The sequence below is a fragment of the Polistes dominula genome, unplaced genomic scaffold, assembly GCF_049000335.1.
Source record: "Polistes dominula isolate Pdom_NZ unplaced genomic scaffold, Pdom_raw_medaka contig_373, whole genome shotgun sequence".
NCBI classification, from domain to species: domain Eukaryota; kingdom Metazoa; phylum Arthropoda; class Insecta; order Hymenoptera; family Vespidae; genus Polistes; species Polistes dominula.
This window is the reverse complement of record NW_028300899.1, coordinates 2,963,923-3,026,162: the sequence shown is the minus strand read 5'-3', so window position 1 is coordinate 3,026,162 and position 62,240 is coordinate 2,963,923. Positions and strand designations below refer to the sequence as shown.

The 62,240-nt window shown below is 30.1% G+C and overlaps 1 protein-coding gene and 1 long non-coding RNA gene across 2 annotated transcripts; one reads left to right on the top strand and one right to left on the bottom strand.

The window, feature by feature from the left end:
- Positions 1-6,000: 6,000 nt before the first annotated feature.
- On the top strand, positions 6,001-52,443 carry LOC107063629 (glutamate receptor ionotropic, kainate 2). Its single transcript, XM_015315539.2, has 16 exons — positions 6,001-6,346; positions 19,449-19,564; positions 40,298-40,453; positions 40,863-41,080; positions 41,535-41,834; positions 43,555-43,656; positions 46,193-46,366; positions 46,872-47,090; positions 47,177-47,392; positions 47,473-47,557; positions 47,664-47,802; positions 47,896-48,033; positions 49,830-50,028; positions 50,117-50,348; positions 50,619-50,887; positions 51,155-52,443. The coding sequence occupies exons 2-16, from the start codon at positions 19,468-19,470 to the stop codon at positions 51,389-51,391; spliced, it is 2,781 nt and encodes a 926-aa protein (XP_015171025.2). The 5' UTR covers positions 6,001-6,346; positions 19,449-19,467; the 3' UTR covers positions 51,392-52,443.
- On the bottom strand, positions 43,992-46,166 carry LOC149033467 (uncharacterized). The gene is made up of 3 exons (XR_016178862.1): positions 45,333-46,166; positions 45,138-45,250; positions 43,992-44,549 (listed from the first exon to the last, which is right to left on the bottom strand). It is a non-coding gene; the product is annotated as an uncharacterized LOC149033467 (long non-coding RNA).
- Positions 52,444-62,240: the final 9,797 nt, after the last annotated feature.

Below are 62,240 nucleotides of genomic sequence, written 5' to 3'. Positions count from 1 at the left end.
GAAGCGACAGCCACCACAGAAACGGCTTTAATATTTGACTTCTCTGTCGTCCTCATTGTCATCATAAGAAAGAGAAAGAAAGAATTATATTTCCTAAGAAAGATAGAGAGAAAGAGAAAGAAAATTTTGTTCTTAGATATAAAAAAAAGTCTATCTAAATTACGTATACGTATATATTTAAACTATTGAAACTATTGAATCTATTTATTTAACATAACGATGATTGATTTATCTTTGAATATAAAACACGATCGATATAAAGAATTATTAGATACCTTTTGTACTATCTATATCTTTTTCCATCTTCCAATATATTGGCTTTCAATTTGCACTTGGATGTATTCTATCAGGAAGCTTTACAATAGACCAATGACACCTCGTTCTTATATGTATCGATAAAATACGATGAGTAGGTAAAAATGAAAAGAAAAAAGAATAAATGATTATTTATGATGTATTATCAGTATTGTTAGGGAATTGATCGGTTTTTAAAGGATAATATATTTTAACCGTTTGAATTTCCATCGAGATTAGTAGATTTTTTACAAATCTACGGGTCAATTAATCAATCATTATAAAATTTATAAATTATATTCGAAATATTATTATGCAATCAAATTTATGTTCAATTAAAATTGTAGAAAATTTAAAATTACTCTCGCAAACAATATACTAATTATATCGTATTATTTTGTAATATAACAAATTTTCCCCAAAGATCTTTCGTAAGAAATTGCATTATATTTCAATTTTGTTCCAAGGTAAAAACATTTTCTTTTCGAAACATATATATACCTATATATTTAATTTAAGATAAACAATTTATTAAAATTATGCGAACAGACTAAGTTTGTCTTCTTCTTGTCGTTGATATTAACTTATAATATAAAAATACTTTATTATTATATTATATTTATAATAATTGAAAAAAAAAGATAAGTTGTATCTACAATTTAAAGAGAAAAATAAAAACACATTTTCCCCTTTTAGAAAATCCAACACGCAAGCGTGTGGAATCCTTTTCGAAGCTTTGGAAAGATCGTTTTTCAAGGGATCGTTTGTACCGGGGTTGCATCCATATAGGATTTTTCCTTCGCTTAACATCCTCTCTTCAAGAAGGATAGAAATGCATTGATAGGAAACTAGTGACGATCGTAACGACGTTGAACTCGTCTTGCTGTTACTAGTTTGCTTGGGCCCAAAGCCGATCCGAAGGCAAAGTAACGAGAACTTTCAAACTCAAAGTAGCTGTCACTCTAAAGATTTTCTCATACCTTTTTTTACATATCTCTCTCTCTCTCTCACACACACACACACTTTAACTCTCTTTCTTTTTTTCTTTTTTTTGATCCAAGAAAATCATTGTAAACTGACATCTCTATCGGTACCACAAAATGTTGACAGCTGTCAGGAACAATTTTTTTTTTTATTTATGACAAGTTACAATTTAAAAATTTATTTATATAATCGCACTATTTAAAATTTATTCTAACTCAAATGAAAAAATTTCATTAGAATAGTTTCACAGTATCTATTTTTAAAGTTTGGGAGAAATAATTTTTTTATACGAATAAAAATGTTCAGCAATATTTTTTCTTCGACTTGCAAATGTTTGAAAAGAATGGTAATCCTTTTTAAAACAATTCGATTCTATGAAATATATTCTATATACATGTATGTATGTATGTGTAATAATTCAGAATTAAAATTGGAAGTATAGTTAGACGAATTATTTCCTGGAATCTTTCAACAAGGATTCGGTATTTCGAATTTATCCTACAGAAGTTTTCCTACAAAAAAGAAGGACGAATTTTTTTGAAAAATACGACGATTTACTCGACTTTCATCCCATGTTTCATGAATGCACGATAAACTCGTTTTAGAATATAAGGATAAAAATGTTGGGAAAAAAAAGTAAAATAAAGAAAAGAAATATATAGATAAATTTACGAAGAAAAGAGATAGAAAATTTATTTATAAGTGAGAAACGAATGAAAAGTACGTAGATAAATGAACGGTTTAAACCAAATATACGAAGAAAAAGAAATTGAAAAGAAAAAGGTTAGATGAAAATGTGAGAATCAAGAAGAAGGAACCGTAAATAAAATAAAAAAGGAGATAGATGAAATTAAGATTAGGATTTTGAACACGTTAAACGATACTTTTAATCCTCGAATTTCCCTTCCTTTTTCTTTGAGTACATTCTAACCATTTCCCGATTTACGTCTTTTAATTAGAATTCATAATCAAATCCGAAAAAGGTTGAGTCTGCTGAAATTCGACAAATATTTTAGCAGCTTACATGAAAAACTGGAGGTTCGTAAGTTTTATCGAATTTTCATTTAATGAAATTAACCCCCATTACTGTACTACCATTTTTAACTGAGAAAAAATTCCGACCAAAGCAATATATAGAAATGGTTTAGAAATAGACCAAAATTGTGAAAAAATATTGTTGGAATAATTATAAAAATAAATGATATCTCCCGCAAATTCAAATAAAGTTTAACGCGAAATCTTTGGAAAGTTATTTAAATTCGTTTAGTTTTTTATATAAGCTACCGTTATATTTTATACTTCAGTTAAATCGTGAAAAACCTAAATCTTACATGAAATAATAGGGCGTTTTAGGGAAAGCATACAAAAATAATTTCACTATACATTTAAACTAGTTGTTTTAAGAAATAACTAGAATACATATATAAATTCACAAGAGGAAAATATTAAAAGTATGAGAATGAAATTTAAACTGTCTTTAAATTTTAAGTCTTCAAATTATAAGTAAATAATATAAGATTTGTGTGAAAATATTGGATCACTGAACTAAAAAAACCAGGACTCAGAACCGTTAATCAACTTTTTCACGAATGGTTATTTAGTTAGCATAAACATGCAAGAATCTACAATAAAAAATATGAAAATTTATTTGAAACTTCTCATTTCATATTTAAAATAAAAACAAATTTTATCTCCCTTAACACTTTAAATCTTATTTCCACCACCAACACTTTCCCTTTTTTAATGGAAACCTTTTTAAACGTTTCTAAACACTCACGTAAAGGTCAACTCGTGTTTCCTGACCAGAATTCAAAATAGATGATAATTTTTATTAAAACTCTGCTATGAATTTTCTTCGCTTTGGTTCGTTTGTTTCTTCTTTTATAATTATATTTTCATTTCTTTCTTTTAATATCACGCAAGGCAATACGTTTTGAAACATTTAACCCCCAAACTAGTACATGCAGACCACGAAACCATAGAAGAGTTATGGTGTCAACCTCCGGTAGCACGCGGAGCCGTGAAACTAGAATAAAAAATTCATCGGCGTAACATTTCGTAAACTAGTGTTCTAACTTTCCTACCATGGGCATATAGATACGATGATTTATTTAAAACCACATGCGAAATTCTTGAATATCTTAAACGATTTCATCGTCAATTAAAATTAATAATTATTTTCGATTCGAACGATTTTGAATAATCACTTTTCTTTTATTATTTTTTTTTTTTAATCCACTTTACTTTTCGTAAAATTTATTTCGAAATATTTATCAATTTTTTGTTGTATATTTAATTACAATTTAAGTGAACTTTGAATGAAACACATATCATATTACAACTTGTAAATTAACTTTTTATAGAGTAAATAATTATTTTAACTGATTATTAATTATTAATAATAAAAAATTAACAAAATATGAAAAAGAAGACTTGCGAAATTAACTACTTGTTAATTATTTATCAATAAATTTCTTTTCGTTTACTATCATTTTGAATAAATATAATTTGTTCGATTGTTCGATGTTTCCTTTTCGCCGAATAAATTTTCTTTTTTTACAAATTTTTGAAATTGATTATATTTTTTTCAAGACACTTAAAGACGAAGATTTGGAAAGGTAAAAGTGACAAAAAGGGTGGAAAGCAACGGTCACGTTCGACGTTTGCAAACGACATTGACAAAGTAATACGAGCTGGTTTCTGTAAAGTAAGCGAATTCGAACGCTTTGAACTTCGATCGATTTTAATTTGCTACTCGAAAATCCACGGAATCCTTCTTCGAGGCAAGAAGAAAAAGAAGAAGAAAAAGAATAAGAAAACTTTCGAATACGTGTGTGCTATTTCGTCCAAAAGTGATTGATAGTCAAAACGTAACTGGTTTACTTCATGCCATCTTCGCGTTTAAAACGAGAAAAAATTAAAAAGGAAAAAAAAAGACCTCAAAAAAAGTCTAACAACTTCCGGCTGGCTCAGTCTGATTTTTTAAACAAACAAATCCTTATGTATATAATAAAAAAAATATATAAAGCAAAGATTTATCTTTTCTTACTTTTTGTATCATACAAAAAGTTGACGCCTTTATAATAATATAATAATTTTTGTCTACATGAAAATATGGCAAAATAAAATTCGTTCTAATAATAATCTTGCCATAAAAAATCATTCTAATTGGTTATTACAATTTCTACCAATAAAATAAAGAGATAAAAAGAAAAATAAGAATATATATTTATGTAAGATTAATCTTTGAGCTTGTTTATTTACTAAAAATATACCGCTAATTGAACAAATTATAAAATATAAAGAATAAATAATAATATCAAACAAAACGAAGTGACATTATGTTACATTACTTACTAATTAATATTCGAAGTTGCTTTGAAGAATCAATGCAACATTTGAAAAAGAAAAACAGACGCAAAGAAAGACTTAGAAAAGAAAAAGAAAAATAAAAATAAACAAAAGGTACATATACATAGTTACGACAAAATTTGCTAGACACGAACTCCTCCCGAAAAGACCGGACGAATTTCGTTTACGCTTGAAAACATTCAAAGTTACAATTCTATACCTTTTGAAACATATTTTCAAATCTATTAAATGTTTTTTCGTATAACTTTGAAACGTATTTTTTGATTCGTTTCTCGTGATTAAAACTCGATTAAACGAATACGTGTATTCGATATAATGAAATCTCGTTCGCGTCTCGTCCTAAAAGTAAAAAAGAAAAAAAAAGAAGAAGAAAATATTGTGTGAGTGAGAAAGAGAAAGAGAAACAGAAAGAAAAAGAGAAAGGGAAAGAAAAAGAGAGAGAAATGAGAGTGACGATGTATATGGGATACATACGCCTTTACTTTCGTAATTAACCAATTAGTACTTCTGGTACGCCAACGCGAGTAGCTAATGAAATTAGTAGTCGCATGCCGGTTATAATGACCGGTATTCCACGCGACTAATTAATTCGCGCATCAAATTCGTTTCGTGAGAGTTTCACCCCTCAAACCAACCCTCCTCCTTTCCCCATTTTTCTCCCTCACTCTATTCCCGTTCTCCGAACACCTCTACCGACTTTCCTTCCATACTTTCTCCCTTTTTCTCTCCCTTCACTTCATCTTTCCCTGTTTTATATATCGTTTCGTTTTTCTTGTTCCTTTTTTTTTCTTTTTTTTTTCTTTTTCTCCCTCGTCATCGTCTAGTAAAACTACGAGACAATGAGAAACATTTTCGTGTCAACCAACGTCCGTAAACTTTTTAATTTGCGTCAAGTGTTTTATCGACAATTCGAATACGTAATAGTCTTATAATTGGTCATCTTTCTCTCTCTCCTTCTCTCCTTATGTTTCATTGGAACATTTGACAATTTTTTTTATCAATCGAATCGTTCATAATTGGTTCGTGTTTGAAAATTTTAATCAAATTCTTAATTAATAAATCGGGAATTCGAAGTACGTGAAGGTTTCTCTCTTTTGTTCTTTTTTTTTTTTTTTTTTTTTTACCTAGAATATTTTAAAGCGAAAAATAAAAATAAAAGCGTATATTTTATATAACGTAAAAAATATATGAATAAATTCCTCTTTTTTTTCCATTACATATTATTTTTAATACTTTCTAGAATGAACGTGCGTGTATATATACGTTCATTGGAACGAACGAACGAAACGAACGAGGGAAGACGTGGAATGTATTTAGGTTGATCCACGACAAATTTAGATCAGTACGTGGCAGAGCCGCCATCAGCATAGTGGAACTACTGCTAAGAACGAACGAATACTTTTATCTTGAATATATTTCATGTGTCTTTCGATACATATATCGTTCAGAAACATACGAAAAAAAAAGAAAACTTTAAAAAATTAAACCAAACAAACCAAAAATATCATCAACATTTAATGTGCTACAATGTGTGTGTTCGTGAATTCATAAAAATAATATATCAAACCTTTAAATTATAATAGTGATCGATAAAAACTGATAGAAATAAATCAGTGAGTGATTATTTATCTGATTATAATCGCATGATTAATTCAACTTCAATCATTCGTTCATCTTTAAACTGATCGTGAAAACGGTAGGTATATTAAATTAATTATAATTAATATAACATTATCATTCAAGTATCATCGTCATGTTCATTCGTTCATAAAAACCTTGAATTTTAAAATAATATTTTTGGTAACTCATTATAAATTACTTTTGTGTGTGTGTGATTAGAAATGAGACGACCATGTTTAATGTGAAACAAAATGTGATATTATACTTCATATGAATCGCACAATTTTGCATTCGATCTAATATACGAAGTTGTACATAATACCATAATTATTCTCCATTCGTATCGAAAATTTGCAGGATCTACAACAACACAACAACAACAACAACAACAACAACAACACAACACTGCACTACACGACTTCCCCTCTATCGCGAAATCTATGAAAGCCAAATGTAAACGCTAGCTCGTGTTTCCGTTTTACTCACTGCATCCCCCACTAATTGTGTTGAATTCGGATGTAATTAAGTGCCAGTTCGTAACACGCGACACGAACCGAGCCGAACTCACTGAGAAAATTAGATCGGCTTTATTTCAATGAACAAAAGGATACATTCTGATAAGCTCATCATATATTATTTAGCATTTAAGAATATTTTTACATTATCACGGATTACAAATTTCAACAAAATTATTGTAATTTAAATAAACAAGCAAGTAGATAATACTTTAGAGAAATTTTTCGCGAATAGTTTTATTTTTTATTTTTTCTTTCCTTGAATTCTTTTCTTTTCTCTTATTTTTTCTCTTATTTTTTATTTTATTTTATGTTTTTTGAAGGACACCAACAGATGTGACGCAACGAGAAAATCAATTTTACCTTTCACTACATACGCCCTTCTAATATCTTCGATGCTTCAAAAAGCATTTCTACTCTCTCTCTCTCTCTCTTTCTCTCTTTCTTTTTCTTGCACATAGTAAGAGTAACTCCGGAAGAGATACGAAAAGGTTTCGAGTTCCACGGAGTAATCTATCGAGGCCGTTATCCGTGAAAGTGTGCGAATCTCCTGGAAAAAGAACGGAAGCTTGCAGTAAAGAACCATAAACCTCACAATGGAGTAGATAGCATTGAGCCATTTGTATGTGTATTTGTTTGTGTATGTGTGTATGTGTGTATGTGTGTTGTCCGATAGAACGAGATCGACCGTTTTATATGACGTGATTCATTGGATTCCTATCGACGATTACAATCTGAACATAAATATTTACACCTACAACGTTTGCTAGGATTTCCAATTGTCAAACCTATGAAATACTATGAAAAATGATTTACATTTAAACTTTTCCAAAATCATTTCTATCAGCCTAGATTGAATTCTATTATTTTTATTCGAAATCTAATCTACGCAAATTCAAATTTATATGCAAAGAAAAAAATAAACACGCATAAGTTTATAATAAATATAAAAATAAATTTTGTGTGTAAAGTAGGTAGGATAGTATGAATAGAAATAAAATAGAAATATATTATACCCTTGGAATTTTGTATTATGATTAGAACAATTTTGTAAGAAATAATATATTTATTTTATAAATATTTTTATCAAGACAAAACACATTTTCCATTCTAACATAATCATTCGAAATTTTCTTATTCTTACGATCACGTTCTACATGTACGTATATATGTATACATATGTATACGTACATACTATCGTTATACCTATGTATTTACATCTATACATACTGTGAAATTCTCAAGAGAGCACGTATCGTACGATATGCAATTTCTCGACAATCACCGAACAACAAAACCAACGTGAATACTCAAGTCAGATCGAAATGTAGCCAGCCAATTGAATTTGTCGATTCTTCGAACGTAGTTCGATCTAAAGTTGACATAACAGAAAAAGAACACCTCTATATATGTTTTTTAATTAAAAAAAAAAAAAATAATAATAATAAAAATAAATAAATAAATAAAATTTAATGAAATTTTCGCATGTACCGTACGGAATAAAATTCTATAAACAATAACGTTTCGAATAAATAATTGAATTCATTGTAATTCAGTATAAAGTTAACATGAAAAAGAGAAATAACGTATTTGTGATTTTTAATTAAAAAATAATCAAAATCTAACGAATTTTTTGTTCATCGTTTAGACTCGGCTCAATAAACGATAACAATGCGAATAAATAATTGAATTTATTTTTAGTTTATTTTAGTATATTGATAAAATATGTTTCAGTGTATGTTCACTGCAATATAAACAGTAAACTATCGAAACCTATAGAATAATATCCATATGTTGAAACACGCATTATATTATAGAATGCTTATCGTTCCACGAAAACGCTTGGTATGAAATTAATTGGCTAATTGATTAGCCTGGAATTATTCCCAATTGAAATATCAAATTGGCTTTAAGCAATCTCACGTATGTAAACAGGTAAGCAGGCAGGTAGGTAGATACTAGATAAACATTCCACCATAATTGAATATAATCCCTAACGAAATTTTTAGTTAAATATGAGCTACATAACGAATAAATGATAAATATAGTGATAATAGTAGGTCCCTGGTGTTACTTGTTATAATCCATTTTAATTAAATTTGAAAAATTACTGATACACAAACACGCACACTATGAACATATCTAAAACATCGGGGAGATACTTAAAATAATTTCAACGATAATACTTAGAAAAATTAAATAAAATTGAATACGATGATTAAAATAAGTATGTTAATGTATCTATTATACAATATTCATAAGTTTATAAAATAAAATTCCAAATAAAATTAGTAATAAAATGAATCGTTAGCGAGCGAATACGAGTATTTAGATTTTAAGTAGGTATAGATCTGTTCAAGTCAGACAGATCAGTAGTAAAAGCATAAACCTGTAAAAAGTATGAATAATTATAACCACCTTTTACAAAAATCTATTTCAATCAAATCTGCAATTATAAAATTATAATATTCGATCTTTAATAATAATAAAAAGAAAAAAAGATAGAAAATGTTTAGTATAATTTTTGAAAGAATGACAGGAATATAGCATTTAATAGAGGATAGAAAAAGGGAAAAGAGAGAGAGAGAGAGAGAGAGAGAGAGAGAAATAAAAGACGACAAAAAAGGGAAAGGATAAAAAAAGTAATGGTTTATGCCACGAACGTGTCAGTTTTCACACCTTTCAACCTATAACGTAATATCACGAAGATACACTTTAAATGTGTATACCTATATGCGTATGTGTGGTATGTGTGAACGTTAATACATACATCTGAACATATACGGACGTAGGATGAAAAAAAGGGAGATAAAAAATAAAATAAAAATAAAGATAAAAAGAGAGAGAGAGAGAGAGAGAGAGAAAAGAAATAGAAAAAAAGAAAGAGAAAGAAAGTTTTTCTTTGACGACAAGCACAGTTCGTTGCAATGCAACGGTGTCCTTAAAGCGGACATGTCTAGCCCGTTCTCTTTTCCGAGTATATTTGCATGCAAAATTCAAGCGAGCTTTCCCTTTTTGACGAGCTACGCACTAACATCCTAGCACATACGTTCAAAAATAAAAAGAAAGAGAGAGAGAAAAAGAAAGAGATAAGTTTCGTGCGTGTTACTGCTACTAATACAGTTGCTGATGTTGATACTACAGCCGCGAGCGTTTGCACTCCGACGTGACTGACTGAATACTGTGGAAACATTTTTTTAAACGCTCGTCATACTCCTTTCCCTGCCTTCCTTCCATACTACCACCACCACTACTACCACTACCACCACTACTACCACTACCACCACTACAACTACGACCACTACCACCACCAACAAACTTAACTTTTTTCCTTCTTTACATCTTTCACGCTACATAGATCTTCTACACACGTTGACACTTCACGAAAGTCTATGAATGAGAAAATGTACGAAATGAGGGAAAGAGAGAGAAAGATCAAGTGATAATGAACTTCCATACATGCTTAAATAATGAATATCGACGTGATAATTACGAAATCCTTATGACCACAACCCTCGGTTATTTTTTTTTCTCGTCAAGGCTAGTGTTCTTTCTTTGTTTGGTTTATTTTCTTTCTACTTCTTTTTTTTCTTTCAAGTCTCGAATATTTACCAGATAGTAACTCTTTTGGCATAGTACCAATTGGTATAATTAAAATAATTTTTTTAATAGATATGTGAGTGTATCGTATATGTGAATAAGGCAATCAAATTTCGAAGAAGATCGAGCATTCAGTTGAATAGTAAATATATCGATAGAAAATGAATGTTCATTATCGTGTACAACACGTTATCACGCTTGAAATATATAATTAAATTATTATCATTAATTAATTAGACAATTGAACCAGTAATCAAAAGTACTTAATTGATAGTAAAGTATTTTCGTTTTTTAATCTAGTAGTTGAATGAAAGTTCACTCCAATTATAAAATGGTTTAATTAATTATACGATAAGATCGAATGTTCCCACAAATTCACGCGTGTTAAATATTACAATTTATTGTGTGTGAATCGAAGTTTTAGATTTATTATATTTCACATTGGAATGAAATTGACCGTCAAATAATCAACACGTACCATGGGGCGTACTATGTACATAGTACCAAAGTCAACTTTGAAATCTCTAAATATAACAAACGAACGTACGTGTCTCGTTTGAGTTTTACGCTCGATCGATGAACAACTCTCTCTTGTCTCACACCAACAAAGTTTAACATAAAATCATTTTCTAACGAACGAGGAAACAACTTATTAGTACTTTCATTAGCTATAGACGTCGATCAAGTAAAACGAAAAAGTGATTCGACAAATTTGGCTACTTTTCACCAAACCGAAAATGCTGAAAACTCGTTCGCTTATTTATTAGACTGCTGAACAAACACACATACACACAACTGATGGTCAAATACTTGGTCCATTTGATGATAGCGTTTTTTACCACGAAAACATTCGACACGTACCATCGATTTTTCAATACCTTTTTTTTTTCTCTCACTCTCTTATTCTCTGTTCATTTTCACTCTATTTTCGCGGTATAAATTTTCATCGTCTGGTTTGTGTCAACAGACGATACCGGGGACCGTGTTACGATCGAGATTTTTTTTCGCTCCATTGAAACGTGTCCGTTTGTCGAGTCAAAAATTTATTTTCCCTTTAAAAATCCCCAAAAAAAGATTTAACAAATTTTATACAAATCTATCCTTATCATTTGTAAAAGAAATATTTTCATAAATAAATATTATAATAGTTCAAATCTAATAATATTTAAGTTAAAATTACTTTTAAAAATATTATTTATCTTATGAAATATTTGATACATTAATATTCTGCGTGATACGAATTTATGTAATATTTGTGCATTAAACAGTTACATCCTGTGTACCAAAGTTCTCATGTGTAATTGGTCAAAATTAAGCCATATAACTGGTAACGAGAGTAACGTTCGTCCCGACTGTTACTTCTACTGTTACTACTGTGTCACTTTGCTGCTGGCACGATAATGTAAAATCTCGATGCACGTTTTACCATTAACTTCTCTCTATGTTAAATTTCAACCGACACTGTTTAAAGTGTTCTACGAATTATAGTATAAAAGTATATGACACGATGAAACTAGGAGAAATTAATTATAAGCTAGACAAAGAGGTCGTTGACCTTTATACAAAAATACACAAATTTCCAAGATTTCTACATAAATAATAACTAAATCTAAAACCTTTCACACATTTAATTTATAAAAATAATAAAAATTATTCACAATTTTACACGATACCAGAATTGTATAATACTATATTTACAATTAAAATATGAAAAAGTTTTTGTCAATATTTTTAACTTTAATCGTAGGAAGAATGCTATCATGAATTTTTATTGGAACATTTAAATTAATTTTAAACAAAACAATAAAATAAAGTTAGAGAGAAATGGAGGATGCAAGTGAACAAATTTCTTTGTCTCTCTATTAGGAGGCCCTCCCTCCTCCATAATATTAAAATTTAAGGTTCTGGTAAAGTGGCACGAAGCGAGAGAAATAGACTGCCAATTTAAACTTTCCAAGGAATTCAATAGGTCCGAGATGCAGTCTCTGACCGTAAGCAGACGCAAATTTAACGTTACATATTCAACGAAAACGCTAACGTATACACTTGTAAGGGCTTCTATTCATATTGTGCCTCTCTCAAGCTTTAACTCGAACCTTTTGTACTCTCGTCTTTCTCACATATCTTACCTTATCCAAACTTACTTCTAAAACATTTGATGAATAAGATAATATAACGCAAATTTTAAATAAAATTTTATACGTATTAGACGTCAATATAAAATTGCAAAAAAAAAATTTGGAATAAAAAAATATATGTTTGTTGTCAAACTACTTGAAGATTCACACAATTAATTATTATACATTTAATCTTATAAATTCAATATAACAATCTTAAAATATTGTTAATACAATTGTAAATTTTAAATAATATTTATTTTTTAATTGAATACAATTATTTGAAATAAATAAACTTTACGTAAAAAAATTGTATTCTTTGATACAAGCGCATATGCATTTTAAACATTTCCCAAAATTATCTATAGAAAAACATTGAATTAGTATCATATCATTTTCATATTATTCGATTACTCGTATAATTAATTATTATTTAATTTTTCTCACATAGATTCAATAGAAGAATTTTCAAATCTTATTATTAGAATCATACCTTAATATTTTTTTGTTCATTATTGTAATCTCTCCAATCATTTTTACCGCAATAATTTTCTTTTTTCTTTTTAATATTAGTTCTGACAAAAATATTATTATAGAACAATGGAAGGAAAAAACTTTTGTTTCTGGAATAGAATATTTTCTATAAAAATTGGAATACAACATGGTGACTAGTGTCAAGGGATCGAGATATGTCTATCGATAGCGTACACTCTCTCATGTTTTTTACATTTCTAATATGGCTAGAGGTGCAATAGGGGTTTGCAAACAAAACGTCAGAAGCATGTATAATACTTGCGTATCAATCACCATTCGAACCACTGTTCGAAACGCATTGAAATTCCCTTGCGTTCACTGCGTTTTCCGTGTTACAATTTTCTACCTTTCTCTCTCTCTCTCTCTCTCTTTCTGTCTCTCCCATGATGCTTCTCCACGAGCATTTTTTATTACCCACATGTAACGTTGCGTTCGTTTGGAACACAAGCGTGAACAAGCGAAAACTCTCACGCACCGAGTTCGAATTAAGAGCCAACGAGAAATATGCTGGTAGTCAGCAATTATTATCGATCGAAACGAAAAAAAAAAACAACTATAGAAAATAAATATTAAAATATAAAAAATAAAAATGAGAAGAAATGGAACAGGTAGAAAAAAGAAAAAAGAAATAACATTGATAAAAATGTACCCATATTTCGTCAATACGTTATTATTCAACCGATCAAATCTGTCGCATAAGTTTAATCCTCTATCCGATCATTTTTCTTTGAAAATAAAATATATTTCTAATGAGAAATCTTTCGAAAAACAATCCACAGATTTATAATCAAAATCAATATCATAAACTTAATCAATAAATATACTTATGTAATTGGTACAACTAATTAAATTTATCAAATAAGTTTTCTTATTACCAATCATTATTATCCCTACAAAATTTAATACCGCTCATAATCAGTAAAAAAAAAAAAAAGAAAATATTTTAACTGATAAAAAATATTTGAACAAAACAAAAAAAGAAGAAAACTAAAATAAAATTAAAAAAAAAAAAGGATTATTTAATAATGGATAACTAAATAAAGCCCATGTTAATTTTAACGACCGAGACTCATCGCTAATTGCTGGTCTCGATACTAAATCTACATTAAAGAAGAGGTCAATGCCTTCTCTCTCTCTCTCTCCCTCTCTCGAAGGTTCGAAGGTGTCTAATAAAAATAAAATGAGATAGGAGGGGAGTGAAAAGAAAATAATTTATCGAGTTCGAAGTACTTTCTCTTTCTCTCTCTCTCTCTCTCTTCTCTCTCTTATCTTCTTATCCGTTAGCTTTGAGGGAGGGGAGAGAGAGAGAGAGAAGTCAATTAGACAAATTCACCGCTCACGGATCGTTACGATCTCTCACTCGGAATGCCGAGTGGAGATCATTAAGAAGGATTGACATAGATTTCTCGACGAAGAGGGTACACTGGCCGAGGGTATTTCTGTATCCGATAAAAATCGCGTCGCACCGAAGCCGGCTGTTTGGCTTCTCTTTCTCATCTTGACCTTCTTTTCCAACATGGCGAATCGTTCGTTCATTCGTTCTTTCGTTCTGTCATTCGTTCGTTCTGTCATTCGTTCGTTCGTTCGTTCGTTCGTTCGTTCACGACTCCGTCGGTCGTTATCCAACGGAAATTATGAGACGAGAAAAAAAAGAAGAAAAAGGCGCGGGATATTTTTTCCTTTCTTTCTATCCTACTCTCTTATTATTTATTTATTTATTTTATTTCATTTTTCTCTATCCCTTTTCCATCTCCGTGTTTCTTATTTTCAATAATACATTCGTTAAAATAAATAAAAAATAATATTTATTATTTCTATTTCCTTATTATTCATCTTTTAATCAAAGGAAAAGATCGAACGAGATAATATAAATGAACAAATAATTAATTAAACGAGACTAAATAATTATAAGGAAAAAAATGTATAAGAAATAAATAAAATTTTATATTTTTATTTCTTATACTTTTATTAATATTTATATTTTTATATTTTTTTATATATTTTTATTTTTAATAGATAGAACCAAAATTAATATTGGAGAAATATATACTACTACATATATTTATTCAAAGTTCCGGTATAGTATATAGTACGTAGTTTAACGATCGTTTTCGTTTGATTAAACTATCTCTGCTTTATGATCTTGTTTACTTAACGAAGCTGCCACGTTGTCGTCGCGTCGTAATGCGAGAGTACGGATTGACCCTATCGGGAACTTTCCTTTCATGAGAATACTACTCTCCGTTCATCTTGTAATTTCCGTTATCGTTCGTTCGTGCATAGAAGAGGAAAAAAAGAGAGACAGAGAGAGAGAGAGAGAGAGAGAAAGAAAGAGATAAATTCCAAGTAAAAATTTATGGAGAAATAAAAATGGATATGAAATTACTTTATTTTTGCGTCCAAGTATCGGATCGTATTCTATCAATTAATTCTGACCCTCATTAAAATCTCTTCCAATAATTATTTTTATTATTTTAATTATATACCGAATTCTCCTCACTTACAACTATGAACTCATATCGCAATGTCCATACAAAAATTGTGCGTATACTCTTGGTGTAAATTTAAATTAAAAAATGTAATTCCACATTTTTGCATTATAACTTCTAAAACACGCATATTATCTGTGAGGCTTATGCTTATTAAAATTGTTTACATTTAATATTAAACCAAGAACACATTTAATTTTAATATGTATAACACATAACAAAATAGCCTGTGTATGTTCTCTTATTTTTGTAAATTATTTTAGAATTTTGTTAAAAACATACAAAAACATTACTGAATTATTCATTAATTATATAAAAAAAAAAAAAAAAAAAAATTTCATAACAACTCGCACGTGCGTGAATTATACAATTTTTATTCTTTTGTTTTTGTCGTAGATTAAGATTTAGAATTCTATTACAAATATAGTACGTGTATATAGGTACGAAAAGGAAATTACCGGTTTTATTCCAGCGGTACTCTATCAAGAAGACATTTATGATCGTAAACGTGGCACTGATGCATACATCCGGAAAGTAACGTTGACTACTGCCTGGTTATTACTCGTACAGGAGTATTTTTGAATGACACTCTCTTTCCCTCCCTCTTTCCCCTCTCTCTTTTTTCCTCCCTTCTTTTCTATCGGTACACAACACTCCCGGTTCACTCGCGTACCACGATGTTGCATTGTTAACCTGTTAACCGAGGAACACGAGATAATTAATCACGAAAAGTTCTTTTTGTGCTTAGCTTTCGGAATGCTTTTTTTCTTTCTGTTTTTTTTTTTTTTTTTTTTTCATGAAAGAATAAAAAATAATTATAATTGTTTTATTCCCATTACCAACGTGACTCGTGTAAAAAATGAAAGAAACAATGTTTACGTTTACTTATTCCAACTATCTCTATATTTTCATTCGTATAATATTATTTCATATAATTTCACAATGGTTTTAAAAAATTGATATATTAAAAATGTTGTTTCTAGCCAATAACAAAATAACAATTAAAAGTTATACTGGTGAATATGGAAAAACAAAAACTATAACGAGATAGAGTATCGATCAAAAGTTTCGAATTTTAATTCTATCGATATTTTATTTCCATTGGTAGCGAACGAACAAAAATTAAAAAAAAAAAATAAAAACAATAGAAAAGATTTGGAGCATTGAATAATAAATAATATAAAAATAGGATCAATTCGTCGGTGATTTCGTAGTCGAATTTTTTCATACGTTAAATAAAACTATCCTTCATATTATTTTTCCAACTCTCCGAAGTTAATAAATTAAGATGAGTTGTGGTACGGAATTCCTTGCATCTAATTAGGAGACGAATTTAATTAGCGAAGGCCTTAATTAAAAGAGCACAACCGAGGCAAATTTTGAAAGTCTACCTGTTAGTCTTTCAACGACGTCCCGTAAAACTATTGTACACGATGCAAATCATTCTAACGACGTTTTCGACAATTTCATTATGCATAGAAGCTAACCACGAATCTATTACATCAACGTTACTTTATACTCATTTATAATTGCCGAAAATGTTCTAAACCAAACAAACTAGATTTCTCTATGTTTACCTTGGAAGATAAACAAAAAAGAAGAGAAATAAAACAAAAAAAGGAAAATCGACTCGTATTAAACATTGACAATTCTGCCTTTTTTTTTGTTTGGTTTCAAACATCGAACTGCAACGTACTAAAATTCACTTATAAAAAATAAACACAACCACCACACTACCACCACCACCACCACTATTATTACGAATCACAAATAAAAAATTATTATCTAAAAATAAAAATCGCAAGTATCTTGAAAATATTATTTAAAAAAAAATTAAATTTAACTAAAAAAAAAAAAAAGAGAAAGAACAATCAATTAAAATAAAAAAATATAATAAAATCAAATCGATCAACTAGAGCATCGAACGTGCGAATATTTGACGTCGAAGAGTTAGACTGAACTAAAGACTAAAGTCTCTATGCGAAAAAGAGAGAGAAAGGGAATAGAAGGAACAAGAGAATGAGAAGGAGTAAATAGAGTAGATAGGGGATTGGAAGGAAAGTGGTAGAGAGGGTGTAGAGAGGGTGTAGAGAGGTTGGGTTGGTTGAAGAGGGGGTGTAACTGAGGTGTCATCGTGCCATCAGCCATTGCATCCTTACAGCTGCTTGCTCACTACGACACTTGGACATTGGTTGACTGGTGTTAGTATCTTTTCTATGTTCTGTGTTCTAACTAACACATTCATATACTCGCATATATGCATGTGTATATATATACATATATATCAGTGTATATATCAGTGCATGTCTCTCACCGGAAGTAGATGGAACAGAATGTACTCTCCGTCGTCGTTGTCGTCGTTTACGGTGAACCGTCAGAAGCAAGGCTTCTCTTGTAATTACAAACTTGATCGTCCTGACCTGTGATCGTTACATCTTGACAATCCACACTGTCTTGGATAGTCGTCTTCATCCTCGAGATTACGAACCAAGGGCTACAAATGTCTATGTTGATGATGTATCATGCATGTGTATTTTAAACGGCTTCTCTAGATATTAAACAGACACCTTCAATTGATCGTTTATTCGATGAGATTTGAACTTGTCATTCGAGAAAAATACATTTTTTAATAATTACATTTATGCTATTAGTTATTTCGGGTTTAATCATTTTATTATTATATAAATAATATATATATATAAAATTATTATAATGTTGTGCTTGTTGATTTTCATTAGAAAAATTCTAACAAAAGCGAATGTTACTCGTTTTGTTTTCTACTTCAAATACTATTACGTATAATTTCTAATCGATACACTATCGTTTAAGATTTAATATTTTATAGACGTATATTCATTTTATTTTTTTATAATATAATCTCAATTTGAAAACAAATATGTTTGAATTTTGATTGTAATAATTTTAGCAAAGTAAATCAAATGATCCTTCTCGTGCCAATTGTTTCGTTGTTTCATTCTTAGCGTAAATTATTAAATAATAATTTTTATTTAAGAGTAGGGTACCTGTGATCTGATTTTCTTATTTTTGAATAAATAAAATATCGATAAAAAAAATATTTGACCAAATCTTTCTTTACCTATGAAAATACCAAGATCGTGGAAAGAAGCGTATCTCTTGTTGAACGAGTGAAAACCTTATATCGCGGAGATCTCCTTGAAGATTTACATGCAAACAGATCGAGAATGATAGGTTCGCGTGTTCGACCCTATATCTGATGGGATGAATCAAGCCGCAAGAAGCTATCAATCTTGAGTTGTTTACGTTATATTTCTCGTATGAAAGATTTTTCGAAATATCCACAGAAAAATCGTTGAAAGAAAATATGTTTGTGAATAAGAGTAAAGTTTTCCAGGGTCCACTGTTCTTTTACAAAATTCATGATTTTATCTGAAATGTATGTAAAAAAAAAAAAAAAATAATAAAAATAAAAAAAAAAATTCACCATAAAAAGGAAAAAGAAAAAACTAAAAGCCAATAAAAATAGGATAAAATAAACTAAGATAGAAAAAAAAAAAACAAACAAAAAAAAAGCAAAGATTACTGCCCACGCGTAATAATAATTCATCAAATTAAAATATTCATATTGCGTAGGAAAGTCGATTCGAGCGTATAAACACACACACCCATACACACACGCACAGGAAAAAAAAGAAATAAATAGATGAAAAAGATGAAAAAGAAAAATATATAAAAGCGTAATAAATTCATAAAAATGAAATATTCTGATAGCATACAAAGTTCGATTAATAAGTTATAACAGGAGAGATACAGTTCTTCTTTTAAACTATTTAAAGATTAAATGTATGACGGTGTTAAAAATAATATTCATAAAGCGTTGTGAACGTCCAATACGTTTCTACTAATAAATTGCTTTAATAAAATTATATCCTCTCTTTTCACAGACTGGCAGCATTATCTATTATGGCTTCGTATCGACGCAACGTTCTACCTTTCATCGCGTTAACTCTCTTAACGCTGCTCCCATACAATCAAGGTGCTTCTCGACCCATAAAAATTGGTAAGCAATTACTTTCTTTTCTCTTCTTACTTTTTTCTTTTGTATTTTTTTCTTTTCTTTTTTTTTTTTTTTTTTTTTTTTTAATAAGTAACTCTCTGCCTTAACCGATCTTATGCTAAACATTTTTTTTTTCGTTTTAATTTTATATCCTTTTGAAAATAAACCATTAAAAGACCGCGGTAAAGTAAGATTAACAAAACCATTTCTTGCATCGTCGTGTATCAAAGCTTACATAGACGTAATTGGTAAAAAAAAAAAAAAAACATTATAAATGAAATAAAAAAAGATTAAGCAATTATGAAAAGAGTTTTACATAAATTTAGAATAAAGAAAAATTTTTAAAAAATATGATGAATCTTTCGTATCAATCAAAAGATATGAAGGATATTAAAAATGATGCTAAATAATCCTATAAACTTACTTACGAATAGAATTTTTTTTTTATTACTCTAATTATTTTCTTTTATCAATATAGAACATAAACAATTTGATTCACATGATTCTATCTCCTTGAAAAAAAAAAAAAGAAAATCTTAAACAGTATATTTGTATCTCCTATAATAAAAATTTTACGATTAAACTATAACGAAGGTAAACAACACTGAATTAAAAATCTATGATTAATTTAAACAATATATCATAAACTATTAATAACAAATCAAATTTCAAACATAAACAATATTAAAAATTCTATAATCGATATTAAATTATGCGCTAATTCGAGCATGTAAAATTACAAAAATTACAAAAAATGAAAAGAAAAAAGAGCAATCAATAGTAAAAAAAAAAAAAAATAATAATAATAAATAAGAGGAAGAAAAAAAAAAGGAAAAGATGATGAGAAATATCTAAAAAAAAAAAAAAAAAAAAAAAAAAAAAAAGACAGAAAGAAATAGGAATAAGAAAAAGAGAAGAAATCTGAAAAAGCTTCTCAAGTTCACTCGAGGCGTCGTCGTCTTGAGTGGGAGTGGTAGAAGGAAGAAACGGGGAGGGGGAAGGGTAAAAGAGAAGACGGGATGAAAGAAGGTTGAACCCTTTTACCCATCTTTCTTTTTCTGTATCCTTTCTTCTCTTCTTCAAACCATATCTATAATACAAGCACATATATCTATATACATATATGTACGTATAAACATGTGCACATATGCGTGCATATATATATATATATATATATATATATATATATATACGTAAATGTAAGGAGTAGTCTTGCTAGAGTTACAGGATAGAACAGAAACTCCTTCTAGTGCAATCTTTATCGACATATTATGCGGCTGCTTGGCCAAAGTCACGTTCCTCTCTTTTGCTCACGTCAAAGAAATCTGCATTTGTCATCCTTGAATTCGTTGAATTTCTCTCTCTCTCTCTCTCTCTCTCTCTTTCTCTCTCAGACTGTCTTACTCTATCTTCTCTTTCTCTCTGTTATGAAAATAACCAAATATTTAGAGAAGAACGAATGACTTTCATAAGCGAATCTCGCTCTCGGTACATCCTACTTACACACACCGATGCACAAATAAACGTACACGGGATTGAATGTAATACAAGAATATGCTGCTTTTCGTCGACTAAACTCGACAAATTCCACGATATGTATTATATATATATAGTTACAGAGAAAGACATATACAGTAGACGGAGGATATATAAAGAAAGATGGAAGAAAATTGTGACGCAATTTTAACGATATAACAGCCAGTATGTATACTTAAAAACGATGTTTACGTAATGAAACAAATATTTCAACGATTTTACAATGTTTAAAAAAAATATAATATTTATGCGATATTCCTGTTAAAAAAAAAAAAGGAAAAGAATATTTATAATTATGTGTTTTCTTTTTACTTGGAAACATTTAGATTTAAAGATTAAGAATGTTAATTATGGTTGAATAAATTATTCGCGCTTGATATTTCCGTAGAGAATAAATAAAAGAACAAATCCGAACGTATGAAAAATAAAAGAGAAAACGATCCAGATAAAGACAAAAAACGTAAGAGAAAGAAAGAAAGAGAGAGAGAGAGAGAGAAATAGAAAGAAAAAAAAGGGAGATAGAGTAAGAGAGAAAAGACTTTAAACACAACGTGGACTTACATGACGTTAGCCTGGGGTGTCGTGTAAATTATGTATGACCGAAGATAAAAGTACGAAAAGTAACAGTAGAAAGGACTTTAGAAACGGGGATACGCGTAGATTACAAAAAAGCTACGTTAGTTGGGTATAGTTTTCTCTCTTTTGCACCTACAGACGAAAAAAAAGGAAGAAGAAGAAAAAAAAAAGAAAAGGAAAGAGAAAAACCTTTTTCCAACCAACTTTCTTCCTCAGAAACGCCTTTCAAGTATTACGTACGTGTATATATTTAAAATAACGTTATCTTTCTCGAGATAAACGAACGATTTCACCCGTCTCTCGTCCTACTCCTATTACTTTTTTCCTTTTCTTTTATCTCCTTTTCGTTTCTATTCTTTTCTTTACTTTTCTTTTCTTTTCTTTTTCTTGTTTATTTCCTTCTTTCGTTCTCGGGGTGTTAATGAAAAATAACTCACGACATCGTAAAAAGACATTAATTAACGATAACTTAATGAAGTTACAAATTAAAGAAACAACAAAAATTTATAGAAATAAATGAGATGAAATATATATATCTATCTTTTTTTATCTCGCATTGTAAAATTGAAATAAAAGTAGAGAGACGAACAATTTGTACTATCATCGTTCTTGACGAAGTATTCAAGTCCTGCCAGGGTATACGCGTAACAAAGATTTAAAAAAAAAAAAAAGAAAAATAAATAAATAAATGGAGAGAAATAGAAATGCAACGAGCGCAACGAAAAAGCTTTTTTTTTATTTCTTTTCCTCTAGAGGTAGGTAGGATAAAAAAAAAAAAGGAAGAAAAAAAATATGAAGGAAGGAAGGAAGGAAGGCTTGTAAATGGAAGAAGAAAACGTTTCAACCCCATAGAATTGTTGAAATCACGGAAATTGCAACGTCGTTGGAAGGATAAGCGTACGTTAGTGTCCATTTCGAAAAGAGTATAGTCGTACTGTGACTCGACCAGGACAATAGATATAACCATTGGCGACGCAGTTGTCGCAATTTTACGAGACGCGCTTTTATAAGCGCTCTCAAAGCACCTCTCCCTCTCTCTCTCTCTCTTTTTTACCTTTTTTCTATTTTCCTTTCTCTTTTCTCTTTCTATTTCTCTTTTTCTCGATAACCCTAGCAAAAACGACTGAATCCAGTATCGCGATGGTACACTAACACCGATACAAGAGAACTAAAACTGTCATTGTCACGAGAGTTACCGGCTATAGAGGTTCAGAAAAGTTCAGAAACAGTGGGGGTGAACGTTCCCTTTCACCCCCTTCTCACTCCTTCCTCTCGTTTCTACTCCCCCATAGAGAGGAGAACGATCCGATAAAATTGCTAGTCTACGATCGTATCGGTACGGTAAATAAGGATTCTATTCGCGTTGTGGTTCTACGGTTTAAACCCATAAACCATTTTCTACCTCTACTCCGATTGACTTTAGTGCTTAAGTCATTACTTCCTCGGGTAACTACCTAGTCACGGTTTAACGCTGAAAAATATCATTCAGATTACTCGTTTCGTTCGATTACGCGATAAAAAAAGAAAGAAAAGGGAGAGAAGGATACCTCTCACATAAATATAATTCTATTTCGCATCTTGATGATAAAAGTGACCCATTTCTTTTATTTTTTTTTATTTTTTAATTTTTCCTCCGCGTAACAAAACACTTTTATTGGTTAATATTCGCTCGAATGAAATATATTTCTTTAGCATTTTAATATAAATGGAAAATGAATGTTCTTTTTTCGTATTTTTGTATTGCATATTCATTCTTCAAATGATTTGTAATCGGTGTTTTGATTTTTAACGACATCACAATTGCTAATTTGCCGATTTTGTTCAATCGTTTTCATCATTCTCATCGAATTTTTCTACCGATTTATCGATCAAAACGAGAGGTACATCCTTGTCATCAAAATTTTCAAATTAAAAACGCTCCTATAAGTTTTTTGTTTCTCATACCAATACTGAATCGTATTTATAAACATCACAAATTGATTTACCAATAGTAAAATTGTCATATGTGTACCTATTGAATTTCTTCTTTTATTTTGACACACGTTCAATACTCAATAATTTTTAACTGAATAAACAAATATCTTTACATTTTGTTTTTTTTTTTGTTGTTGTTGTAAATTATTCAATATGACATATATCACCTTTAAAATTGAATTCGATTAATAAAATCAAAGTTATGTAATCGTAAAAAGCCATCTATCAAAAAAATATAAAAGGAACTTTTTACTCGACCCAAATAATTCGTAAGTATGCTGAACGTGTTAGTAGTTTAGTAATTTTGTTATATTTTTATTTTATGAAAATCAAAAGAGTATTTTAAAAATGGTTGAAGGAATTGTATCAAGTCGTAGTACTTTTTCATTTTTACCTTTATTAAAAGTTTTTCATTCTGTAATTTATGATAGAACCATAGTTTCTACTTATGCTCACATACGTTCACACATGTATATACATATAACTTTTGAACGATCTGATAGATTAATTATCTGTTCTTATTATTAAAAAATAAGAACAAAGAAAGAAAGAAATAGATATAAAGCACTACGTTCAATTTAGAATATAATATTTAACTTTTCTCGGTACCGCAAAAGCTAGCTAGCTATCTTCGTACCAATCATACTACAATATAACCCAAATTCGCACGGTAAATACCTACGCTTTCCCCGGAGCGTTGAAATTTATAATACCTGACAAAAAATACGCTGCTAACACATTCCGTACAAGCATTCTACGAAATACATTCGTTAAAATGCGTACAAACATGCGAGTTATGACATCGAATGTACATACATACATACATGTATATACATACATTCGTGTAAAAACTGTCAAACGATAAGAGATAAAAAAAAAAAAAGAAATAAAAAACCAACAAATTAATAAATTTGAAATAAAAGTTCAAGAGCGAAAATTGTTTTGATTAAATTTTCTTGTATTACTTGCATACAAATATTGTACGCCTGATAATAGGCAACACATCCTTCTTTGTTAACTATTTTTACCAATCGAATAGATGCATTAATGAATAGAAAATAAATTCATTATCAATTTAACGAAAGTTCGAAAAAACATGTTCTCATTGGCAAATATTCTAAGTAAGCGTAATTAATCATACAACGTATGAAAGGTTGCTTGTTTCCAGGTGCTGCAATTAGATTTTATCAAAAGTTCGACGAACATGCTAGATTTTCTAAAATCTATCTAATTTAATTCTCACTCTTCTTATCTCTCTTTCTCTTTCTCGTAACTCAAAATAAGCTATTGCTTCTATCTTTTATTTGTTATACATACATACATACATTACTACAAAATCCCCGTATAAACGTTTACATTTTTATCGTGAAATGTATACCGAATGCATACACATTATCTTAGCATAGTAATTTGAAATCAAAAATTTTTAGACTTTTCTTTCTTTCTTTTATACATATGCATGCACACCCACACACACACACACACGTACGCACGCACGTACAGAAAATATTTTCATTTGGAATACTTGAAAGAAAGGCAAGGTAAAGCAACGTTACGTTTAGATCGCAATAGTGCAAACACACGGAGTGCATGAAATTTCACTTTGGAATATCGGTAGGAGAAAAATAATCATCTTGTAAGCGTGAGAGTTAGATGAAAAATAATTCTGAAAATATTTCAACTCAATTTATGTATACTTGCGTACATAAATATGCGTTCACACACATGCATTATATATATATGCAAGTATTATAAGTGTGTAGGGCGAAAAAAAGATTTTCGAAAATGTATTCATGTTGGTGTATAAAGGATTTATTATTATTAAAGGAACAATGTAACTAATTTGTAATATTTAATAAAGTAAATCGCATGTGGGGCGAGTTCATTCTCACGTAAATAACAAAGGGTGAGCATATACGTAACAAAAAAAAAAAAACAAGGGAAAAGAAAGAAAGACAAAGACAGAGGCAGGAGAATTAAAAATTGCCTCCATACCTCCATGCTTTCTATTCATACATATACACTCGCATAAATTACACGAAAAAGGATACACTTCTATTCTTTTACTTGTTTTTTTATTCTTTTTTTTTATTCTCCAACTCAACGTATACAGGGAAGTCACACATCGTTTAAAAATCCTTCGAGCAAACGTCAGACGTGGAATGCAAATCGTCTTCGGTATACATACAATCTTTTATCAACACAAAAATAACTAATACAATTTTATTCGTAATCTTAGTTGTGTTGTCATTCTTTAAAAAACAAAAAAGATTAAAAAGTTATCGAGTTTTTTTCGTAAACTGTCATCGTTTTTAAAACTTGAAGATAAGAATAACGTCAATATCGTAATATACAAAAAGATAATTTGTTCCCTTAATTTTGAGATACCAAAAGAAAGACCTAAGTTTTTAATAACAATTTTTAACACTTCATGCATCTGTCTGTTTACCATCTCACTTTTATCAATTTCTCAATTCCCAATAATTACTTTGGAAAATAATTAAGTTTCCACGTCGTTACACTTGTCACTCCACCCTTAACAAGAGAAACTTTATCATCGTTATTATTATTATTATTATTATTATTATTATACTTGTAATTGAACATAACAATAAAGTTTTATCAAACTATCGATAGATATCAATGGATAAATCATCAATTAAATGTTATAGTTTATCGTCGAATTATGTACATGATTCTCTCTCTCCCCCCCCCCTTTACTTTTTCTTTTTTATTCTCAGAACAAGTATCATTTATTTCATCTTTATATTATTCTCTTGATTATTTTTATTTGTACATATGTATACATGCTTGTGTGTGCGTACACACGTGTGTGGTATGTTCTTGTTAAAGCTTATGGTATTAAGAAAAATAATGGGCTTCCAGTTACGTCTTTCTGTCACGTAAAGCTTCTCGTATAACTTCTTTCGTGTATCCTAGTTGGACGAAAGATAAGACACGACGAACAACTTCGTCCTACCGACTCATCCCTTCTTCCTTCTCACTAACTCCCTTTTACTCCCTTTTACTCCTCCCCTCCCCCCTATTACTAACCCTCTCCTCTCTTTATCTCCTCTTTTGTTCTTCTTATTCTTTAGCAAGTCACTCTTTCCCTCCCTTTCAGTTTGTCTATCGTGAATTTTAGTGAAAGGGAAAAAAATAGAGAGAGAGAGAGAGAGAGAGAGAGAGAGAGAAAAATTAGCTATAATGCACAAGTAATATTTCTAAGTTTAATTAAAACACCACTTGACGTTGCGTTTCGCATACTCCCATGGTCCAGTATACTTTTGCTATAGTGATTAAAGTTACAACGAGATAATAATTCTTTACATTGCAAAAGGTACTTATTTCTCTATCTCACTTTCTCTTTCTCTCCTTTTTTTTGTTTCTTACTAACAAGTAATAAATTTTCTAGTTATGAACACATACTGTTCTTTATATTCTCAAGGTTTCTATACATAAATATAAAATGATTTAATAACTATTATTATATTAAATAATACCAAAATAATGGAAAGTATGTAAAAAAGAAAAAAAAACGAATAAAATTGTATCCTTTTAAAACTTTATCTTATTTTTCGTATTAATTCGAATTTCTTTTTTAACGAAATATTAAAACGACCAATGCTCATTGAAACGTATTACGTAATTTAAACAAGATAAAAAGAAAGAAAAACACAGAAAAGGTAAAAAGTTAAATTAAACAAGAGAAAAAAGGGATCATTAATTTTTCATTAAATTATTCATTGAAAAGATCAACGTAGAAGAGATGAAAGTTCTTAACAAAGAATAGAACGCCGGAAGGGGGACAAAATTGCTTGCGTGAGAGCAAAAAAGATAAAAAAAAGAAATGAAAAAAAAATAGAAGAAGTACATTATAAGAACAGAAGCTCAGAGTAGGATTATATCAAGCGTATATACACAATATACATGAATACATACATACACCTGTTACAAGAAGGACCACACGTAGTAGTAATTTCTAATGTACCAACAAATCGCACAAGGACTAGCCAAATGGTACACGCTTAAACATGGTGCTGCATAATGGGTGCAGAAGGGATGGAATCAAGCGGGGAGGAGAAAATCATGTTTGAAACCGAACGCAAAGTATTAAAAAGTAAATAGGATGCGCGTTAACAGTGGAAACCGTAATAGCATATAGAAAATAATCAATTGATTCACATGAACAATGAATGTTTTTTTAAATCGTACACCGTTATGCTTATTAGACTTCTCCTGGAAAACTATTGACATAATATTTAAAATGATAACAATTTAGAAATAAATTAAAAATATTAATATATCTTTATTACATATTAGTAAATGCGTTTAATTGGAAAGTTTTATTTGTAATTAGTGAATTAAATAAATACGAAAATAATGTACAAGAAACCTCTATATATCTTAAAATCGTATATGTTTGTAAAACAAGAGGAATATTCGATTTTTTCATGTCTAACAATTGCTTGATCATCCTATCTTTTTACTGTTATTTAAATATTTTGTTAATATTAATCAGTTTAATACCTATTAATGTAAGAATAACATACGAAATATATATCTATTAATATACTTAGAATATTAAATAATTTCAATTTAATATTTTATTAAATGACAATTTTCAACTCGAACTCACCACTGAGCAGGAAAGTTAAAATAAACGAATTTTAGTTTAAACAATTGGAAAAAATAATAGAATGTGCTACATACCTTAAATGATTGATATTTAGTCGAAGAAAATGTACATATACTGTTGTCTAACAGCACGGAGTTTGACGAGCACCGTCCTCTTCGAAATTCACCTTCAGACTGACACATTATCCTTTATCAAAATACTTTTATTAAATGTTGTATACATAACTTTAAGAACGTTCCGCATGTGTACAACGATAACAATATTCCTAATAAAGAGAATTTAAGATTATAACTTTTTGATTTTAGCATTAAATGTTGTTTTTATGACTTTCCGAAGGCTACATATGTATAACGAGAATAATATTCATAATAAATAAAATTTATTCTTATACAAATCTTATAGATAAACAAAAATCAATGAAAGAAATTCGAATGACTTGTATAGAGAATAATGAGTCAGTTGAATGGTGAATTTCGAAAAGAACGGTACATCAGACTAATAATATTCCTTCTCTTTAAATATCATTTGATAAAATTTTATCATTACCGTTGCCTAAGAAGTTTCATCTCAAAAATAAGCAAAAGGAATTTTGTTTTAGTCTATCTTTCTCTCTCTCTCACTCTTTCTCTCGAAACTCGAAATTCCATTTTTTGAAGATAACGCACAACCAAAAAACAAAAAGAAAGCAAGCAAGAAGGATAAGAAAGGAACGAATATAAGGGGATGGAAAAAAGATCAAATAAAAGAATAAGTAAAAACCGAAAAAAAAAAAAAAGAAAGAAAAGAAAAACTTCGTGCTCGTGGACCAAAGGAAAAAGAAAATACAACGAATGAAATCCATGAACGGGTAGCATGAAAGAAGTTGTGAGTATTTTTAAGGAAAACGAGATTAAGCGAGCTCGACGACAACGACGACGTCTACTACACGATGAAAGAATATCGTTGTCCTCCTTCCTCTTCACTCCCCACTCTTTCCTATTTCCGAACCTTCTTTCCTCCCTCATCTCCAACATCCCCTAACATCTCCCCTTTTTTCCCTTTGTGCCTGCGAACTTTTTCCTTTAATTTTTGCGAAGACAAAGAACCGAGTTTTCTTCGTTGAAAACGCTACTTTCTTTTACTTCTTCTTCTTCTTCTTATTCTTTTCTTTTACTACTAGCGAAACGTTAACGTGGAAAAATAGTGTTCCTGCAGGATACTACTTGGTTTAATGTATTTATGTATATATACATGTGTGTGTGGATATGTATATATGGTAGCAGCGAAAACTCTTGAAATAATAATTATTCTTAAAAAAGTTAAGGTAACCAACGATTAACTTCAAAGAGAAACAAAATGAAAACAATTATGACGATCATTTAACAAAAATATTAAATTCCTTGCAATATAATATTTGTCTTATGTTAGAATTAAATTTGAATCATCAGAATTTTGTAAACAAATTTATTTTAATAATTAATTATAAATAATAATTTAATTTGTTTGTAATGCAATTAATTTAATTCCACACATTAATTAAATCGATATGTATATTTTGATTAATACATCGATATTAAAAGTATTAATATATTTTAATTAAATTAATGTATTGAAATAATAATTAAAACTTATCTATCATTATTATCAACAATATTTCAATAAATCAATAACTTATTCCCATTTAATAGAGACTTTGTATATTTGCAACAAAATAAAAAAGAAAATTATCAGAAATTTTATCAGAAAAAAGGATGCGAAAGAAATTATACAACAACTTAATATTCTGCGGAATAAAAACGTTTGTTATTAACGGCAAAAACAAATATGGTATTAATTAGAATTAACTTAAAAAAAAAACAACAACAACAAAAAATAAAAACAGGAAAAAAGCGTGCAAAAAAGATAAAATAATAAAAAGAATACAAAATTTAAAAAAAGTTAGAGTGGTATCTGTTTGATCGGAGACAAGCTCGATAACGTTTGTCAAAAGCAAAGCGTTATGATATCGTTCGTAACATGTTCACACAATATCCGAGTAATAAATAATAGCTGTGCTTTGTAACGTTACATATAACGCTTATAGACACATTCGAAGAACGATTTAGTTAACGTTGAGCTTGTTACATGACAGAAATTTATCTGTCTCCCAGTAACTCGATGGAATATGAGACTATTTCTACATATATCTTTGTACATATGTGTATTAGTATACGTGTATAGATATATACTACAGGTAATACATGTAGTTAGTATACACGAAAGTGTAGGTGGACCAAAAATTTTCATCATAAAAACCATGTCACCCATGTAAACTCCAACGTTGGTTTTTATTTCCTATCGCGAAAACGTACACGAGCTTAAATGAGGCGTTTACTTTATCCGATTTATTTTTTTCTCTTCTTCTTCTTCTTCTTCTTCTTCTTCTTCTTCTTCTACCTTTCTTTTCTTTTCTTTTCTTTTCTTTTCTTTTCCTTCCTTCCTTCCTTCCGTATATCTTTTTTATTCTTTTTTCTTTTCCCTCGTAGTATAAAAAAGAATACATATACATTTTTATTTTTAACCAGTTACTACCACGAAATCTCAACACGAAGGTTAAATGCTGTTTTCTAAACTTTTTAAGCCTCGATGAAACTTTTTTCTCTCCCTTTCTTTTTTTTCTCTTTCCTTTATTTTTTGTCCTTTTCTTTTCCTCATTCATTTTAGTCCGCAAAATTTTTCAGGAACACATCCATACAAAACTAGAACGAACGAATACGTAAAAATATGAACACACCGGTCGAATTTATACGATGGTAAAATCCACGTTGAAAAATTGTACAAGCGATAGAACGGACGTTTAAAAAAGGGCGAAGAAAGTAAGCATTACCCAAAGGATATCCTAAAATTTAGTAGAAATCTGTTTTTCCTTGATCCTTTTTTTTTTCGTCGTCCATCCAATTTCTTCCTGCTAGAATTACATACGCGAAGAAAAATTCATTACTACAACTATAACATCGTAAAAAGTAAAGATATATAAGAGACAATTTTCAACAAAAATATTATATAAATGAAATTGTTTCTTATCTTTTTTTTTTTTTTTTTTATATAAAAAGCATTAATTTTTATAAAATTATTTTCCATTGCATTTTCATATATAAATAAATTTGATAAATATATCATACGAATGAAATAACTGATAATAAATAAATCCTTATGATCGAATACAAGCAATGGAATATTCTTCCTTCATATAAAAAATAATAAAATAAATTTGATAAATATAATACTTTGTAACTTGTAACGATGAAATTATACTGTCGTAAATATAAGAAAGATATAATATTGTTTCGTAATGCGTTATAAAATAAAATGGATAATGAAGGAAAGACATTCGTGATCGATCGTCTAGTTTGATAATTTATTTATAATATTCATTTGGGATTCAAGAAAAGGTCTTTCCCGTTGAAGAGCCTTTTAAGGTGAGAGTAGAGTAGTACGATGTAATTTCACTCTTTCCACCCTCCCTTCCGATGCTCTTACGAACCCTTCATTCTCGTCTACGTCCCTCTTTACATCTCTTTCCCCCTTTTCACTCTCTCTGTCTCTCTTTCTTTCTGTTTTACATCTATCTTTCACTTGCATTATTCACCTCTATTAACAATCTTATGCAAATTTTGTTTGCTTGAGTTGGTAGTGTCTGGCATACATTACCAACACCATTGGAAAGTATGCTACTACCTTTCAACCATAACCGAAACTTCGATCGGTTACTCGTTATTGATAGTAAGTCTCAAATTCATGAAAGAATTTTACATTGATCCTATCCAATTCTTTTTTTATTTATCCCATTAGAGTGAAATAGAAACAAAAAATGAGAAAAATATTTATTGAAACAATATTAGAATAAAATAAGAAATACATTTCATTTAATTTATATTTAAAATATATATTTATTTATCATAGATATTAATTATTTTGATTATTTCGATTATTTATTTTAAATATTGATAATTTATTATTTATTTATACCTTTCATGTATCATATTAAAGAGAAAATTATAAAGTTTTTCTAATAGAAATAGTCTCAGATTAATAATAGAAATTTTTAAAGAAAAAAATGTCTATTTCTAATTATTTTTATTATTACGACCATTAATATCAAGTGTTGTATTAATAATTTATATATATATAATATTTTTCTTATTTATTTATAATACTATATTATACCTTATTTAAATTTCTATATTATTTTGAATTAAATTGATATTGATAAAAAGAACAAATTATTTTAAGAAAAAAGAGAAAATAATAATAGCAAACCCAACTGAGAGAGTATAAATGATCGAAGAAGCCAGAAACTAGGTTGGAAAATCGTCGTTCCACGTTCATGGTGGTCGGAGGTCGAGCTCATTTGTTAACCGTAAGAGCACAATGCTCGTCCTATTGTTCGCGCGTAATTATTGTTTTGCCCCGTGGGTGCAGCCTCCTCTTGCACGTTCACCCTTCACCCTTTAGCAAAGCAACGCGCGTGGTTTGCTTCATTACGTGTCCAGATAAGCGACGTACAAACCTTCTCTTTCTCTTTCTCTCTCTCTCTCTCTCTCTCTTTTCTTCTCTTTCTCTTTCTCTCACTCCTTCACTCTTTCTCATTTACTCACTTTATCCTCTTTTTCTTACATTCACACAACTGCACATATATATAAAGCTTGATTACCGTGAGTTGTAGTTAAAATTTAAAAAAAGATAGTTGGGAGTAGGGGTAGGACAAAAAATAAAATATCTTCAATCCCAAAATTTTAATATTCATTCAAATAATCAATTATTTGCATCCATAGATTGCAATAATTATTACATTGCATATATTTCATTTATTGCAACCAAATATATTGCATTAATTATCTAGGTGATATATAAAATAATATATTAATTAATAATTATCTTTTTTTATTTGTATTTTTATTTATACGTTAATTGTATTATATATAAAAACGAAAATTCGATCTAACATTATTAAATTATTTTCATCGAATTATTAAATATTTAACAACGAAATATATATTTTCTTTTAACAAAGACTTTTGAAATCTGTTAGGGTTTTTAGTAGAATACGTGGAACGAATTATATACTAGTGATAAAGAGACTTTGACAAACGATTTGTCAAGTAAACGGACTTGGGGTAAACGACACGTCGTCGTTTCTTGTTGGAATGTCTTACGGAGTTAGAGACCCTAATAAAAGTTCGAACTGGAAAGGGATAGGAAATAAACGTGTGGTTCGAATAAAGGAGAAATTTGTTTGCTACTAAAGCGTGAATTTAAATCGAACGAAAAAGTTAAATCGTCGTTTCTTATATTAGAAGATAAAAAATAAGTTTATACCCACCCTAACGATGTTTTAAAGTCAAATAACTTTTATAATAGAAATCAAATTAAATTAAAAATTCATTGATGAAAAATATCATTTGACGTAGAAATGAGTTTTGAACGTTTAACGAAAATACGGTTCTCGTGATTTAAATAAAATAAAGAAAGAAATAAAATATATACTTAATCATTTATAAATTGAACTATTAATAAATGATAAAATATGAAAAACATAGAATATATATTTTCTTAATACGGTTAGATTGAAATCAGCATTAAATCCGTTCATTATTTCGTCATTACGATTATTAGTAAATGCGTCAATTGTTTCTAGGAATGGCATTGTTCAAATTAATCATTAGGATTATCTAACGGAAATACCAAACGGAAGACTGTTCCGGCCGAATTACCGCAACGTATTTTAATTGTTGGCGAAACTGAATAGTTGTTCAATGAAATTAATTAATACAAAGATGATTATATAAGAGATAGAGAATTAGAGTATATCGAACGAGCACAGTTCTCCTCCTCGCTATTGTCATTAAGCGGAAATGACAGGATCTACATTAGGATTAACCTAAATTACTTCCCAAATTTGTTCAACGCGTTATACGATACATATCAACGTACCACCAAATTTGAGATAATATTTTTTACAAATATTTTTTTAAAATCATTTATATATGATAATCAATAATCGTATTTTAATACTTGAAAATAATTTTTAATAATTTTTGTTAACAAAAAAAAATATTTAATAAATTATCTTTTCGTCCTTATTTATTTGTCTATCTCTTTCTAATATCTTTATCCGTCATTATCAAGTCGTAAAAAGTTTTTCGTTTAACTGTACTTTTTCTATTTATTTTTTGTTTCTCTTTTTCATTTTTTTATTTCAACAAAATTTACACTTCTGCAAGAGAACAACTTGAAACTCTTGAGGAACTCGATCTTCTCGATTAATTTTGTAACTTTATCCTTCATGAGAGGAAAGACACGTGTATTGGACAGATATAATTTCGATTTAACGCTAGTAGAAAAGATCGATCATTGATCAGACCTATTCGATTTAAAATATTAATTTAATTACAACGATTGTAGAAATATTATATATGCATGTATGTCTTATTTTTATTTCATTGAAATTTAAAACAAATAAAATTTGTTCACAAAAATACTAATAAATTATATGTAAGTATACGCGAATATTTAAATGTATGTTTATGCTCACATATGTTACTGAAGAAAATGTACTAACACAAAAAATGCACAATCAAGACGATATGTATAACGAAGATAAAAAGGTACGACATATCTATGATGCAGGTAAAACTTATGAAAAATGTTTGTGATCCTAACCAAAGTTATGGCCGATGCATGCAGGTTAACTGAAGTTTTCTCTCTAGTTCAAAGTAAAATAACATAAAATAAAAAATACAAAAAATAAAGAAGAAGAATATTGGTTTCCACGGAGGTAAATATTTTGCAATTAATCCTCGTCATGTTCGACTTTCGATTGTTTTAAACAAAAAATGTAAAAAAAAAAAAGTGAAAATAAAATACCACCACACGATCGAGTTGTTTGACGGGTCAACGAAAAATAAAAAAATAAAAGGAAAAAAAAATAACAGAAAAAAAAGAGAAGGGAATAAAAATTTCATAAAAACTTGCAAAGAATTGCAAAAAAAAAAAATGTTGAATGTTCTAAATTTCAAAACGGGCGAGCGTAATCGAGAACACGCATAAATCATCGATTACCGAGTTTATTTTCGAGTTTTGGAAATTACCATTTTAAAAACAACAACCATGCCGTACGCACACACTCACACACGCACACACGCACAAAGTTCTCGGCCGAGAGAAAAACTTTTCCCCACGGTAAAAGTTTTCTTTCGTACTGTTTTTTTTTTTTCCCCCAATGAATACTCCCTCTTTTTTAAAGATCTGATAATAGAAGAAAAAAACGAGTGAAGCGGGAAAAACAACGGGGGAAAAAAAGAAAAGAAAAGAAAAAAGTGAACGAAAGGAAATCTACAATCTCCATAATTTACGAAAGAAGACAAATTTATCGTTTAACTGTTCAAACGAAATTATAACTTCCGGCCTGGATAATAACTTTACGTAAATTTGGCTACAACACCCTTACCCACCCTATACTCTCTTTTACCCCTTCCCAACCCCCTTGACAAGAGATTACAATATCCAACTCTCAATTAAATTATATTTCCTAATACAATTTCTAAATAATATATAATAATAATCGTATCATAAATGTTTATTATAATGATACACAATTTACAGGTAGATTTTGTTAAAGAAAATGTACGAAATAAAATGTTTTCGTTTTTTTGAACAATAAATCGAAGAAGAAAAAATAAATAATAAAAATGTATTCTATATGAAAACATGGTATAAAAAAAAAATAAAATAAAAACGATGCTTATAATGTTTAACTTCGTACATGGAAAATAAAATTTAAATGAATAATAAAAAAGAGTAAGCAATAACGAAACAAACAATAAAAGAAAGAGAGAAAATATAATATTTATACAATATAATGTAATATTTTATAAAGAAAAAAAAAATGAAAGCGCTTGTGCGGTAAAAAATAAAAAATAAATTGAAAAGATATCTATGAAAAATTTACATATAAAATATATAAAAAAAATAATATAATACAAAAACCGATATGAAGAGTTCGATAGAGCGAAGAGAAAGATAGAATAGAAAAGATTAGAAAATTCAAATAGAAATAAATAAATAAAAATAATAAAAAAAATATCAGACAAGGTAAAGAGAGTAGGAAATAAGGATATACACCACGACGTTTCACTGGAAGCTCAACAGGTCTTAATGGCTCGATGCGATGCGCCTAGGCTTTGCTTTCGTTTCGTTTCACTCTCTCTTTCTCTTTCCCTCTTTCTCTCACTATCTCTCTCCCTCTCTTTCACTGTCGCAATTAGCACCGTTAACCAACGAAACTTGGTTCACCGATAAACACCATTCCCTCGCGTAGACGAGAAAATGCCGAGCGAGATGCTCACGGAGAAACGGTATCGCGGATTCAAAAGTAAAAGTAGTACTAAAATAAGAAATAGAAGAAAATAAAAAGAGAAAAGAAAAAAAAACAAGAACAGAAAGTAGTAGAAGAAGAAGAAGAAGAAGAAGAAGAAGAAGAGGAGATTCCTCTTTGAAGAAGATATCTATTCGCCCGTTGGCGAACTCGCGGATTTACCACGGTTTCAAGAACTCGGCAAACTTTTACCGTCAGGAAAAAGAAAAAAAAAGATAGAAAAAAAGAAAAGAGAGGAATGGAAAAGATATCCTCGGTTTTCTACGAGAAAGGAAATAAAGAAAAGAAAAAAAATAAATAAATCGTTTCTTCCGTTTTAGATAGAAGAACCACGCGCGTAACATCGAAAGATATTGTTAACACGCATAAAAGATACTCGTTTGACATGTTTTAAGTTCTTACTACTTGATTCAATATAAATTCTAATAATTTTCTTCTTCTATAATTTTGTTTTGTTTTATTGAAGTGAAAACTTCTTTAGAATGGGTGTGATTTGAAAAAATGTAACGGAGCGGTAGGCGGTGATGTAACGGAGCGGTAGGTGGCGATGTAACGGAACGGTAGGCGGCAGTGTAACAGAGCAGCGGACGTCTATGAAACGACCAAGATCCTAAATAAGAAGAGAAAAAGAGACAAACATATAGAATTGAGCCTGCAAGAGAATGAGACAGAATATAGCTATACACTTTTTCCTATTCCATAAGCAACTCGTCTCATTTCTTCAAATTGAAAATTTGCTTACTGTGTAATATTTTACGTATTATATGTTAATAAAACATAAAATAGTTGTTGAATGTGGTAACAATATTATAATAATTAGATTATAACAAATAAACCCTACAATTATCCTACACCTGATTTTCTGCATTCGTCTCATTCTCTCGAAACTTAGTTTTTTGAAGGTTTCACTTCTAACACATGTGATCTGCACACATGTTGTTTTTTTTCTTTTTCTTACTTCAGTTTACTTAGCTTGAATCTAACTTGCAAGGTGAGATAAGCATGATATATAAGATATCGGAAAGAATCTTATGATCATAATTCATGATCGATATAAGAAAGTTAGAACTATTTTTGTTCTTCGCTTACATATTTCTCAATAGTGATTTCATTTTACAATCATTTATCATGAAACTTTAATGTTATTGTATATATATATATATAAGGGATCTCTATCGTGTTACGAAAAATATGTCTGATCACTACCATACTTTTACTACTTTTCAAACGTCAAACTTTCTAGGTTTGTATTGTAGATAAATTTCACAATAATGTTCTTAACTTACAATAATGATCACCGAAATGTCTGAGATATATTACGCCATTACTACTTATCCTTTATACTTCTTCCTTCGATATTTTTCAAAATAATTTTACCGCGAAAGCATATCCTTAAATCATTTGTAATACATTTTTTGGAAAAATATGTAGAATCTTTCTTATCACATGACTCTTACCAAAATGGAAGTCATTTTCTTCGTCCTTAAAAAGGATGCATTGTCCTCGAACAAAAATGCACGCTGAAAAATATCGTATCTTCTTTCTCTTTCTCTTTCTTTTTCTCTTTCTCTTTATTTCCTTCTTTCCTTTTTTCTTTTTGATCCCAGGAACGTCCCTTTATATGGAAATCGAACGTATACAACACTATCACATATTTCTCACGATTTCCCATAAGTTCGAGGGGTGCAGATCGATTTAAACTTGATATTATCTCTCTTTCCATCGCTTTCTATGGTAAAAATTGCACCATTACATCTCACAATATAAATGGAGGAGAGGTTGACAATAGTTATTGGTAAATCCATATAAACAATATTATACTTTAGATGAGCTAGTAACTGAAACATCCAGCGATGTCGTGGTTTATCGTCGTAATTATCGTCAATTCGATTCTCCATTTTTTAACAATTTGCACGAGTTATTATAAACATAAATACATGTATATTGTATTATGAATAAATAATCATAAAAATTAATAAAAATAAAAGCTTAAAAAATAAAACTCAAGAATATATAATATAATTTAAAATTTAAATAAAACAAAATATATTATTTTTACGTACATGTCGTTTGAAAAATTTGTCTTTGATAATACGAAAAATTGTAAAAATTTGATCCAGTCGATAAATACTTCAAAATACCGCAAAATATATATAGTTTATATTTAATTCAATCGAATGAATAGTTTTTTTCACCCATTTCTACATCGATTTTTCTATGGCTGTATACAAATAATCGACGAACGTAGTATAATTTATATTTAATTCAAAAAAAATAAGCCTGTGTGACGTGTGTCTGTGTCTTAACCGTGCCGTTAAAAAGTTACAGCATTGAGTTGGCGAATATGTAGCTAAAGGTGACTTTTACGGGCTCGGGAGTCTTTATTCGCGATATAATGGTACCCGAAGCGGCCGTAGCTGCCACCGGAAAGAGTTTCAAAAGAAAATGAAATGGCTCGATGTTGAAAATGGTAGTAGACCGCGTTGCCACATACTACTTGTTTGCAATGATGCGGCCCGTGTGACAAATTGAGAGAAGAAAAAAAAAGAAGAAAATGAATTTAAAATATATATATATATATATAAATGAAGTATAAAAATAACCCGTGTGCCTAATCGTCGAAATACATAATTTCGTATCACCAACCGAAAAAATATATTAAATTTGTGCAACGATACTTTTATATACATATTATATACAATATTATACTAAAGAAATTAATTAAAATGTATTATACAAATATAAAAATTTTGATTTATCCAATTTATATATGGTTTGAAAAAAAGAAATTTATTTTCAAATATTAATTACTTTTTTTTTATAAGTAAATTTTAACTAAATAGACTTAGAAATTATTTGACAAGCATAATGAAAAACTTGTGAAAAAAGAAGGAAATAAATAGATTAATAAAATAAAATGACTGGAACATGTGTTAAGAAATTAGGAATAATTTTGATTAACGATAAAACAAAAATGGTAGAGTGTGAAGCATTTGGTAAGCATGAAAAGGATGATAAATACATTATCGAATATTAGCCAGGATACAAAGCAGGGTAAAGCCACATTTAGTCGATTCTAACCGATTAATTCGAAATACGTATCCAGAGTAGGAATTATTGTCACAGAAATGGAATGGCCACGAATCTAATAACGTGCGTGATTACATCGTCGTCGTTCTCTCACAGACATACACGCTCGTCTATGGATTAAATTATTCCAAGCGAAATTACGGTGGTTTACATGCTGTAATTCGAATTTCTCTACATCACCGTCTTCGATATGTTGGTCGTTACTATTTACCGATAAGTAAGCACCAGTTGATTTTCAAATTACGCTATTGTTTGTTCTTCATACTGGCTTCGCGCCTTTAATTAAAACAAAACAAACGATGAAATAATAAATAATTATAATTATAAAAAAAAAGAACTATCATTTTAAAACGATCACTTAATTTAGCATATAAATTTTTATATTTTTACAAATCATCAATACAAAAATAAAATTCATTGAAGAAGTACGATAGAGATCTTATTATCTATGATAGTCTCGATAAAAAAAAAAAAAAAGAAAAAATTCAATTTAAATTTAAATTCATATTTTTATTTATATTTTTAGGTGCAATTTTTCATCAAGAAGATATGGAGCTCAAAGAGGCATTCGAAAGAGCAACATTCGCTACGACGATAGAAAATCCAGCACCGGCCTTTGAATTACGTTCGTCTATCAAAATAGTGAACAGCAGTACGGATAGTTTTAAAACGAAACTGGCAGGTAAGTCTAATAAGTAATAAAATATATCATAATAATTAATGAAATTAATGTCATGGCATAAGATCTAAAGAAAATTCAAGAAATAAAACTAAATTTTATCATTTCAACGTAAAAAAAAAAAAAAAAAAAAAAAAAAACAATAAGAAGAAGAAGAGGAAAAAGAAGACAAGGTGAAGTATTTCCGCCGGCTACTAAATCAAAGTCCTTTGCTCGCAGTTCCTTTATTTCTTTTTATTTCTCTCTCTTTCTCTCTCTCTCTCTCTCTCTCTCTCTCTCTCTCTCTTTATTTCATTCTTTTTTTTTGCGGGTGAAATCTTTCACAAGCACTCTCGTGGTAACTCCAAGTTGTAAAGATTTGCTTTCTCTTTCTCTTTCTATTTCTTTATCTAACTCAGTTGCTTTTCCACAGTCTGCGAACTTTTGGAAGAAGGCGTTGCGGCAATTTTTGGGCCCTCAAGCCCATATACACGAGGTATAGTTGCGAGTATAGCTGCTCGTTTCGATATACCACACTTCGAATATGTTTGGCGAGAACACAAGGAATTAATTTTAGATGAGGAGGGTAATCCGATTAATCCAACACCTATGACGATCAATATTTATCCTGATAGTGAAATGATAAGCAAGGTAAGATTTATTAAATCTACATTTTTATGAAAATAATTAATATCTCATACCATCTCTATTACAATTAAAAAAAAAAAATGTAATAATAATAATAATAATAAATAATACATCATATTTAAATGCTCGATTTATTTTTCTAACAGAAACTGTAATTTAATATAAAAAAAAAAACGCGAACTGAAATATTAATTCACCTTATAAAGAAAGATACTATATAAAGAAAAAATATAAAAAGATGATAAGGGTCCTTAAATATCCATCGATCGATTTTCGATAACAAAAAAAAAGGGACACCTTTTTAATACTTCTTTTCTTTTTTGTTCCTTTTTCCCTTACTTCTTTTCTTAATATCTACCATACTTATTTTCTTGTGAGATATCATACGAAAAGAAGAAAAGTTTTTCCAAAATCTAAAAATCTAAGGACCGCTTTAAACTTGGTAATCTCTTTCCAGGCTATCGCGGATGTTGTGGTTTGGAACGAATGGAAAAGCTTCGTTGCGATTTACGAAACCAACGACGGCCTTTCACGAATTCAAAAGGCTCTCACTATGAAGAGGGATAAGGATAATCCAATCACCATTCGTCATCTTGGTACCGGGCCTAATTATCGTTCGACATTAAAGGAAATCAGTACATTGCCGATCGATAACATTATTATCGATGTTAAACCTGAAAATATAATGCACGTATTCCATCAAGCTAAGGAAGTTAATTTGGTTCGTGAATACACGAATTTCATCATAACTTACATGGTATTATTTATCATTCGTATATATTACACACCTACATTCCTTCATTTACGTCTCGTATAATTTTATTCAATTAGAAAAAAAAATTATATTAATGAATAATAATATTTAATATAGACAGAATTTTAACAATAATTTCTTACGATAGGAAATATAATTTGTATACATTCGAATACATAGAATTTTTTAAATATATATTTTTTTTCGTTTAAACCTTTTTTAATTACAATTACACGTCGGCTTTTTTATGTAATGTAATTTTTCTTTTTTTTTTTTGTTAAATGAAAATAAATTCCTCACGTAAAGAACGTAAATTAAGGAATGACGCTTTTATCAGAAAAAAAATTTAATTTTCATTGATTTCATCAGCTTTACCGTTTTTTTTTTCATTTTTTTTTTTTTTATATTATTTGATATGGTTTTTAATAATCAATTTCGAGCCAAGTCGATAAGTATGTATCGTCCATAAATCGGATATTAAATCGATAGTTGTATCGTTTCGACACGAAGGATACATCGTTCGAAATTTCACCTCCATTACTCGCGGATGTTCATTGATCGTTTTACCGATAACTTCGTATTTACTACTTCATTATGTCGAAACAATGTAATTATTCTTCTCCGAACGCGTTGTTCGACGATCCCCGGCTAAATTACTTGTTGATCGCTTATTGATTTTCTACGTGCAAGCACAAGCACCACGAAAGATAAACGATTAAAAGAAAAGTCCTATGAATTATGTTCGATGATAAACTTTAATATATTTTCTTACAGGTGGGAGAGGGCACTAGTGAGAATTAGGAGAGACTATATATCTCAATTAAAAAAGAAAAAAAGAAATATTGAAAAAAATAAAATACAAAAAATTTTGTCTATAAAGATAAAACGAATATTACACAAATTTTCAGCTATTTCAGTTATTCATCGTTTTATCCTTTAAATTAAAACGAAATAAACCCTATGAGATGATTAAAAATAACAAATAATTTGCCGCGTTTCGATTGACGATAAATAAATCAAATATTTTCAGAAACATTTCAAAATAATTATCGTTGTTTAAAAATTTGATAGACATTACGAGAACAAATTTTCTGCCTTTTTCGGTAATTTAAATGAATAAACAATCTCTGTTGGAAAGATATTTCAAATAAAAAAGACAAAAAAATTGTGTGCTTCTTTTTAAAAGATGAAATTTTAACCGAGTATATTCTTAAAGAAGCAAAACGTGGGTTACCTTAATCTTACTCCTCCATTAAAAAAGTTCTATCGAAGTAAGTTTCTTTTTTTTTTTTCTAGTGATAAGCGTGCCAATTCTTTTTGTTATTTTTCTTTTTTTCTTTTTTCTTCTTCTTCTTCTTTTCTTACTTGATTTCCGATAGAAATAAAGTTGATCTTAATGGGCCATTAAAAAGGGAGTAGCAGCAGTGCAAATCGTTCGATCATGCGACAGACTCTGGATAGTTAGAAAAATGGTTCTCAAGGATGAACCTCCTGTAATAGTCTTCGTCGTTTATGTTAGAAAAAGGCTCGACGACTTGGCTCGATTTCACATAGAAAAGAAATTTCAACGTGTGCCGTAGACATTCTTGAAAATAATGTCCTTATATTATATCTCCAAACTCCACACCACCACCACCACCACCACCACCACCACCATCACTACCAGCACCATCACCACCGTCACCACTATCGCGATACCACTTTTACCAATTTCGATTCGCAGGACTCCTCGAAACTACCGATTCTTGAAATACGAAATGGCACGACCCAGGGTAACATTACCGGTTTCAGCTTGAGGCAGAACAATGTCGACGGAATTAACTTGGTAATTACACAATTTCGTATAATATTCTCTATACGATACATCCAATTTACAACTATCGTTACTAAATCCGATTCGATAATAGGAGATATTTCGTAAGTTCATTTCTTTCTCGTATTTTTTTTTGTCTTTCGTAATTTACATCGAAAATATGAATCTATATATATATAGATATATATATATATAACAAAACTCTATCGAAGTATCTTCTTTTATCCTTTCCTAGTTAATTAAAACTTACTTACTATTTACTTTAAGAAATTATCGACAGAATGTTCAACGTTACTAATTAAGTCTTATTAAATTATTAGATTAATTACTAACTCTCGCTGTTAGTATAGAGATTTTTTGTTGATAAGCATGATTCTTTTCTCTTATAATTTTTTACATCTATTTTATAATATTATATTTCTAAATTTTTATAAAACTGATAACAATTAAATTTAGTACAAAACCAATATAATAAACAAAAGCATTAACGTTATTCAATCGTACGAATTTGTTTAAGACAACTAAGAAAACCTATACTATACGAAAATACAATGTGTTGAATTATATTTACGAGAAAATTAAATATTAAAGTATAAAAAGTTAAATGAAAATGTGTTGACCCGTCAACAAGAACGTCGTCGTCATCATCGTTGGTGGTTGTCGTCGTTAGTTGTGCGGTCATGGTCGTTGTGATAGTACCGCATGTATCAGCATGTTTTAATCATGGCTCTTTCGTCGAGCTTATAATAAACTCGTTTTCCGTCTACTCGAGACTCCACGCGGAAACAATTGTTTAAACGCGCTTGCTTGCTTGTCCGCTTTCAAAAGTCCGCTCGAGGTAATTTCTTCATTAACTCTGTAGCACGATGGCCCGCAACCGGTATATGCCGTTTCGAAGATAGAACCTGAAACACTCGTTCCTCGGAATCTACTCACGACACGGTGCTTAGGAACACCTGACGACACCACCTTAATTCTCTTTTCATTATCTACTACCAGATTCGTTTTACATTCTACAATCCTATAAAAATCTTCTTTTTTTTCTTTTTATTCTATACTAATGAAACCTAATCAAAAAAAAAAAAGAGAAAAAAAAAGCGAAACATTTATTACACATCGATATTGTTTTTCATTAGAAATTAATTTTTTTTTTCCCCCAATATAATATAAGGAATAATAATTTTGGCATTGATTTTATGCACTTCGATATTTTTCACGAAAGAAAGAAATTTATTTATTTTTACGATTTTTTATTCGTAATAAATTATTTATGTTTTAACTATACGAACGTTGAAATGCAAATGAATGCAATGAGACCTGATAATAATAAAGAAGCATTGAATTTTACATCAATACTTTTTATAAAAAGTAAATAATTGTTAAATAATATTTCGTAAAATAATATAAAATAAATTACGGAGATAAGATTTTTTTTTAAATACATATTCTTGTGTTGCCGTATTATTTAATTTTATTCACAGTAAATTATTTACCTGTTAACTAAACGAACGTTGGAACGCAAATGAAGCTCTGGCCTTGTCCTCTACTTTCAATATTATTCAAAGAACCGTATACGATAAATAACGATGTGACCTAAACGGTGTACCTAAAAACAAAGATGAACATCAATAAATCATGAATTTACTTTTTCAATAATTATTATATACTAATTTTATAAAATTCTTTACAATGGTTTTAAAAAGCTGCTAAATTTTCTACGTGTTAACAAGACGAGTGTTGGAACGAAACTGAAGGTTTGACCCTTTTTTTTCTGTTTTAAGTACAAACGAAGTGAATATAAACAACGTGACCTAGACCGTGTATTTACTCATACACACATTTACACTCACAAATACGGGGGAATAACGCGGTTTCGATACGTCGTATGTTTGCTGTCTCTATTTTTAAAAAAACATATAGCAACCATTTTTTTGTATTTTTTTCTCCCATTACTTTTACAATAATAATGTTCGTATAAACACAGTAATCGAAAAATGAAAAAGACTTATTTGAAAATTGTAACGTATTAATTAAAATGAAATATTAATGAAGATCATAAGATGGACATACCGACGATCGTATCATCTTTGTCGTTTATTATCGCTTCGTTTATTCGACACACAATGGTACTTAATCAAATCGCACAAACTCGACTTGTGAAGGAATGTTAAATGAACTATACGGGTTGTCCAGCAAAATTATTGGCTTATTTAATGCTTCTGATTGACGTAAACTCACGCATTGGGAATTAACTCACACCTATTTTACCTGTGAATAGATAAAAACGATACAGAATATTTTGATTGATTCGAATACAATTACATTTGACTTCCCCTATCTATGAAAAATATGATTAATATACTTCGCAAGATATCTAACATAATTCAATCGTTCTTTCGTTCATATTCGTAATGTAGAAACATTCATAAATGTACAAATAAAATAAAATAATAAAATAAAATCGTGTGAAATGAAAAGTGAATTTTTTAGAAAATTATAGTCAAGATGACATTGAATGGATCAAATTTAAATATTTTTATATTTTTAGGCAGAAAGTGCGGCCCTTTACGATGCTGTATTTCTTTTATACAACGCATTGAATATCCTTAATGATAGAAACAAAAATAATGGTGATCCTATTCCTATCATCCCGGTACCGCTCTCTTGCGACGATGAAAAGAAATATGAAGCAGGTCCCAACATTACCAGCATCATACGAGAGGTAAACTTAATGTTTAATCTCTTAACTGACATCTTTTCCCTTTTATAAAAGAAGACCATGGTGGTTATATCGACGAATAAAATCACGAATCTTGTATTTACCGACCTACAATTTCTCAGATTACACTTGTGAAAAATATACTTTATAAAAATTTATATAGTCAGATTCTAAATTTCTACGATTTAAACATATATTATTAAAAATTGCAATTTATTCTTGACCATCATTATTAATATATCAATATTTTAAATAAATGTTTATTCCTTTAATAAAATTACTATTCAACTCTAACAAAATTCTGTATTTATTATAAATATTAATAAATTATTCTTATACGCCGACCGATTTAATTTAAAATATCAACAAATAAATGTTTTAAAATATTGATAAAATAGTTTTCTTTTTTAACTGATTGAATGAAATAAAACTGAAGTTAGAATACTGTCTCCACTTTTCAAAATCAAGAATTAAGATCTTTCACAAATCTAATAATCGATTATTACAGGTACCCATAGAAGGGAAGATGACAGGAGCAATCAGCATTGACGAGATTGGTCGTAGACGAGATTTCAGTCTTCAACTTTTGGATTTCCGAGGTTTCAACAGTATAAAAATGGGATATTGGGATGATGAAGGTGTTCATTCTACTCGTACTAAACAGGAACTCGAAAGTTACTTGTTCAAATCTATCGAACAAAATCATTTTAAGATTGCCATTAAAGTGGTAAACTAAATAATATTTAATAAATAATCAAAATCATTTAAAATAACATTTGAACTAAATTAAGAAAAAACTAACCCATTTTATAGGGTGAACCATACGTGATAGAAGTGACAGATGGATCAACACGAGGTGTGCCTATCGATAAAAAATATTACGAAGGATATTGCATAGACGTGATCGAGAATATTGCAAAAATTCTTAAATTCAAATATTCGTTCATGTTGGTACCTGATAACCAATACGGTTCTTACGTACCTAAAACTAAATCTTGGAATGGTTTGATAAAACTACTCTTGGATCACGTAAGTAACAGTAATTGTGAAATCTAAATTATCAAACGTTTGTCATTAATTCGTGAAAAGAACGAACGGGTGTATTTTAGGAAGCTGATCTTGCCATATGTGATTTGACTATAACATCAGCTAGAGAGAGTGCAGTAGATTTTACTATGCCATTTATGAATTTAGGTATAACGATAAATATATTAATATCGAAATAATTGATCTTTATACTTATTGTTAAAAATTAAAAGGATAATTATTTTCTTTTTCTTGTTTTATTTTCTTTTAACAGGTATCAGTATTTTGTTCAGTAAACCAGAAGAGAAAAAACCTGAACTATTTTCTTTCCTTAAACCGTTGTCTACGGATGTTTGGATTTACATGGCTACTGCTTATCTGATAGTCTCTTTGATGTTGTACGTGCAAGCCAGGTAAATAAAACGATTAAAGTATCTTGATAAGGAAAACGTGTAAGAAATTTAATTTGTGAATTTGTCTAATTCTTTTTTTTTTTTTTTTTTTAGAATGGCACCAGGAGAGTGGAATAATCCTCATCCATGTAATCCTGATCCTGAAGAATTAGAAAATAATTTTGATTTGAAGAATTCTTTATGGTTGACCGTGGGTTCTCTTATGCAACAAGGTTCAGACATTCTTCCTCAGTAAGTATTAATTTATTTTTTAAGTAATAATAATCTGCAAGTTTTTGATAAGATACAAATGTAAGTTTAATATCAAGTTTCAATGAGTCTAGAAATGATAGTGCTATTTAAAACTCTCATTTAGATCCGTAGAGATATTCGACTATTCAAATTTCACTTTCCCAATACTTGAATTCGATAAGCCGGATATACAGAAGCCTGATTCCCTATCCTAATAACATTAAATCTTCAGCTATATCCAGAATCATAAGCACGTGACCTGGTTATTCAGAAATCTCTGTATTTAAATTTCACAACTTTAGGAAACCAACCGAATCAACGATTCACAATTCTACATATTCTGAAATTGAAGCCAACGAATTCCAATATCTTCATAATACTCTATAACTCAACTTAAAACCTATATCTTAATAATTCCCATAAACATATAATTATAAAATAAAAACATTAATTTATTTAAAAAAAAAACATAAAACCAAGAAAAAAAGAGATTCTCTTATAAAATACTTAATTAAAAAGAGAAAAAATAACTCGCTAAATATTTAAAATGCAAATTCGGTTATAGTGAACGAAAAATTCAAATCCTAAAAGACCTTATTATTATTAATCGATCTAACTTTTACCTTCCAACAAAAAACAAAGATAATAAAATTAATTTACAACAATAATCAAATTAAGAAATAAGTTAGTTGGCTAACAAAAAGATTTAAACTTGCTCTCCTCTGATTCTTCCTTTTTATAATTTTGTTTTTCTTTTGGGAACGAGGACTCCCCGTTTCTTTTTTTTTCTGTTCCTTTTTTTTTTTTAGTCACGACAATTAAGCTTAACGAGGCGCTGTTTGCCGGACGTATTTGAGTCGGCTTCCCACTTATTAGCGCCGGCACGGCGCTAACTCTCTGTCCGTGACATCGTGCATGTTTGCTCACCACATACTGGGAGACAACCAACCAAAGACACCTAACTGCCGTCGTCTTCCTCTTCCTCTACCTTCTATACATCCCCCCTCACCCACCTACCTTTATCTTAACCCTTATACCTCATACCTCTTTGCCTGTTGCCCCGCCACTATCCCCCCCCCCCATGGTGGAGACTCTTCTACGCAGAGAACCTCGTGTTCTTCGTTCAATAAGAGAGAAAGAGACGGTAGCAAACACTACACTACACTACACTACACCACATACACACGCACGTACACGTACACTCATTTATGTGCGCACGCGTACAAGAAGGATCGTCAACAAACAGAGACCATTTACATACCCTGGCCCTTTAGCCTTTGCTTAATTAGGAAACGTTATATGCGTTCCAAACCTCTACTTTTAGATATTTTATATTGTTTCTCATTATTTATTTTTCTATTTCTTAATCAACGCAAAAAGTGTTTGGATAATTATCGAAATTATGAATGTTAATTATTTCATTTGATATTTAAAATGTAGACTGTTAATGATAATTAATGTTTGATTTTATGATTCCAAAATTCGATTACTTTTAGGTAATTTTGAATCATTGATTTATGATCCGATTTGATAATGTATATTGATTATCAGATATTTTCGTGTTTGATTAAGTATGCTATTATATTTCATCATTTTGACATGCGTAGATAGCTACTCGGATTTGGATTGTTTAGATAAATAATTAGGAACCTAACGTTATTCGTTAAACGATAGATCAATATTTTATAATTAATGTGTATAATACGAATTGATGATTGATATTTCGTGATCTATTTGCTATGTGTTAAACCAAAAGTGATGATAGTTAGTTAAACATGGATGCTAATCAATTTTAGAGCACCATCGGTACGTATGGTTGCTGGAATGTGGTGGTTTTTCACACTGATCATGGTATCATCGTACACAGCAAACTTGGCAGCTTTTCTGACCATCGACAAAATGGACAATCCGATAACGAACGTTGAAGAGCTCGCTAAACAAACTAAGATCAAATACGGTGCAATCGATGGTGGTTCAACTTCCTCTTTTTTTAGAGTAATCATTATTTAAATGCGAATACGTTAATTCATTTGATCAATTTTTAAATGGATTAAGAATTATTGATCATTATCTTTTTATATAGGATTCAAATTATTCTACTTATCAACGTATGTGGGCTACCATGTCGGAAGCAAGGCCAAGTGTATTTACTGCTACTAACGACGAAGGTGTCGAACGTGTGCTCAAAGAAAAACAAGGATATGCATTTTTGATGGAATCAACTACAATCGAATATAAAATGGAAAGAAATTGTGATCTGCAACAAATTGGTTCGTTGATTGATAACAAGGGTTATGGGATCGCTTTGATACGTAGTAAGTAACTATTGGTAACAATAACCTAATCGTATATATAATGATAAAAATAAATACATGAACTAGATATTACAATATTTTAATTTTAAATAAATCATTTCGTTAATAGCGATCATTGTACGGGTCGTTTCGTACGAACGACTGACCCGTATAGGGGTTGTACACCATGATACGTTTTTACGAAGAAATTTATCTGGCACGATACTCGTGCCAAATAATAACGTCCTAACGCACGAAAGAATTTCTATTTAATTTAATTCTTATTTTTAGATTCTCCGTACAGAACTCCAATAAGTGGAGCAATATTAACTCTACAGGAAAAGGGTACACTTTCAGAATTAAAAACAAAATGGTGGGAAAAACGTGGCGGTGGAAAATGTAAAAAAGATGACAGTGATAAAGATGCTAACTCGATAGAATTAGGTTTACCCAATGTCGGTGGTGTTTTTCTCGTTTTAATGTGCGGTTGCGCCGCATCCTTCGTCATAGCAATATTTGAATTTTTATGGAACATACGCAAAGTTGCCGTCGAAGAAAAGGTTAGTAGTCTTTTCTTTTATCGATTGTAATTCTATCAAAATTTTTATAACACTCGATGATTCGACGATAAAATTGATGCGAATGGAATACGAATCGAAGTTTTATCGATATTTTTTCTCTAGTCGAGTGAAAAAAAAAACGAGAAGAAAAAAATTCGAAAAATCTTTCTAGGAAATTTTACTTGCTTGAAATTTTTAACACTAACCATTAATCTTAATACTTGATGTTCTTTTTTTTCTTTCTCTTTTTCTTTTCTTTTGCTACAGATCACTCCTTGGGAAGCTTTCGTTGCGGAATTGAAATTCGCCGTGAACATTACTCTCGATACGAAACCAGTGAAAATAGCGAAAAGTAGTAGCGCTAGTAGTTCAATGGAAGGTGGTATTGGCAGAGCAACATCAACGGCACGATCCATAGTCGGTTCATTTCTACGATTGGATATTTTAGACAAATTCGATAAGAACAATACTAACAATCGTGGCAATGATAGGAAAATTAATTAAGGTGTTTTCTTTTTTTTTTTTTTTTTTTTAATTAAAAGTTTACAAGTTATAATATGATTTGTGCTAGAAATTGATTTGAAATAATTTGACGTATGTAATATAATCAATCTTTAATTTGATTTTGTTAATTGCAAAAAGAAAAAAAAATTAAAACATTACTTATCATATAATAATTAAGATTATTTTTTAAAAAATTGAAGAAAAAAATTTTATACTGCATAGACTTACCAAAAAAAAAAAAAAAAAAACGAAAATTATTATGAAAAAGTCAAACAAAATGTATTTTCGAAATTTTTCTTTTTCAAAAAAGTTCATACAAATTCATACGATATTTTAAAAGTCAAGCATGAAGTCGTCAACGTCATCATTGCTGCAACAAACAACAAAGAGAAAAAAGCCGAAAAAAATCGTGACTCTAGGTCCAGGATAAAATCCAATAATATTTGGACTAGACTACAATGGCACTAACCAACCGTGGCCTTTGGTTCAAGGGCATTTTAGTTCCGAGAAATTGTCGGTGAAGTTTTCTTTTTTTCCCTCAGTCCTTTTTCCCTTTTGTCAAACCCCCGGATTTCATCTTCCTCTTTCGAAAGTAAACCAAGTAAAAGCAAGCGGCATGTCCTTTGTGTCTTTGTTGCCAAAGGGACTTTTCTTAGGGATGAAGAAAAGCAGCATCATGGATAGTTTACAGCTACACACCGCAGAATCTTTTTAATCTTCTCTTGTTAAAAGGTGTCTCTTTTGGTAGAACGAGGGGATTAACTTGTTCGACTTTTATAATACCATTATTTTTAAAAAGAACAGAAAATTGAATACCCCCATAACTAAACCCTTGGCAAGCAATTTCAAATAAGCCAATTTAGCTCTTTTTCTTTTTTAAATATTTCAAACTCGTAATCAAAGTAATTTATTACATAAGTAAATACTTGAAATTCGAACAATAAAAAAACTATGCGGTGAATAATAATAAACATGTATTCAGTATAAATATGAATTAACTTTGATTATGCGTGTGAATATAATTAATAAAATTTCAATATATAATCTCTGAATCAATGAATTGAAATATTTTTCTATATAGTCAAATGAAACTTTATCACTTCCAAAAAAGTAATAATAACATTAAGTCTTACCTATCTATTTAATCTACTTTAACATTAAATCCACGATGCTCCCAATTATTTAAGCTATTCATTCGCAAACTAACTTGGCCAATTATTCATAATTCACGAATTAAGCAAATAGCCACTCCATAAGCCCGTTAGAAATAAATTTAAATAGAAAATTTTTATGATCCATTCATACAAAACCGTATGAAAAATTAATGATATTCCTCTATTGTGAGATAAAACAAAATTGTGGCAATAACTTTTCACGATGATGATTGCATAAGGCACTTCCTAAAAAAAGAGACAAAAAAAAGAAAGAAAAAAAAATACCGAAAAAGGATCCAAAAGAGAGAGGTCGGTCGAAACGTCCGAAAATCGGATTACACCGGGACCCGAGGTTCGTTCGAGTGATAAAGGTGTAAGTACATCGATTAATACTTCTTTTCATTGCCGCAATAAAAGGCTGTAACACGATTACGGGTAACGTTTACTGGCGCTCGAACGAGCGGTTAACCAGTTAGCCCTTTTGCGAACCCGTCCCGTTACACCGTGAGAGCTTTTTATGAAAGCGAACTTTCTCTCTTTCTTTATCTCTCTCTTTCTCACTCACAAATAATACACAGATACACTAATACATTATGATGTTCGTAAGGAAGCAGCCCTTTCCTCGTGACGTGTCTTTTACGATCACACCGCTGAAGTTTAGTGCCTCTTACGAAGGGACGATGTATAATTAGCCGAAAATGGATGTAAGTAACATCCCTTCTCTTTCTTTCTTTCTTTCTTCCTTTCTCTTATTATCCTTCCTCGTTTATTATTTCGTTCTCTTTCTGTCTTTCAAGAACATTTTGAAGAAAAGATCTCGAAGGCACGCGTGTACACACAGGCTCGAATTAAGTACTCCGTACGTCACTAGGTACATAGTAGTTAAAGTTTCCAAGTGAGACGAGAGCTCGTTACAGGGCAAAAACCATACCAACGTACCAAGAGTTCTGAACTAAGGAAGATGAAAATAGTTATACGTATATATTGTATATAATACGTGTGTGTGTGTGTGTATGTGTGTAAAGTGAGGGAGCCATTTTCCTTTCTAGCTAACATATTTTCTTCTTAAGTTGCAGTACGTAAATTATTCTAAATTATCTCTTATTATAAAAATGTTCATTTTAATCTAATAATAACAATAATAATAAATATCATTAAAAATTTATTACTTATACGTCGAACAATGTTGCAGATATAAATATTTAGAAAATGTTCTCTCTTACAATTATATTTTTATTTTTATTGTAAAATTTTGTATGCTTGCAATACATTGTTTTACGATAATAAATAAATTGCATAGAGACAGACAAACAGACAGATATATATATATATATACACAAATACAAATATTTGTAAGAAAATGGGGAGGGATTTTCTTTCTCATTGTTATTTCTTGAAATCTTTAGATAGGAATGTGAACGTTAGACGGACGTAATACGTATTCGGATCGGTGCGAAATCGTCGAGGGAAAATAAATCTTCCTTCGACGAAGGGGTTAATTAAGTTTTACGGCCTGTTCCAAGAGAGACTCGCCGTTGCGCAGGTGTACGTACTCTCGCTCTCGGCTTATCTACAATACATCTTTATCCTTGGCTGATCCTAAGACCGATTCACAAGCGTTTCTATATACTTACACACACACACACACACACACACACACATACGCATACACATACACGCGTATTTAAATATACAATACGATTTTTCTCTTCTCTCTCTTCTTCCCTACTTTATATACACCTATAATATCTCATGTTCTAGAAAACTGTCACTTTAAATTTGATCATTCAATTATACCAATGTAACGAACAAAAATTTTAATTTGAAAAAAAAAAAATAGAAGAAATATTCCTATGTGACTGTAAAATATAAAAGAAAGAAAATCCATTAAACGAGAGAGATTATTAATTATTTTCTCAATAATCAAATATTATAAGAAAGCTAGTGATATAAAGTATAAATAAACATTACAATGAATCGATTAATAATGATGAACGTTGAATAAGAGAACAATAAATGAGATATGAATTTTCTTAAATGTGGAACAATAATAATAATCTAGAAAATAAAATTGTAGTTTACTATGTACGTTCGATGACTCTCGAACAAATATTTCGGCGATCTAAGAAAAAGGATAAGAGTTGGCTTACTCGCGTTTCGAATAACCGCGTGGCAGCCGGGCGAACGTAATGATACCTTAATAGTACCTTTGCTCGTGGCACAGGCTTCGGGCACGAGGAACAACATCAACGAGAAAAAGAGAGAGAGAAAGAAAGTAAAAAAAAAAAAAAAGTAAGAGAGAGAAAGAGAGAGAGGGAATGCAGTCGTTGTGCCGATCTTATCGCACGCCGACAAAAACAACAGGTGCACGAAATCAGGAACCGCCCTGATGTCGCCTCGAGATCTGCAGATCCTTCTTAAAAAAAAAAAAAAAAAAAAAAAATTAGATAGAGATAAAAAGAAAGAGAGAGAAAGAGAGAGGGAGAAAGGAGGAGAAGAAAGAGAAAGAAGTAGAGGAGGAGAACAGAAATCAGATTTCAAAAACAGAAGCAACGTGATCCCAAATCTCATATATATATATATCGATCGTTAAGAATCCGAGTATAGGATAGTAAGAAAAATAATAAATAATAACAGTAGTAGTAACAATAATAATAATAATAGTAATAATAATAATAATAATAACAATACTAATAACAATAATAATCATACTTAAAGAGATTAATCAGGAAAGAAGAAGCGACTCAATCGAGTTTTAACGATACGTACTACACGATCGATAACCGATCTCGATCAAGCAATCGATCAGGTATTTTTTAATAGCACGATCGCCGTACACTCGTTCATTAAGCAATTACCTTAACGTCTTACTACTCGATTCGATGGATGGATCTTCTCGCGAGCCTCGAGGAGTGTTCTTCCAAGACAGATAGAGAATGAAAAAGAGTGAGTGAGTGAGTGAGTAAGTGAGAGAGAGAGAGAGAGAGAGAGAAATGAACCAACCGATTTTGAAGTGATCGCGAAGACCATTATTCAAAGGGGAAACTAGAAAAGAGAGATAGAGGTGGGAAAAAATAATAATTTACTAAATGACACAGGCAAAGATCAGAAATGATCATCTTCCAATGATTATATCGGCTTCTGTACTGTGCCAAGAAAGATTGTATGCATATATATGTATCTATATGTCTCTTTATGTATATGTATGTTCGTGTCTGTGTGTGTGTGTGTATGTTTGTGAGAAAGAAAGAGTAAGAAAGATAGAAGACGTTTCTCGTTCGGTCCTATCCAAAAACCGCTGGCGGCAACAGTGGCGGTGCACCGCCGTGCCCGTAGGAATTCCTGGCGCGTTTATCAGCAGGAGAGAGAGACTCTCTTACTCCTTTCCCTCGAGAGAAAGAGGAAAAGAGAGAGAGAGACTTCTCTTTCAAGGACCGACAACGCCGACGTTGGGCCAAGCCGCAAAAGGGACCGCGACAATGCTGCACCCAACGGCCATCTTACACCACCGCGAGAGACTCCTCCACGCGGGAACCTGGAATTCCCGATGGACTTGTTGTCCGCCCTTTTGTTTTATTTTGTTTCGGTTTGTTTTTTTTTCGTTTTTTTTTTTTTTTCATTTCTTATATATTATTTTCTTTTTTCTCTTCTTTCTACGTCTTTTTGCGAGGTACGTGTCCCCTTTTTTTTCGTTTGAATTCAACTCACAATCTCGCCATTCCTTTTAGAATTATTTCTCTATATTTAGAAATACTCTGTTGCGTTGTTTCTTACTTGAGAAATAGTTTTTCTTTCTTTATTTATAATCAATTAAAAAAAATATAAAAAGAATTAATTAACGGGTAGTGGACATATATAATATATGAATCGTCGTAAATTTGTATAGATTCGATTAGAATGAAATTTGATTATACAGGGTATTTTTTTTCTTTTTCTTTTTCTTTTTCTTTTTTTCCAGTTCAGTTATTTATGTGACTTTTAAGGTGGTACGAATATATGTCGAATATATTGTTCCACAATATTTGGATCACATTGTGACCAAGTTCCGTTTCTTTTTGTATTATTGAAAAAATACACTTTTTCTTCTACTATTAGACCATCCATTAAGTATTTCTTTGAAGCCGCGTGAGGATCACCCTCTTGAAAGGGATAGAAGAAGATCGTTGGAGGGTTACCGGCCGCCCTGCTCGTTCCACAAAACGTCTTACCTTGTCGGAAGGATCAACGACTTCATCGAGAACTCCCACGGACAAGGATACTTGGAAGCAAAAACATCGTTGGAGGTGTACATGGTGTGTCTCCCCCTATTGCAAGAAGCACGCTGCTCACACCGGAAGCAATCTTCGCTTGACTGAATGTTTTCTCGAAGAATTCTTCAACAAGTGAGGAAATGATCTATCGTCGATAAAAAAAAAAGATCTAAGATTATATTGATTCAATTCTTTTTCTTTAAATAACTCCCACCGTAATAATTCAATCTGATTTCAATCAACGAAAATAAAAAAGGGAAAGAATACATAAGAGAAAATAATAAAATGATCGTATCATATTAGAAACAGGATATTAATCTAAATTTGTCACAATTATTTTTTAACCTTATAAATATTTTCACAGAAAAAAAAAGAAAAAAAAGAAAACTATCCTATCATTTTATCCAAAATCAAGATTTCAATCTGATCAAACACGTTTCCGATATTTATTTCTTTTGAAGAAAAAAAAACGATATATATTACTACGAATAAAATAAATAATTCTATTCAAAAATTTGAAGTCGCAAGTTTATGCGATTTTATCGTAAAAGAAGAATTAATTTGTCGAAAAAAGGAAAAAAGAAAATGAATAATCCTCTTAAATACAGTGTCATAAATCCTGACAGAAGAAATATAAATATTTTATCAAACAGCTAAGTGTATGAAAAAGAAAAAAAAAAAGAAAAAGTAAATAAAAAAAAAAAAAGAATGGAAAAGGAGAAGGGATCTTTGTTGTCACACGAGAGTGGTCGGTCATTCATGGTTTATGTTTATCGTAAGAATTCGAGCGTGGGAGGAGGTCCAGGAGACAGGACACAGCGGTATGTCAGTATGCAAAGGGAGAGATCCAAGGAACGAAGCGTACGATGATATCGGCGCTTGTTAAGCCGACTCCAGACTAACGCAGCAGGGTGCTTCACCATGGCGGCGAACCTCCAAGAAAGATTCTACCTCTCTCTCTCTCTCTCTCTTTCTCTCTATCTCTTTTTCTTACTCTTAACTCCACAAAATCACCGACACATTCAGACTGATCGTTAAAAAGTAAGAGAAGTAATGGCCCTTTTGCCGAAACCACGATCCACCACAAGCCAATCTTCCAAACTCTGTAAGCTAAACGCGAACCCGGTTAGGAGACCAACCACCAAATTCACCACACTACTCGACAAATAATTATTTCCTGCAACAACAACAACAACAACAACGATAATCAAAATGAAACAAGAATATCGAGATCATTTGGAATCTTTCTTTTTACGATCCTTTTCTCTCTATGATTCAAACCATAAATCGAACTTCCCTTTATACTCTTTTTTTTCAATCCCATAAGAAACATTCATTAAGAAACTGGTTGTTCTCTTTATTTTTAATTCTTTTTTATTTTTATTTTTTTTTTTATTTTTTTTCTTTCGAACGAACCATATATTGATAATTAATCTTATTATTTCATTTAATATCTATTTATCTATAGAACGATATGCATTATCACTTTAACCGAATGTTATTCATTTTGAATATAAATCAAAGTTTGTTTTTTTTTTAAATAATATAAATTAATTTTATTTATGGTAAAAAGATATGAAAGAAAAATTGTGTGATTAGCTTAGTAAACATATGCATATATATATACTATATCAGTTGTGTTTATTAAGAAAAGGGTAAGAAAAAGATAGAATAAGAGAGAGAGAGAGAGAGAAAGAGAGAAATAGAGAGAGATAGAAGGTTCTCTACCGTATTCGGCTTCATGTCCATGGCGGTAACTACAAAGAGGTTGGCAAGAGACAGGGCGGTTTGTGAGTCGTGCGGCTAACTTACACCGCACCAACTAATACTCTCCTTGCTACTCGCTTACACAACGCTTATATACACATACGTATATATATATATATATACATACATACATGCACGTAGAAAACCACTTCCCCGAGGAGCGCATTGATGCACGCTTATATTTCCTCTCCTACCTCACTTCTCTTACCCCTTTATGTTTGTTCAGCGGTATTCTCCATGAGTCTCTTTCTCGCAGCACCTACCTATACAAGCAAAACCTACCCGAAAATACCCTTCGAATGAACTTACACCTGATATATGTTTCGATGTATTATAATCTCGAATATTATCTACCTTTTTGGATTATAACATTTGAAATTAAAAAAAGGATTATCTATTAATTTTCTAGTACTTTTTCAGTTTTTGTTTATACAACTATTTACAAATAGTTTTAAATTCGATTATTGAAAAAAAAAACAATAATAATAATAATTTTTCGAGAATTTATGTAAATTAAATTAATTAAAATATCATTTATTTTCTTACAAATTGATTTGAAAAATTCTATCTATATATATATATGTAGAACAATTTTCTTGAGAAATGAAAAGTTTTTTTTTCTATTAAAAATATTGAAATTAAAAGGGAGGTATATATATATATATAATCAGACATGCTTGGAGGAATAAGAACTCGATAAGTTCTGCACGAGCAACTAGAAAAGAACGGGCTTTTGTTTTGAAGAAGCTCAAGAAGCACCGTTCGTTAATTAAGATCATTATCGGATAGGAAGTGAAGTATACTTTTTCGTAATTTCAGCTATATCCTCCGATTATTTCTCGATCAAAAGCGTTACATCCTTATTATTATATACGCTTAAGGAACTTGCTATAATAACTTGCCGATATTTAAAATAACGAGATGGGGAATAATATACGATGGATGATTTAAAAGGAAAAAAAAAAAAAAAAAGGAAAAAAAAAGAAAACCATAAAGAAATACATAAGGTAGAAGAATCGTTAAATATGAAAAAGAGATTGAATTTGCGTGTGCAATGATCTAAGAAATCGAAAATCGTTGAATCTAATTAAATTCTATTTAATCGAATTTCTTCGTATACTTGCAAGAAAGAAAGAAAGAAGAAAAAAAAAGAAGGACAAGGGAGAAAGAGAGAAAAATAGAAAGAAAAGAAAAAAAGAACAAAGTACTTACATACTCGTCTCGCTGGTGCAAAAACTGGTCGAAGGGCGCGCAAAGGATCGAGAGATAATCACTGCCACGTGACCACCGACACGTCGGCTCGTTTTTACCGGCATTACGTGTCCCTAATCCGACCAAAGAACCACCATAATCGTTATAACCCTCCCTACTACTCTACTCCTTTTTTTTTTATCATCCTTATTTAATAAGTTCGCGCTAAAGTTTACTCCGGTACTTTTATTTTCTTATTTTTGATGCTTCACCCAAACACCATGATCGATATAAATACATTTTTGTACTGCTTGAAATGAAAATAACGAATATAAAAAAAAAAAAATATATATATATATATATATATAATTAATTTTAAACAAACAAAATGGTAATTATACGAAATAATTTATGGATATTTTTATTGTTATATAAATTTGTTGTTTCTTTCTTTTTTAAATATTTAATATAAGTACTTTGTTAAAGCTGTTAGTAGAAATATTCTCGAACATATTTTTCAATGGTACTACTACTACGCGTTGTTATCGGATACCTCTCGAAATCGGAAATGCATCTGTAAAATCGATCTACGACGTACGCATTTGGCCTTTGCATGCGTGATGCGCATACAAAGAGACTTATCCTTGTTACGAGTATACGTCGGATCGAATCCGAATCGAATCCGGATCGAATCATGCTCGTGATGCACATACGTTACTTACGTACATACGTTACATCTCGGAAAGCTTAAAAAAAGTATGCATTTTTGTCGAGAAATAGAACGAAAATCCAATTTTCTAGAAAAAAAAAAATGAAAAATACTTACTTTTAACAAATATCTATTTTTACTTATTCTTACTTATTATTTTTATTTATTCTATTTTATGATAATAAACGAATCAATAAAAATTCAAATACACGTTTTTAATATGATATATTCAAATGTAATTCGAATGCTATGGAAGTTCATTTGCGAAACTCGAAAACTTGCATTATTGATGTCGACATACTTATGTACTTTATTACAATATATGAAGAAAAAGAAAAATATATGTTCCATGTAATTTCGGTTCGACTTCGAAACGTAAAGGTCCAATAGTCCCTTCGTGCATTCTCTTACCTTGACTTCATTCGCACGAAAATACAAATCCTCACACGTCCTTGCCACAGGTTTATCTCACATACTGTTTGCTACGGGTATCTTTCATACTTAATCTGTTCTTTAAATATCATCCCTTTGGCTCGTACGTTTATTTCACGCGTTTTACAACAAAAAAGTATTAATAATAATTGAAATAAAAATAACTGAATGAAACACGTATAACATAATTATTAATAATTATTCAGGTAATGATAAAAAGGCAAAGAAATGATAAGATAATCGTATAAGCTTAATTGTTCCGAAAGTATCGTGTCGCATCGATTATAGATTGTAATTTAAAGAATGAACGGGGGAAAAAAGAAAACCCTCCAAAAGATTTTGAATTCTAACACAAAGATCGATAAAAAAAAATCCCTCAATAATTTCGGACGAATGGTGTACGGCTATCGTAAATTCGATGAACGGGGATGCTCAGCATGCCGTCGTATCTTTTCTAGATATTCCGATATTTTTAGTTAAGCATCCAAACGATTTCACAAAGCAAATAAAACAGTAAAAGAGAGAAGGATACGAAAATAAGATTAAAAAAAAAAAAAAATAAAAAAAAAGGAAAGGAAAGGGAAAGAGAGAGAAAGAGAGAGAGAGAGAGAAAGGGTTCTTCACGTTCCACATCTACCACATAAGCATCGTCGAAAATTCCAGATGTACTTTCTTTTCTTCTTTCCAAACTCTTTTCGCCTCCGATCGGCGGCTGCGGCGGCAGTCAGTTACGCGGCGACCTTTGGACCATCGCTTTATCTCGGTCCCTAAATCTCTCTCGTTTATAAGCGCCTCCTAACGACCTCTTCTTTCGGACTTCACCGGTACCTTGGCGTACGATTTAGCGCGAACGCCAATGCAAATTTTATCCAACGAATTTGTCGGAACCAAATGAAAAAAAGAATCGCTTAATGTTACGAAAACAGAAATTCGAGAATTAAAGATAATTTCATAGAAATAAGTTGATAATTGGTAAAAAAAAAAAAAAAGAAAAAATAGAGAAAAACAAAAATTAAAAAATAGAGAAAGATAAATCAAGAGTTAAAAAGAAAAAGAATATAAAAAAAATTCAAGAATAAAAGAAATAAAGATAAAAATATAGCGGAGGGAACGAAATCAAAAATGAAAGAGGTAAGAGAGAGATAGAGAGAGAGAGAAAAAGAATAAAACTAAAGAATAGAAGAGATAAAGTCAAAAATAGTGAAGAGTAAAAAAATCCAGAATGAGAGAGAGTGAACAAAAAAATAAAGTATAAAAGACAGGGAGAGAGAGAGAGAGAAAGAAAACAACCACAAATTAAGAGAGAGATGGAGGAAAAAATGAAGAGTGGGAGAAAGAGAAAAAAA

What these genes read in the sequence shown, in the direction of transcription:
- LOC107063629 (XM_015315539.2), top strand. Translation starts at nt 19,468, where the DNA reads ATGGCTTCGTATCGACGCAACGTTCTACCTTTCATCGCGTTAACTCTC. An exon ending in TTCTCGACCCATAAAAATTG is followed by an intron (nt 19,565 to 40,297) that starts GTAAGCAATTAC and finishes TTATATTTTTAG; the next exon opens with GTGCAATTTTTCATCAAGAA. An exon ending in AAGTTGCCGTCGAAGAAAAG is followed by an intron (nt 50,888 to 51,154) that starts GTTAGTAGTCTT and finishes CTTTTGCTACAG; the next exon opens with ATCACTCCTTGGGAAGCTTT.